Source organism: Nelumbo nucifera, chromosome 1 (assembly GCF_055504915.1).
Source record: "Nelumbo nucifera cultivar China Antique chromosome 1, China Antique-T2T, whole genome shotgun sequence".
NCBI classification, from domain to species: Eukaryota; Viridiplantae; Streptophyta; class Magnoliopsida; order Proteales; family Nelumbonaceae; genus Nelumbo; species Nelumbo nucifera.
The window spans coordinates 193,934,197-194,006,285 of record NC_142649.1 but is presented as its reverse complement, the minus strand read 5'-3'; the positions used below and the strand labels follow the sequence as shown (position 1 = coordinate 194,006,285).

General features: G+C 41.4%; 1 protein-coding gene and 1 pseudogene across 3 annotated transcripts; one reads left to right on the top strand and one right to left on the bottom strand.

Annotated features, from left to right (window-relative positions):
* Nucleotides 1–40,297: 40,297 nt before the first annotated feature.
* NUDX14 (nudix hydrolase homolog 14) lies at nucleotides 40,298–54,199 on the bottom strand. 2 transcript variants are annotated; one of them, XM_010249721.3, is made up of 7 exons: nucleotides 53,930–54,198; nucleotides 53,236–53,341; nucleotides 50,475–50,552; nucleotides 42,086–42,178; nucleotides 41,778–41,870; nucleotides 41,032–41,130; nucleotides 40,298–40,842 (listed from the first exon to the last, which is right to left on the bottom strand). In XM_010249721.3, exons 1-7 carry the CDS (start codon nucleotides 54,178–54,180, stop codon nucleotides 40,615–40,617), a joined length of 948 nt encoding a protein of 315 aa, XP_010248023.1. In that variant the 5' UTR covers nucleotides 54,181–54,198; the 3' UTR covers nucleotides 40,298–40,614. The 2 variants fall into 2 exon arrangements, with proteins under 2 accessions (XP_010248023.1, XP_088751861.1); XM_088895735.1 differs by lacking the exon at nucleotides 41,778–41,870 and having other exon boundaries at nucleotides 53,930–54,199.
* On the top strand, nucleotides 42,186–48,391 carry LOC148804306 (cold shock domain-containing protein 3-like; annotated as a pseudogene). The gene has a single exon (XR_016080857.1). The product of XR_016080857.1 is annotated as a cold shock domain-containing protein 3-like (transcript).
* Nucleotides 54,200–72,089: the final 17,890 nt, after the last annotated feature.

Genomic DNA, 72,089 nt, shown 5'->3' with positions numbered 1-72,089 from the left:
TCTCCAAGGTCCAGGGCAATACTGGAAATCTGGTCTGGTTCAAGGGTTCAAGTAATCCTACACTGCGTGTGCCTTGGGTCTCACCGTGTTAGTTGAGACAAGCCACCCCAACAGTTGGCAGCACACCAGTGTCAGCCTTGGCAGGATAAACCTCCCCAAACTTATCCAACGACTGTGAACATTTAAAACTAACACAAGTCTCATTAAGTGTCCAGTTTTAGGGTCTTACACAGAAGTATACCACACAACATGAATCAAACATGTACTTTATTCATTTACATTAAATATCAAAAGTACATCAAAACTGATTGAAGCTAAGGGCATACAAAACTATCTAACAATTTTGTAGTTAATTCGTCCAGGCCTTGTAACAGAGACTAGGCTGAACCCATGTGGCTTATGTGTAGATCAATGTTAGGGTCCCATGCCATACAAAGAGAGCCAAGCTAGCCAGCATTAAAAGGAAGTGAGCCTGAAAGCTTAATGGGCCTAAAAGCCCATTTTGAACTAGGATAATTGGATTAATTAAATAGGGGCAAATCTGGGTATGGATCAGTAGATAAGGTAAAGAAGTTAATGTTAGACAGTTTTGTATGCCCTTAGCTTCAATCAGAATGATGTACTTTATGAGTTTATTGTAAATGAATAAAGATACATATTTGATTCATGTCCCCTTGGTATGTTTCTACGTAATACCCTTGAACTGGACACTTAATGAGACTCGTGTTAGTTTAGAATGTTCACAGCCAGTGGGTCGGTCTGGGGAGACCTATCCTGACAAGGCTGACACTGTAGTGCCACCAAGTCGGTTGGGGTGGCCTGTCTCAGCTGCCAGGGTGAGACCCTAGGCACATACAGTGTAGGATTAATTGAATCTTTGAACTGGACCAGATTTCTAGTATTGCCCTAGACCTTGGAGATTGATGGGCAAAACTGGAAAGTTACACCCGACCCCTAGACTCGATTATGATACAGCACTAGGTGTTGGATTGGGCTATCTTTGATGTACCAATCAGTGAGATCCTTAGCGGGGGTCAAAACCTGGGTATGTTGGGACAGTCCGAGAATTCATCTGAGTGGGTGATCATAGTGACAGGATCGGCCCCTTTGTCGGACAAAGGTAATGATTGGGGATGCACTCTCACTGATGGAAACCAAGACTGCCGGCAGCCGATTTCAACTGTTGAGATTTGTTTTGCAAAATATATTTTATATAAGATATAAAAGTATATATATATGGTTTCTAAAATGTTTGCAAGAAGGTTTAAATTCTCGGGATCCATATGAGTGGAGAGTGCAACACTGTTCCTTGCAGCCGAGGGAGAGGTCCTCTCTTGTCGGGCAGTGTATGATCATTATGGGCTGAGAGGTTAAGTGTAAGACCATTGAGGATAATACCTGATGGGCTAATCTTGCATTTGCCCACAGTCCCTGGGTGTTACAAGGTGGCTTGGCCCAGGGACCTCTTAGGGTAAGTGTTGGGCCCGTAGAGCCCATTTGATGGGTTTCAGGGGGTGCACTGTCTTTAACAGTGTATTCGGCCAGGCCTTGTAACAAAGGCTGGGCCGAACCCATGTGGCTGATGTGTAGATCAATGCTTGGGTCCCACGCCATACAAGGAAGCCCAACTGGGCAGTAGTTAAGAGGGTTAAGTGAGCACATAAGCTTAATGGGCCTAAAGCCCATTTTGAACTAGGCTGTTTATTTAGTTAATAAAGGGGCGAAATCTGAAGTGGGTCAGCTAATAGGATTGGGCTTAGACCCTATCCACTTAGAGAGTTCAAGATCTAAATAAGATTTAGATCTGGAAACCTCTTAATCAGATTAGGAGATGGCTGATCTGATCTCCAGATAAGATAAGGATTATCCCTTATCACTTAAAGGGACTTCTAACCCAAATGTGATTTGGATTAGAAACTCCTAATCTGATTAGGAGCTGATCCCTTTAATATTATAAAAGAAGAAGGGGGCGGCAGCCTTTTGAGATACACTACACACAGATCATCAGGTTTTCTTTAGTGCTGAAATCAAGAAGAGAGAATTCTGCTCCATGCAAATACTCTCTTGCCGCCTCCCTGTTCTTGCCGCCCTGTTTGCCAGTTCGATCTCCACTTGTGGGAGAAGTCAAGATTGGATCTTGACATCAGTCTTTTAAGAAAGGATTGAAAGGAAGCTGTGCTCACGTACCATCTTGCTAATTCTTGCCAAGGACAGAGTTCTTGGAGAAGAACACTGCTGATTCTGCTCCACCTGCACTGCGCCATCTTTAGTGGGAGCAGTCTTTGGATCCTTCCTTAGGCGTGAACACCTTCGTTGGGAGATATTACTTCTCCGTATCAGGTATAATCCTTCCCACTCCTTTTTTGGTTCCGATCTGGTTCAGTTTATGGTTCAGAATTGATCCTTGAAAATATGATTTTCTAAATGGGGAATACGATTCCCAGTTGAAGGGAGAGAAAAATTTTTGAAATTCGCCCCTTATTCTGCAATCTTTTGGGCGTCCATAGGATGGATCTCTCATCCCTTCAGTTAACTCTTATCCACTTAAAGTGTCCAGATCCAAATATAGATTTGGATCAAGGAACTCCTAATTTGATTAGGAATGGTCGATCGTTATCTGCAGGTAAGATAAGGGATTATCTTTATCACTTAAAGAGTCCAGGGCAGACCTGAAAAAGACAACTCAGTTTGACTAATTATTGCTATAAATAGAGAACAGGGCAGACCTGAAAAAGACACACAGACATTACAGAAGACAACTCAATTTGACTAATTTTTGCCTTCAGTTTTTTTTTATCCCTGCTCTTGCCACCCAACCCTGTTCGATCTCCAATTCTTGGAACTGATCAAGATTTGATCTTTATATTGTTTCTTGTTAGAAGAAACAACTCTAAAGTTGTGCTCACTACCCCAATCGATTCTTGCTGAATAATCAAAAGGTTCTGGGGGAAGAACTACCTACTAATCCTGCCTCATCCTAAGTTGTGTCATCTTTAGTGGAGGGAGGATTTGGTACATTCTTTGGGCATGAACACCTGCGTTAGGAGGAGCATTTTGCGTAGATTCCGTATCAGGTATATCCCTCCCTAATCTTGGTTTGAGATTTGGTCCGGTTTAGTTACAAGAACGAACCATCAAAATGCAGTTTTCTAAATTGGGAATAGGATTCCCAGATGGGAGTAAAGAAATTATTGAAATTTCACCCAACCTTCCTATAGGGTTCAGCCATTCATTTGATGGATCTCCCAACGAAGGTGTTCACGCCCAAGGAAGGATCCAAAGACTGCTCACACTGAAGATGGCGCAGTGCAGGATGGAGCAGAATCAGTAGTATTCTTCTCCAAGAATTCTGTCCTTCGCAAGAAATAGCAGGATGGCACATGAGCACAGCTTCCTATCAAATCTTTCTCAAAGAACTGATATCAAGATCGAATCTTGACATCTCCCACAACTAGAGATCGAACTCGATGTCTGACGGTTGTAGGAAGGAGGCGGCAAAAAAGATCTTTGCAGGGATTGCAGAAATCTTTCTTCTGTAATTTCAACTCTGAAGAGGATCTGATTATGTGATTCTTCTAAAGGCTGCCACCCCCTCCTTCTTTTGTAAACCCAAAGGATCAGCTCCTAATCCAATTAGGAGTTGCTAACCCAAATCATATTTGGATCAGACATCCTCTTAGGTGATAAGGATAAACCCTTAACTTTTCTGCAGATTAGATTAGCCTTCTCCTAATCTCATTTGGAGGTTTCTAGATCTGAATCATATTCAGATCCGGACTCTCTGAGTGGATAGGGTTAAGACCCTATCCTATCTACTGATCCATCTCAGAATTTGCCCATATTTAACTTATTAAATAAGTCAAGTTCGAAATGGGCTTTAGGCTCATTAAGCTTATGTGCTCACTTTGCCTTCCTAACTGCTGCCCGGTTGGGCTACCTTGTATCGCGTGGGACCCAAGCATTGATCTACACATCACCCACATGGGTTCGGCCCAGCCTTTGTTACAAGACCTGGCCGAATACACTGTTATGGACAGTGCAACCCCTGAAACCCATCAAATGGGCACTATGGGCCAAACACTTACCCTAAGTGGTCCCTGGGCCAAGCCACCTTGTAACACCCAGGGACTGTGGGAAGATGCAAGATTGCCCGCTGCTATATCATTGCCTCTAGACAATCTAATTCAGAGGCAGTTCGATTAGATCGAACTTGCTAAGGACGTACTGGACAGTCTGAAGACAATGTACGAAGAGCAGAATCGTTCTACTCGGCAGAAGGTCTTGAAACAGTTCATAACCGCGCAGATGTCCAAGGGCCAACAAGTTCACGACCATTGTCTTCGGATGATGGGCTATATCAACGAACTGGAGGCTCTTGGACCCGGGCTGGATCTGGTAACACAGATCGATGCTATTCTCAACTCTCTACCTCCATCCTTTAATCCATTCATCATGAACTACAACAAGAACAAGCTGAACGTCAGCTTGCAGGAACTCAGCAATATGTTGCAGAGGTCTGAAGAATTGATTAAAAAGGATGAGCCCATTGCCATGCTCATTGAAACTGGCAAATCGGGCAAGAAAAGGAAGGCAAAGAGAAAGCCCCAGAAGAAGGTTGCCAAACCCAAGAAACAAAGGAAGGACAAGGCATCAGATGCATGTCATTTTTGCAAGAAGACTGACCACTGGAAAAGGAACTGTCCTTCCTACCTGGAATCTAAGAAAGGTAATTTTGAAACTTGAGTTATAGAAACCAATTTATTGGTAGCTTCTGCATCCTGGTGTATTGACTCCGGGGCTTCAACTCATGCGTGTAACTCACTGTAGGGGTTCAAGGTAAGCAGAAGGCTGAGTGAAGGAGAAGTCACACTCTACTTGGGGACTAATGCAACTGTTGCAGCCGCGGCCATAGGAACCGTGGAGTTATTTTTTAGAGAAGGAACGATTGTACTGAAAGATTCTCTTTATGTACAAAACTTAAGGAGAAATTTGATTTTCGTTTCAAAACTATGAGCAGATGGTTATTCTGTCTTCTTTAGTAATACGATTACTATTAAAAGAAACAACAGATTCATCGCATACGGGGAACTGGAGAACGATCTCTATGTTCTACATCCTTCTCTAGAAACTACCATAACCGAAACTACGTCGACGGAAATCCTCAAGAAGAGAGCCCATGATACAGTTAATCCCACGTGTCTGTGGCATTACCGACTTGGCCACATCGGTGTTGACCGAATCACAAGGTTGGTGAAGGATGGTCCTTTGGATTTTCTAACTGTAGAAGATCTTCCCACCTATGAGCCTTGCCTACAGGCACACTTGACCTAATACATACTGATGTATGTGGTCCCCTGAGTGTTAGGACACGGAATCAACACATATATTTCATCACCTTCACAGATGATTTTTCACGATATGGTTACGTGTACCAAATGATACACAAGTCAGAATCCTTTGAAAAGTTCAAAGAGTTCAGACAATAGGTCGAGAAAAAGTTAGGGAGAGAAATTAAAGCCATTCGATCAGATTGAGGTGGCGAGTATCTCTCTGACGAATTGAGGGACTACTTAAAGGACAATGGGATAGTATCACAGTTAGCTCCTCCAGATACACCACAACTTAACGGTGTTTCAGAGAGGAGGAATAGGACCTTATTGGATGTGGTTTGGTCGCTTCTCATACACTCAGAGTTACCCACATCCTTTTGGGGTTATGCATTAGTGACTGCGATTTACGTGCTGAATCGGGTTCCAACCAAATCGGTTCCGAATACTCCATATGAACTTTGGACCGGAAAGAAACCAAGTGTCAGACACTTGAAGATTTGGGGTTGTCCATCACACATTAAAAGAACGAGTGCAGACAAGTTGGAATCCAAGACCAGTCGTTGCCTATTTGTAGGCTACCCAAAAGGCTCTGTAGGTTATCTATTCTATGACCCAAGGGAGCAGAAAGTGTTCTGCAGTCAAAATGCACAATTCTTGGAAACTGATTACATCCTGGACACCCATCGTTAGGAAATTGTTCTTGATGAGGAGAGCTCAGGAGCAGTGGGAGATGTTCCACAAGTTCCAGGTAGTGACCAACCTAGAAGATCCACTCGGGTATCCAGGCCACCAGTCCGTCCTATGGATGCCCAAAGATTGCGGAATAAGGGGGCGAATTTCAAAAATTTTCCTCTCCCTTCAACTGGGAATCGCATTCCCCTTTTAGAAAATCATATTTTCAAGGATCATTCTTGAACCATAAACTGAATCAGATCTGAACCAAAAGGAGTATGAGAGAATTATACCTGATACGGAGAAGTAGTATCTCCCAACGGAAGTGTTCACGCCCAAGGAAGGATCCAAAACCTGCTCCCACTGAAGATGGCGCATTGCAGGATGGAACAGAATCCGTAGTGTTCTTCTCCAAAAACTCTGTCCTTCGCAAGAATCAGCAGGATGGTACGTGAGCACAGCTTCCTTTCAATCCTTTCTTAAAGAACTGATGTCAAGATCCAATCTTGACTTCTCCCACAACTGGAGATCGAACTGGCAAATAGGGCGGCAAGAACAGGGAGGCGGCAAGAGAGTATTCGCAGGGTGCAGAATTCTCTCTTCTTGATTTCAGCACTAAAGAAAATCTGATGATATGTCTAAAGGCTACTGCCCCCTTCTTTTGTTAACCTAGAAAGATCAGCTCCTAATCTCATTAGGAGCGGCTTATCCAAATCATATTTGGATCAGCCTTCTCTTCAGGTGATAAGGATAAACCCTTATCTTATCTGTAGATTAGATTAGCTTTCTCCTAATCTTATTAGGAGGTTTCTAAATCTGAATCACATTCAGATCTGGACTCTCTGAGTGGGCCTATCTACTAATCCATCTCAGAATTCGCCCCATTATTAACTAAATAAATAGCCTAGTTCGAAATGGGCTTTAGGCCCATTAAGCTTATGTGCTCACTTAACCTTCCTAACAGCTGCCCAGTTGGGCTTCCTTGTATGGTGTGGGATCCAAGCATTGATCTACACATCAGCCACATGGGTTCGGCCCAGCCTTTGTTACAAGGCCTGGTCGAATACACTGTTAAAGACAGTGCCATCCCTGAAAACCATTGAATGGACTCTATGGGCCCAACGCTTACCCTAAGTGGTCCCTGCACCAAGCCACCTTGTAACACCCAGGGACTATGGGCAGATGCAAGATTAGCCCATCAGGTATTATCCTCAATGGTCTTACACTTAACCTCTCAGCCCATAATGATCATACACTGCCCGACAAGAGAGGACCTCTCCCTCGGCTGCAAGGAACATTGTTGCACTCTCCACTTATATGGATCCCGGGAATTCAAACATTTTTCCAAAAATTTGAGAAACCATAATATATATATATATATATATACTATTATATCTCATATAAAATATACTTTGCAAAACAAATCTCAACGATTGAAATCGGCTGCCGGCAGTCTTGGTTTCCATCAGTGAGAGTGCATCCCCGATCATTACCTTTGTCCGACAAAGGGGCTGATCCTGTCACTATGATCACCCACTCAGATGAATTCTTGGACTGTCCCAACATACCCAGGTTTTCACCCCCGCTAAGGATCTCACTGATTGGTATATCAAAGACAACCCAATCCGACACCTAGTGTAGTATCATAATTGAGTCTAGGGGTCGGGTGTAACTTTCCAGTTTTGCCCATCAATCTCCAAGGTCCAGGGCAATACTAGAAATCTGGTCCAGTTCATAGATTCAAATAATCCTACACTGTGTGTGCTTAGGGTCTCACCCTGGCAGCTGAGACAGGCCACCCCAACCGACTTGGTAGCACCACAGTGTCAGCTTTCTCAGGATAGGTCTCCCTAAACCGACCCACAGGCTATGAACATTCTAAACTAACACGAGTCTCATTAAGTGTCCAGTTTAAGGGTATTACACAGAAACATACCAAGGGAACATGAATCAAATATGCACTTTTATTCATTTACAATAAACTCATAAAGTACATCATTCTGATTGAAGCTAAGGGCATACAAAACTGTTTAACAGCTCCCATTTGCACTTAGGTCCAATCAGGTACTAGCCGGAGTCCCATGCTTTCCACGTGTTTCTCAAACACTTTCTACGATAGTGGCTTTGTCAATGGGTCTGCTACATTTTCCGCTAACGCTACCTTCTAAATCAGGACGTCCCCTCCACCAACAATCTCCCGTAGTACGTGGTACTTCCTCTGGATGTGCTTCGACTTCGAGTGGGCTCATGGCTCCTTAGCCTGAGCAATGGCTCCATTGTTGTCACACAACAATGGGATGGGTGATGTGCTGGACGGAACTACTCCCAACTCGTGAACGAACTTCTTCATCCACACGACTTCTTTGGCAGCCTCACTTGCGGCAATGTACTCGGCCTCGATTGTGGAGTCTGTACTTGACCCCTGTTCGCTGCTTTTCCAGCAAACAGCACACGATTCAATCGTGAAAACATATCCAGATGTAGACTTTCTATCATCTGGGTCTGACTGGAAATCAGCATTTATATACCCTTGGATCTGTAGTGAGCTACCGCCGAATACTAGACAAAACTCTTTAGTCCTTCGAAGGTACTTAAGTATGTTTTTCACAGCAGTCCAATGCTCCCGCCCAGGGTTGGCCTGAAATCTGCTTACTACGCTCACTGCCTAAGCTATGTCAGGACGAGTGCACAGCATGGCATACATGATGCTTCCTACGGCTGAGGCATAAGGAACGTCTTTCATGCCATCAATCTCCTCAGAAGTCTTGGGAGACATCTTCTTGGAGGGAGTGACTCTGTGCCTAAAATGAACATTTCCTTTCTTGGAGTTTTCCATGCTGTATCTCTTCACTATTTTGTCAATGTAAGCAGATTGGGATAATCCTATTATCCGCTTTGATCTATCTCTATAGAGTCGAAGACTCAGTATATAGGAGGCTTCTCCAAGATCTTTCATGGAGAATTGCTGTGATAGCCATACTTTCACCATAGTTAACATTCCTACATCATTCCCAATGAGTCATCTACATACAGAACCAAGAAGGTAACCTTATCTCCACTGTACTTCCTGTAGACACAGGGTTCATCCGGATTCTGTTTGAAGTCAAACGATTTGACAGCAGAATTAGAACGGATGTTCCAACTTCTAGAAGCTTGCTTCAGTCCAAAAATGGGTTTGTTAAGTTTACATACCATGTTTTCCTATCCTGCAGCAATGAAGCCTTGCAGCTGCTGCATATAGATATCTTCAGTAAGATCTCCATTTAGGAATGCAGTTTTGACATCCATCTGCCAAATCCCATAATCATGGTATGTTGCTACAGCTAACAGGATCCTAATGGATTTAAGCATGGCCACAGGCAAAAAGGTTTTCTTCATAATCGATGCCCTCTTTCTGAGTGTACCCTTTCACCACCAGGCGAGCTTTGAAAGTCTCAACCTTACCATCGGGGCCCTTCTTCCACTTGTAAATCCATTTGCAACCGATTGCTTTTACCCCGGAGGGCGGATCTACTAGAGTCCAGACTCCATTGGTCTCCATTGAGTCCATCTCTGCTCTCATGGCCTCCACCCACTTCTGGGAGTCTATGTCTAACATAGCTTCCGCGTAAGTCATGGGGTCCTCCTCACTAGTCAAGGTTTCCACCAGGTAACTATCCTGGTCATAACCATAACGGACTGGTGGCCTGGATACCCGAGTGGATCTTCTAGGTTGGTCACTACCTAGAACTTGTGGGACATCTCCCACTGCTCCTGAGCTCTCCTCATCAAGAACAATTTCCTAACGATGGGGGTCCAGGATATAATTGGTTTCCAAGAACTGTGCATTTCGACTGCAAAACACTTTCTGCTCACTTGGGTCATAGAATAGATAACCTACAGAGCCTTTTGGGTAGCCTACAAATAGGCAACGGCTGGTCTTGGATTCCAACTTGTCTACACTCGTTCTTTTAACGTGTGCTGGACAACCCCAAATCTTCAAGTGTCTGACACTTGGTTTCTTTCCGATCCAAAGTTCATATGGAGTATTTGGAACCGATTTGGTTGGAACCCGATTGAGCACGTAAATCGCAGTCTCTAATGCGTTACCCCAAAAAGGATGTGGGTAACTCTGAGTGTATGAGAAGCGACCAGACCATATCCAATAAGGTCCTATTCCTCTTCTCTGAAACACCGTTAAATTGTGGTGTAGCAGGAGGAGCTAATTGTGATACTATCCCATTGTCCTTTAAGTGGTCCCTGAATTTGTCAGATAGATACTCGTCACCTCGATCTGATCGAAGGGCTTTAATTTCTCTCCCTAACAGTTTCTCGACCTCTTGTTTAAACTCTTTGAACTTTTCAAAAGATTCAGACTTGTGTCTCATTAGGTACACGTAACCATATCGTGAAAAATCATCTGTGAAGGTGATGAAATACACGTGTTGATTTCGTGTCCTAACACTCAGGGGACCACATACATCAGTATGTATTAGGTCAAGTGTGTCTGTACATCTTTCAGGCTTACCGTTAATTGGCCGTTTCGTCATCTTGCCTTGTAGGCAAGGCTCACAAGTGGGAAGATCTTCTACAGTTAGAAAATCCAAAGGACCATCCTTTACCAACCTTGTGATTCGATCAACACCGATGTGGCCAAGTCGGTAATGCCACAGACACGTGGGATTAACTATATCACGGGCTCTCTTCTTGGGGATTTCAGCCGAAGTATTTTCGGTTATGTTAGTTTCTAGAGAAGGATGTAGAACATAGTGACCGTTCTCCAATTCCCCATATGCGATGAATCTGTTGTTTCTTTTAATAGTAATCGTATTACTAAAGAAGATAGAATAACCATCTGCACATAGTTTTGACACAGAAATCAAATTTCCCCTTAAATTTTGTACATAAAGACAATCTTTTAGTACAATTATTCCTTCTCTAAAAAATAACTCCACGGTTCCTATGGCCGCGGCTGCAACAGTTGCAGTAGTCCCCAAGTAGAGTGTGACTTCTCCTTTACTCAGCCTTCTGCTTACCTTGAACCCCTGCAGTGAGTTACACGCAATAGTTGAAGCCCCGGAGTCAATACACCAGGACGCAGAAACTACCAACAAATTGGTTTCTATAACACAAGTTTCGAAGTTACCTTTCTTGGATTCCAGGTAGGCAGGACAATTCCTTTTCCAGTGGCCGGTCTTCTTGCAAAAGTGACAGGCATCCGATGCTTTGTCTTTCTTCTGCTTCTTGCTCTTAGTGGCTTTCTTCTAAGGCTTCTTTGTCTTCCTCTTTCTCTTGCCTATCTTGCCAGCTTCAACAAGCATGGCTACAGGCTCATCCTTTCTAATCAGTTCTTCAGCTCTTTGCAACATATTGCTGAGCTCTTGCAAGCTGACATTCAGCTTGTTCATGTTATAGTTCATGATGAACGAATTAAAGGAAGGAGGCAAAGAGTTAAGGATAGCATCTATCTGGGTTACAAGGTCCAGCCCGGATCCAAGAGCCTCCAGTTCGTTGATGTATCCCATCATCCGAAGACAATGGTCGTGAACTTGTTGACCCTTGGACATTTGTGCGGTCATGAACTGTTTTAAGACATTTTGTAGAGTAGAACCATTCTGCTCTTCAAACATCGTCCGGAGTGTTAGACAGTTTTGTATGCCCTTAGCTTCAATCAGAATGATGTACTTTATGAGTTTATTGTAAATGAATAAAAGTGCATATTTGATTCATGTTCCCTTGGTATGTTTCTGTGTAATACCCTTAAACTGGACACTTAATGAGACTCGTGTTAGTTTAGAATGTTCATAGCCTGTGGGTCGGTCTAGGGAGACCTATCCTGAGAAAGCTGACACTGTGGTGCTACCAAGTCGGTTGGGGTGGCCTGTCTCAGCTGCCAGGGTGAGACCCTAGGCACATACAGTGTAGGATTAATTGAATCTTTGAACTGGACCAGATTTCCAGTATTGCCCTGGACCTTGGAGATTGATGGGCAAAACTGGAAAGTTACACCCGACCCCTAGACTCGATTATGATACTGCACTAGGTGTCGGATTAGGCTGTCTTTGATGTACCAATCAGTGGGATCCTTAGCGGTGGTCAAAACCTGGGTATGTTGGGACAGTCCGAGAATTCATCTGAGTGGGTGATCATAGTGACAGGATCAGCCCCTTTGTCGGACAAAGGTAATGATCGGGGATGCACTCTCACTGATGGAAACCAAGACTACCGGCAGCCGATTTCAACCGTTGAGATTTGTTTTGCAAAATATATTTTATATAAGATCTAAAAGTATATATATATGGTTTCTAAATTGTTTGCAAGAAGGTTTTAATTCCCGGGATCCATATGAGTGGAGAGTGCAACACTGTTCCTTGCAGCCGAGGGAGAGGTCCTCTCTTGTCGGGCAGTGTATGATCATTATGGGCTGAGAGGTTAAGTGTAAGACCATTGAGGATAGTACCTGATGGGCTAATCTTGCATCTGCCCACTGTCCCTGGGTGTTACAAGGTGGCTTGGCCCAGGGACCACTTAGTGTAAGTGTTGGACCCATAGAGCTCATTTGATGGGTTTCAGGGGGTACACTGTCTTCAGCAGTGCATTTGGCCAGGCCTTGTAACAAAGGCTGGGCTGAACCCATGTGGCTGATGTGTAGATCAATGCTTGGGTCCCACGCCATGCAAGGAAGCCCAACTGGGCAGCAGTTTCGAAGGCTTTTTGAGTACATAACCTTAAATGGGCCTTAAGCCCATTTCGAACTGAGCTGATTTGATCAGTCATCTAAAGGGGGCGAATTCTGAAGTGGGTCAGCTAAAAGGATTGGGCTTAGACCCTTTCCACTCAGAGAGTCCAAGATCTAAATAAGATTTAGATCTGGAAACCTCCTAATTAGATTAGGAGACAGCTGATCTGATCTGTAGATAAGATAAGGATTATCCCTTATCACTAAGGGACTTCTAACCCAAATATGATTTGGATTAGCAACTCCTAATCTGATTTGGAGCTGATCCCTTTAAGATTATCAAAGGGGAAGGGGGCGGCAGCCTTGAACTACACAATAACATCAATAGCATTCTTCTCTTTAAGAAAGAGAGATTAAGAGGTTTCCTGCATACTGCGAATTCTCTTCTGCCGCCACCTTCCTGCCATTGCCATTCCTTCAGTTCGATCTCCAGTTTTTGGGAGCAATCAAGATTGGATCTTGATTTCAATCTTTTGGGAAAAGATTGATTGGAGCTGTACTCACAAGCCGTCCAGTTGATTCTTGCGAAGGGTCAAGTTCTTTTGAAGAACATTGCAGATTCTGCTCCATCCTTCACTGCGCCATCTTCAGTGGGAGCAGATTTTGGATCCTTCCTTGGGCGTGAACACCACCATTGGGAGATAGTATTTCTCCGTATCAGGTATAATCCTCTCCCACTCCTTTTGGTTCAGATCCGGTTCAGTTTATGGTTCAAGATTGATCCTTGAAAATATGATTTTCTAAATAGGGAATACGATTCCTAGTTGAAGGGAGAGATAAAATTTTTGAAATTCGCCCATTATTCTGCAATCTTTGGGCGTCCATAGGATGGATCTCTCATCCCTTCACGGAGACTGTCCAATATGTCCTTGGCAAGTTCGATTTGATCGAATTGCCTCTGTATCGGATGTCCAAGGAGGCAATGATGCAACACCGGGCAAGGGAGTTTTTCTCCTCCCATTCTTGATAGTCTCTCCTTCGGGCCTCAGAAGCTCTATCACCCGGATGCTCCGGGGCAGGATTCTTTGCCACTTTGTCCAGCTTTTCAGAAGCTAAGTCCAGCATAAGGTTCCTGTACCAATCAGCATAGTTTGGGCCCTTCAATTTGTTGTCATCAAGCAATTTTGCAAATGTTTTGTTTGTCATTTTCTGATAAAAGAGCAAACATCCGTCCACAACCTAATTTGATTCATGTTCATTTCATAGATATGGATTTTAATCTTCGATCCATTTCCATTTATTTTTCTCAGAAATTTCCCTCCTTTCTCAGTGACGGAGACTACGGCTTGTCTCTAGAATTGTGGGAAATCACATAGGGTGCATGGAGCCAACTGTTTCAGCTGCATAACCCCACAACCTTTCTTTGAAGGATCATATCCACTCATCATATGAGTTTTCCCTTTGGCCTCTGTCAGACAAGGTTCAAAGCCGTTTTCAGTTAAACCTCTCTGTCCAGTGAGTGCTTACCCATCATATTCGTGAACGCCAAGGTACCGTGAGAGAGTTCCCATTTTCTGGTGAAGCCTCTCCCACATCGGTCTATGATGCCCCTATCATCTTATGAAACACTCAGACAAGCCCAACAGCAAATGGATAGCCCATTTTCTGGTGCGTTTACTCATTACTGAAGGACCCATCCTCATGCTAATGATGGAAGGCCTTTAGAGAGTTCATCATATGAATCTCCCTATCACATGCACTCATATTTGCCGGAGGGAACAGTTAATTATGCCCTAGTTCTTATTTTAGGTCAAACCAAAGTGGCTCCCACTGACTTTCATAAAGCCAGATTTCGGTGGGCCTAAATCGGCTAGGGTTCCGCACGTAACCTCTTGATGAGGTGTGGGGCCCACCACTGAGGGAGGTCATCCAATGACCAAAAGGGACACCATGGCAATGATGTGCATTCAGCCATGGTGTGCGCAAGAGCCACTGTCGATTGAGCATGGGCCAAGTAGTTATGGCCCATGTACGTAGCACATCACATACATCACATGCAGGGATAAAAGGATCCAATCAATTAATCATCTGTAAGGCCCATTTGAAGCCCATTTTAAATCCATAAAATTAACCATTAATATTATCTAGGTATATGGGCCAAATGGTTCAGCCCATATAGATTTAAATGTTAAGTGGGCTTTTAGCAGTTTTAACCTTTTAAAACTGGGCCTTTACAGGTTGGGTTGAATTAACCATTTAATTAAACACCAATCCTTAGGCCCATTAGTGGGAAAATTAGGGCTGACTTTCAGCCTTAATTAAACCCTAGGTTCGGTTCAAACTATTTGAACCAATCTTGGTTCGAATGGGTCTAGGGTTTGATCTTTAATTAAATCTTTAATTCAAGAAAATAATCTGAAATTAAATACTGATAAAAGAAAAACAAGAATCAGACAATCAGGGCTGTTCGCACAATCCATCCTGCAAAACAGAGGTTAGATCACAGAATGCAGTTTCACAAACTGCAAATCGCAGATAGCAATTCTCCCACCTGCTAAATCTCCTTCTCTGCGAAACCTCTTATCTGCGCCGCCATCTTCAATTCAAAATAAAATAAATAGAAATCCTATTTCTATTAATGATTACATCAGATCGAATACCTATACATTGAGTCTAGAAAATAAAAAAAAAATATTTACAGACCAAAAATTAATTCAAGAACTGCAGAATCGCAGGTTCCCTGCGCCAACCAAGAATTCGATCTCCTTTTGTACGAACAGCCCATAAATCAAGAAAATCATAAAGAACATTTCTAAATAACAATCAGATTTATGTAAAATTAATTTCAGATTATTCGCCCATTAATTTTGGGAACAGATTTCCCAAAACCCATATCTGCGCAAATCGGGTAGAACACCTTTTGCCCATTTGCGCAGGTTCAGATCTGAAACAAACTGGTTCAAGATTTGAACAATGGCTCTAATACCACGGAAGGGATGAGAGATCCATCCTATGGATGCCCAAAGATTGCGGAATAAGGGGGCGAATTTCAAAAATTTTCCTCTCCCTTCAACTGGGAATCACATTCCCCTTTTACAAAATCATATTTTCAAGGATCATTCTTGAACCTTAAACTGAATGAGATCTGAACCAAAAGGAGTAGGAGAGAATTATACCTGATACGGAGAAGTAGTGTCTCCCAACGGAGGTGTTCACGCCCAAGGAAGGATCCAAAACCTGCTCCCACTGAAGATGGTGCAGTGCAGGATGGAGTAGAATCAGCAGTGTTCTTCTCCAAGAACTTTGTCCTTTGCAAGAATCAACAGGATGGCACATGAGCACAGCTTCCTTTCAATCCTTTCTTAAAGAACTGATGTCAAGATCCAATCCTGACTTCTCCCACAATTGGAGATCGAACTGGCAAACAGGGCGGCAAGAACAGGGAGGCAGCAAGAGAGTATTCGCAGGGTGCAGAATTCTCTCTTCCTGATTTCAGCACTAAAGAAAATCTGATGATATGTCTAAAGGCTGCCGCCCCCTTCTTTTGTTAACCTAAAAAGGTCAGCTCCTAATCTCATTAGGAGCTGCTTATCCAAATCATATTTGGATCAGCCTTCTCTTTGAGTGATAAGGATAAACCCTTCTCTTATCTGCAGATTAGATTAGCTTTCTCCTAATCTTATTAGGAGGTTTCTAAATCTGAATCACATTCAGATCTGGACTCTCTGAGTGGATAGGGTCAAGACCCTATCCTATCTACTAATCCATCTCAGAATTCGCCCCATTATTAACTAAATAAATAGCCCAGTTTGAAATGGACTTTAGGCCCATTAAGCTTATATGCTCACTTAACCTTCCTAACTGCTGCCCAGTTGGGCTTCCTTGTATGGCATGGGACCCAAGCATTGATCTACACATCAGCCACATGGATTCGGCCCAGCCTTTGTTACAAGGCCTGGTCGAATACACTGTTAAAAACAGTGCACCCCCTGAAACCCATCGAATGGGATCTATGGGCCCAACGCTTACCCTAAGTGGTCCCTGGGCTAAGCCACCTTGTAACACCCAGGGACTGTGGGCAGATGCAAGATTATCCCATCAAGTATTTGAAGGGATGAGAGATCCATCCTATGGACGCCCAAAAGATTGCGGAATAAGGGGCGAATTTCAAAAATTTTTCTCTCCCTTCAACTGGGAATCGTATTCCCCATTTAGAAAATCATATTTTCAAGGATCAATCTTGAACCATAAACTGAACTAGATCTGAACCAAAAGGAGTGGGAGAGGATTATACCTGATACGGAGAAATACTATCTCCCAATGGAGGTGTTCACGCCCAAGGAAGGATCCAAAATCTGCTCCCACTGAAGATGGCGCAGTGAAGGATGGAGCAGAATCAGCAATGTTCTTCAAAAGAACTTGACCCTTCGCAAGAATCAACTGGACGGCTTGTGAATACAGCTCCAATCAATCTTTTCCCAAAAGATTGAAATCAAGATCCAATCTTGATTGCTCCCAAGAAATGGAGATCGAACTGAAGGAATGGCAATGGCAGGAAGGTGGCGGCAGAAGAGAATTCGTTGTATGCAGGAAATCTCTTAATCTCTCTTTCTTAAAGAGAAGAATGCTTTTGATGTTGTTGTGTTTTTTTTTAGGCTGCAGCCCCTTTCCCCTTTTATAATCTTAAAGGGATCAGCTCCTAATCAGATTAGGAGTTGCTAATCCAAATCATATTTGGGTTAGAAGTCCCTTAGTGATAAGGGATAATCCTTATCTTATCTGCAGATCAGATCAGCTGTCTCCTAAGCTAATTAGGAGGTTTCCAGATCTAAATCTTATTTAGATCTTGGACTCTCTGAGTGGATAGGGTCTAAGCCCAACCCTTTTAGCTGACCAACTTCAGAATTTGCCCCCTTTAGATGACTGATCAAATCAGCCCAGTTCGAAATGGGCTTAAGGCCCATTTAAGGTTATGTACTCAAAAACCTTCCAAATTGCTGCCCAGTTGGGCTTCCTTGTATGGCGTGGGACCCAAGCATTGATCTACACATCAGCCACATGGTTTCAGCCCAGCCTTTGTTACAAGGCCTGGCCGAATGCACTGCTGAAGACAGTGTACCCCCTGAAACCCATCAAATGAGCTCTATGGACCCAACACTTACACTAAGTGGTCCCTGGGCCAAGCCACCTTGTAACACCTAGGGACTGTGGGCAGATGCAAGATTAGCCCATCAGGCATTATCCTCAATGGTCTTACACTTAACCTCTCAGCCCATAATGATCATACACTGCCCGACAAGAGAGGACCTCTCCCTCGGCTGCAAGGAACAGTGTTGCACTCTCCATTCACATGGATCCCGGGAATTAAAACCTTCTTGCAAACATTTTAGAAACCATATATATACTTTTATATCTTATATAAAATATATTTTGCAAAACAAATCTCAACGGTTGAAATCGGCTGCCGGTGGTCTTGGTTTCCATCAGAGAGAGTGCATCCCCGATCATTACCTTTGTCCGACAAAGGGGCTGATCCTGTCACTATGATCACCCACTCAGATGAATTCTCGGACTGTCCCAACATACCCAGGTTTTGACCCCCGCTAAGGATCTCATTGATTGGTACATCAAAGATAGCCCAATCCGACACCTAGTGCAGTATCATAATCGAGTATAGGGGTCGGGTGTAACTTTCCAGTTTTGCCCATCAATCTCCAAGGTCCAGGGCAATACTAGAAATCTGGTCCAGTTCAAAGATTCAATTAATCCTACACTGTATGTGCCTAGGGTCTCACCCTGGCAGCTGAGACAAGCCACCCCAACCGACTTGGTGGCACTACAGTGTCAGCCTTGTCAGGATAGGTCTCCCCAGACCGACCCACTGGCTGTGAACATTCTAAACTAACACGAGTCTCATTAAGTGTCCAGTTTAAGGGTATTACACAGAAACAAACCAAGGGAACATGAATCAAATATGTATCTTTATTCATTTACAATAAATTCATAAAGTACATCATTCTGATTGAAGCTAAGGGCATACAAAACTGTCAAACAGCTCCCACTTGCACTTAGGTCCAATCAGGTACTAGCCGGAGTCCCATGCTTTCCACGTGTTTCTCAAACACTTTCTGTGATAGTGGCTTAGTCAATGGGTCTACCACATTCTCCGCTGATGCTACATCTTTACACTATCCTCCTGTAGGTCCAGCGTTGTCATACAACAGTGGAATGGGTGATGTGCTGAATTCCAAATTCAGGAATGAACACCTTCATTCATATGGCAGCCTCACTTACGGCAATGCTTTCGGCTTGGGTTGTGGACTATTAATTTGCTACTTAGGACCCCTGTTTGCTGACATTCAGGAAACAACACACGATCCTATCGTGAAAACATATCCAGATGTAGACTTTCTATCATCTGGGTCTGACTGGAAATCGGCATCTGTAAACCCCTGGATCTGTAGTGAGCTACCGTCGAACACCAGACAAAACTCTTTTGTCCTTCGAAGGTACTTAAGTATGTTTTTCATAGCAGTCCAATGCTCCTGCCCTGGGTTGGCCTGAAATCTGCTTACTACACTCACTGCCTGAGCTATGTCAGGACGAGTGCACAGCATGGCATACATGATGCTCCCTACGGCTGAGGCATAAGGAACGTCTTTCATGCCATCAATCTCCTCAGAAGTCTTGGGAGACATCTTCTTGGAGAGACTGACTTCGTGCCTAAAAGGAACATTTCCTTTCTTGGAGTTTTCCATGCTGTATCTTTTGACTATTTTGTCAATGTAAGCAGATTGGGATAATCCTATTATCCGCTTCGATCTATCTCTATAGAGTCGAAGATGTTAGACAGTTTTGTATGCCCTTAGCTTCAATCATTTTGATGTACTTTTGTTATTTAGTGGAAATAAATAAAGTGCATGTTTGATTCATGTTGTTTGGTTTAATTCTGTGTAAAACCCTAAAACTGGACATTTGTAGAGACTCATGTTAGTTTTAAATGTTCACAGCCGCTGGATAAGTCTGGGGAGATTTATCCTGCCAAGGCTGATACTGGTGTGCCACCAAGTGTTGGGATGGCCTGTCTCAGCCATCAGGGTAAGACCCGAGGCACATACAGCATGGGATTACTTGAATCCTTGAACCGGACCAGATTTCCAGTCTTGCCCTGGACCTTGGAGATAGATGGGCAAAACTGGAAAGTTACACCTGACCCCTAGACTCGATTATGACACTTCACTAGGTGTTGGATCAGGCTGCCTTTGATATGCCAATCAGTGAGATCCTTAGTGGGGATCAAAACCTGGGTATGTTGGGGAAGTTTGAGAATTCATCTGAGTGGGTGGTCATAGTGACAGAATCAGCCACTTTGTCGGACAAAGGGTAATGATCGGGAATGCACTCTCTCTGATGGAAACCAAACTGCCGGCAGTTGATTTCAATCGTTGGAATTTTGTTTTTGCAAAATTAATATATTTACATATATATGTACGGTTTCAAAATGTTTGCAAATGGTTTTAATTCCCGGGATCCATGTGAGAGGAGAGTGCGGCACTGTTCCTTGCAGCCGAGGGAGAGGTTCTCTCTTGTCGGGCAGTGCTTGATCATGAAGGGCTGAGAGGTTAAGTGTAAGACCATTTAGGATAATACCTGATGGGCTAATCTTGCACCTGCCCACAGTCCCTGGGTTTTTATAAGATGGCTTGGCCCAGGGACCACTTAATGTAAGTGTTGGGCCCATAGGGTTCATACGATGGACTCAAGGGGTTCATTGAGATTTTCAGTGAATTTGGCTGGGCCTTGTATTAAAGGCTGGGCCGAACCCATGTGGCTGGTGTGTAGATCAATGCTTGGGTCCCACGCTTTATAAAGAAGCCCAACTGGGCAGCAGATTGGAAACTAATTAAACACTGAATACTTAATGGGCCAAAAGCCCATTTCGAAGTGGGCTGATATGATCACCCATCAATGGGGCGAATTTGAGATTGAAGTTAGCAAAAAGGATTGGGCTCTTAGCCTTATCCACTCTTAGAGACCAAATTCAAATCAGATTTGAATCTGGTAACCTCCTGATAAGATCAGGAGTAAGCTAACTCTATCTGGGAAAGGGATTAAGATTATCCCCTATCCAAATACTGATTTGGATTGGGATAACTCCTAATTAGGAGATTTCTTAATCAAGAAGAAAAGAGAGGAGATTTTCGAATGAACCAAGAGAGAGAAATAAGATTTCGATCCAAGAGGTTCTGGTAAGCAAGAAAGGTTCCTGCGAATTGAGATTAGATCTCATTCTCTCCAGAAAAGAAAACAGTTCAGCCTTTTCGTTTCTGGAAATCTCCTCCTGCCGCCGCCATCTGCATTGTTGCAAGATTTGATCTTTGCAGAAAAGAAAGTCAAGAAACCAGTTCTTGACATCAGTCTTGCAAGAAAGACTGAAAGAATTCAGTGTTTAGTACATCCAGGGGATTCTTGTGAAAGATCTAGTGTGTAGGACGCACCCTGCTGGTTCTGTTCCATCCACAGCTGTGTCATCTTCAGCAGGGACAGATCTTGGAGCATTCTTTGGGCGTGAACACCAACTTTGGGAGATACTGCTTCTCCGGATCAGGTATAATCCTCCCATTTATCTTTTGGTACAGATCTGGTTTGATTAGGGTTCAAGTAGATCCTTGAATATTGTATTCTAAATTCAGGGAATATGATTCCCAGTTGGGAGAAGGTAGGAAATTTTTGAAATTCGCCCCACCCATTCCGCAACCTTTATGGCGTCCATTAGATGGATCCTACCATTCTTTCAGAAGACCCAGTATATAGGAGGCTTCTCCAAGATCTTTCATGGAGAATTGTTGCGAAAGCCATACTTTCACCGTAGTTAACATTCCTACATCATTCCCAATATGTAGAATGTCATCTACATACAGGACCAAGAAGGTAACCTTATCCCCACTGTACTTCCTGTAGACACAGGGTTCATCCGAATTCTGCTCAAAGTCAAACGATTTGACGGCAGAGTTAAAACGGATGTTCCAACTTCTAGAAGCTTGCTTAAGCCCATAAATGGATCTGTTAAGTTTAAATACCATGTTTTCCTGACCTGCAGCAATGAAGCCTTGCGGCTACTACATATAGATATCTTCAGTAAGATCTCCATTCAGGAATGCAGTTTTGACATCCATCTGCCAAATCTCATAATCATGGTATGCTGCTACAGCTAGCAGGATCCTAATGGATTTAAACATGGCCACAGGCGAAAAGGTTTCCTCATAATCGATGCCCACTTTCTGAGTGTACCCTTTTGCCACCAGACGAGTCTTGAAGGTCTCAACTTTACCATCGGGGCCCTTCTTCCTCTTGTAAATCCATTTGCAACCGATTGCCTTTACCCCGGAGGGCGGATCTACTAGAGTCCAGACTCCATTGGTCTCCATTGAGTCCATCTCTACCCTCATGGCCTCCACCCACTTCTGGGAATCTATGTCAAACATAGCTTCCGCGTAAGTCACGGGATCCTCCTCACTAGTCAAGGTTTCCACCAGGTAACTATCCTGATCATAACCATAACGGACTGGTGGCCTGGATGCCCGAGTGGATCTTCTAAGTTGGTCACTACCTGGAACTTGTGGGACATCTCCCACTGCTCCTGAGCTCTCCTCATCAAGAACAACTTCCTGACGATGGGTGTCTAGGATATAGTCAGTTTCCAAGAATTGCGCATTTCGACTGCAGAACACTTTCTGCTCACATGGGTCATAGAAAAGGTAACCTACAGTGCCTTTTGGGTAGCCTACAAATAGGCAACGACTGGTCTTAGATTCCAAATAGGCAACGACTGGTCATAGAAAAGGTAACCATCTGCACTCGTTCTTTTAACGTGTGCTGGACAACCCCAAATCTTCAAGTGTCTAACACTTGGTTTCTTTCCGGTCCAAAGTTCATATGGAGTATTCGGAACCGATTTGGTTGGAACCCGATTCAGCACGTAAATCGCAGTCCTAATGCGTAACCCCAAAAGGATGTGGGTAACTCTGAGTGTATGAGAAGCGACCGGACCATATCTAATAAGGTCCTATTCCTCCTCTCTGAAACTCCGTTAAGTTGTGGTGTAGCAAGAGGAGCTAATTGTGATACTATCCCATTGTCCTTTAAGTAGTCCCTGAATTCGTCAGAGAGATATTCGCCACCTCGATCTGATCGAAGGGCTTTAATTTCTCTCCCTAACTGTTTCTCGACCTCTTGTCTAAACTCTTTGAACTTTTCAAAGGATTCAGACTTGTGTCTCATTAGGTACACGTAACCATATCGTGAAAAATCATCTGTGAAGGTGATGAAATACACGTGTTGATTTCGTGTCCTAACACTCAGGGGACCACATACATCAGTATGTATTAGGTCAAGTGTGCCTGTACATCTTTCAGGCTTACCGTCAAATGGCCGTTTCGTCATCTTGCCTTGTAGGCAAGGCTCACAGGTGGGAAGATCATGTACAGCTAGAAAATCCAAAGGACCATCCTTTACCAACCTTGTGATTCGGTCAACACCGATGTGGCCAAGTCGGTAATGCCCCAGACACGTGGGATTAACTGTATCACGGGCTCTCTTCTTGGGGATTTCAGCCGACGTAGTTTCGGTTATGTTAGTTTCAAGAGAAGGATGTAGAACATAGAGACCGTTCTCCAGTTCCCCGTATGCGATGAATCTGTTATTTCTTTTAATAGTAATTGTATTACTAAAGAAGACAGAATAACCATCTGCACACAGTTTTGAGACAGAAATCAAATTTCTTCTTAAATTTTGTACATAAAGACAATCTTTCAGTACAATTATTCCTTCTCTAAAATATAATTCCATGGTTCCTATGGCCACGGCTGCAACAGTTGCAGTAGTCCCCAAGTAGAGTGTAATTCTCCTTCACTCAGCCTTCTGCTTACCTTGAACCCCTGCAGTGAGTTACACGCATGAGTTGAAGCCCCGGAGTCAATACACCAGGACGCAGAAGCTACCAACAAATTGGTTTCTATAACACAAGTTTCGAAGTTACCTTTCTTGGATTCCAGGTAGGCAGGACAATTCCTTTTCCAGTGGCCGGTCTTCTTGCATAAATGACAGGCATCTGATGCCTTGTCCTTCCTCTGTTTCTTGGGTTTGGCAGCCTTTTTCTGGGGCTTTCTCTTCGCCTTCCTTTTCTTGCCCGATTTGCCAGTTTCGACAAGCATGGCAATGGGCTCATCCTTTTTAATCAATTCTTCGGCCCTCTGCAACATATTGCTGAGTTCCTGCAAGCTGACGTTCAGCTTGTTCATGTTGTAGTTCATGATGAATGGATTAAAGGATGGAGGCAGAGAGTTGAGAATAGCATCAATCTGAGTTACCAGATCCAGCCCGGATGCAAGAGCCTCTAGTTTGTTGATATAGCCCATCATCTGAAGACAATGGTCGTGAACTTGTTGGCCCTTGGACATCTGCGCGGTCTTGAACTGTTTCAAGACCTTCTGCCGAGTAGAACGATTCTGCTCTTCGTACATTGTCCTAAGACTATCCAATACGTCCTTAGCAAGTTCGATCTGATCGAACTGCCTCTGAATTGGATTGTCTAAGGAGGCAATGATATAGCAGCGGGCAAGGGAGTTTTCCTCCTCCCATTCTTGGTATTCTCTTCTTCAGGCCTCAGAAGCCCTATCTCCCGGACGAAACGGGGCAGGATTCTTTGCTACCTTGTCCAATTTCTCAGATGTTAAGACCAACATAAGGTTCCTATACCAGTCAGCATAGTTTGGGCCCTTCAACTTGTTGTCATCAAGTAGCTTTGCAAATGATCCGTTTGCCATTTTCTGATAAAAGAGCAAACATCAGTCCACGACCTAATTTGATTCATATTCATTTCATAGATATGGATTCTAATCTACGATCACTTTCCATTTATTCGTCTCTGAGATTTCCCTCCTTTCTCAGCAACGAAGACTACGGGTTGTCTCTGGAAATGTGGGAAATCACATAGGGTGCATGAGGCCAACTGTTTCAGCTGCATAACCCCACCACCTTTCTGTGAAGGATCATATCCACTCATCATATGAGTTTCCCTTTGGCCTCTGTCAGACAAGGTTCAAAGCCGTTTTCAGGTAAACCTTTCTGTCCAGTGAGTGCTTACCCATCATATTCGTGAACGCCAAGGTACCGTGAGAGAGTTCCGATTTTCTGGTGAAGCCCCTCCCACATCGGTCTATGACGCCCCTATCATCTTATGAAACACTTAGACAAGCCCAACAGCAAATGGATAGCCCATTTTCTGGTGTGTTTCCTCATTACTGAAGGACCCATCCTCGTGCTAATGATGGAAGGCCTTTAGAGAGTTCATCATATGAATCTCCCTATCACATGCACTCATATTGTCTGGAGGTAATAGATAATTACACCCTAGTTTTATCTTTAGGTCAAACCAAAGTGGCTCCCACTGACTTTCATAAAGCCAGATTTTGGTGGGCCTAAATCGGCAAGGGTTCCGCACGAGACCTCATGATGAGGTGTGGGGCCCACCACTGAGGGAGGTCATCCAATGACCAAAAGGGACACCATGGCAATGATGTGCATTCAGCCATGGTGTGCGAAAGAGCCACTGTCGATTGAGCATTGGCGAAGTACTTATGGTCCATGTACGTAGCACATCACACATCCATACATCACATGCAGGGATAAATTGATCCAATCAATTAATTATCTGTAAAGCCCATTTGAAGCCCATTTTAAATCCCTAATATTAACCATTAATATTATCTAGGTATATGGGCCGAATGGTTCAACCCATATAGCTTTAAGGGTTAAGTGGGCTTTTACAGGTTGGGCCGAATTAATCATTTAATTAAATATCATTCCTTAGGCCCATCAGTGGGAAATTAGGGCTGACTTTCAGCCTTGATTAAACCCTAGATTCGGTCCAAACAGTTTGAACCAATCTTGGTTCGAATGGGTCTAGGGTTTGATCTTTAATTAAATCTTTAATTCAAGAAAATAATCTGAAATTAATTACTGATAAAAAAAAAACACAATCAGTAAATCAGGGCTGTTCGCACAATCCATCCTGCAAAACAGAGGTTATATCACAGAATGCAGTTTCACAAACTGCAAATCGCAGATAGCGATTCTCCCATCTGCGAAATCTTCTTCTCTGCGAAATCTCCCTTTCTGCGCCGCCTTCTTCGATCCATAATTAAAATAAATAGAAATCCTATTTCTATTAATAATTACAACAGATCGAATAACTATACATTGAGTCTAGAAAATAAAAAAAAATTATTTACAGACCAAATGTAATAAATAAATCAAGAAACTGCAAATCTTGCAGGTTCCCTGCGCAAACCAAGATTTCGATCTCCTCTTGTACGAACAGCCCATAAATCAAGAAAATCATAAAGAACAATTCTAAATAATAATCAGATTTATAGAAAATTAATTTCAGATTATTCACCCATTAATTTTGGGAACAAAATTTCCAAAAACCCATATCTGCGCAAATTGGGTAGAACACCTTCTGCCCAATTGCGCAGGTTCAGATCTGAAACAAACTGGTTCAAGATTTCAACCGTGGCTCTGATACCACAGAAGGGATGAGAGATCCTTCCTATGGATGCCCAAAAGATTGCGGAATAAGGGGCGAATTTCAAAAATTTTTCTCTCCCTTCAACTGGGAATCGTATTCCCCATTTAGAAAATCATATTTTCAAGGATCAATCTTGAACCATAAACTGAACCAGATCTGAACCAAAAGGAGTGGGAGAGGATTATACCTGATACGGAGAAATACTATCTCCCAATGGAGGTGTTCACACCCAAGGAAGGATCCAAAATCTGCTCCCGCTGAAGATGGCGCAGTGAAGGATGGAGTAGAATCAGCAATGTTCTTCAAAAGAACTTGACCCTTCGCAAGAATCAACTAGACTGCTTGTGAGTACAGCTCCAATCCATCTTTTCCCAAAAGAGTGAAATCAAGATCCAATCTTGATTGCTCCCAAGAACTGGAGATCGAACTGAAGGAATGGCAATGGCAGGAAGGTAGCGGTAGAAGAGAATTCGCAGTATGCAGGAAATCTCTTAATCTCTCTTTCTTAAAGAGAAGAATGCTTTTGATGTTGTTGTGTTTTTTTTTAGGCTGCCGCCCCCTTCCCCTTTTATAATCTTAAAGGGATCAGCTCCTAATCAGATTAGGAGTTTCTAATCCAAATCATATTTGGGTTAGAAGTCCCTTAGTGATAAGGGATAATCCTTATCTTATCTGCAGATCAGATCAGCTGTCTCCTAATCTAATTAGAAGGTTTCCAGATCTAAATCTTATTTAGATCTTGGACTCTCTGAGTGGAAAGGGTCTAAGCCCCATCCATTTAGCAGACCCACTTTAGAATTCGCTCCCTTTAGATGACTGATCAAATCAGCCCAGTTCGAAATGGGCTTAAGGCCCATTTAAGGTTATGTACTCAAAAACCTTCCAAATTTATGCCCAGTTGGGCTTCCTTGTATGGCGTGGGACCCAAGCATTGATCTACACATCAGCCACATGGGCTCAGCCCAGCCTTTGTTACAAGGCCTGGCCGAATGCACTGCTGAAGACAGTGTACCCCCTAAAACCCATCAAATGAGCTCTATGGGCCCAACACTTACACTAAGTGGTCCCTGGGCCAAGCCACCTTGTAACACCCAGGGACTGTGGACAGATGCAAGATTAGCCCATCAGGCATTATCCTCAATGGTCTTACACTTAACCTCTCAACCCATAATGATCATACACTGCCCGACAAAAGAGGACCTCTCCCTCGGCTGCAAGGAACAGTGTTGCACTCTCCACTTATATGGATCCCAGGAATTAAAACCTTTTTGCAAACATTTGAGAAACCATAATATATATATGCTTTTATATCTCATATAAAATATACTTTGCAAAACAAATCTCAATGGTTGAAATCGGCTGCCGGCTGTCTTGGTTTCCATCAGTGAGAGTGCATCCCCGATCATTACCTTTGTCCGACAAAGGAACTGATCCTGTCACTATGATCACCCACTCAGATGAATTCTCGGACTGTCCCAACATACCCAGGTTTTGACCCCCGCTAAGGATCTCACTGATTGGTACATCAAAGATAGCCCAATCCGACACCTAGTGCAGTATCATAATCGAGTATAGGGGTCGGGTGTAACTTTCCAGTTTTGCCCATCAATCTCCAAGGTCCAGGGCAATACTGGAAATCTGGTCCAGTTCAAAGATTCAATTAATCCTACACTGTATGTGCCTAGGGTCTCACCCTGGCAGCTGAGACAAGCCACCCCAACCGACTTGGTGGCACTACAGTGTCAGCCTTGTCAGGATAGGTCTCCCCAGACCGACCCACTGGCTGTGAACATTCTAAACTAACACGATTCTCACTAAGTGTCTAGTTTAAGGGTATTACACAGAAACATACCAAGGGAACATGAATCAAATATTCACTTTTATTCATTTACAATAAACTCCTAAAGTACATCATTCTGATTTAAGCTAAGGGCATACAAAACGGACTGGTGGCCTGGACACCCGAGTGGATCTTCTAGATTGGTCACTACTTGGAACTTGTGGGACATCCCCCACTTCTCCTGAGCTCTCCTCATCAAGAATTATTTCCTGATGATGGGTGTCCAGGATATAATCGGTTTCCAAGAACTATGCATTTCGGCTGCAGAACACCTTCTGCTCACTTGGATCATAAAATAGGTAACCCACAGAGCTTTTTGGTAGCCTACAAATAGGCAACGGCTAGTCTTGGATTCCAACTTGTCTGCACTCGTTCTGTTAACGTGTGCTAGACAACCCCAAATCTTCAAATGTTTGACACTTGGTTTCTTTCCGGTCCAAAGTTCATATGGAGTGTTCGGAACCGATTTTGTTGGAACCTGATTCAGCACGTGAATCGCAATCTCTAATGCGTAACCCAAAAGGAGTGGGTAACTCTGCGTGTATGAGAAGCGACCGGACCATATCCAATAAGGTCCTATTCCTCTTCTTTGAAACATACCAAGGGAACATGAATCAAATATGTATCTTTATTCATTTACAATAAACTCATAAAGTACATCATTCTGATTGAAGCTAAGGCCATACAAAACTGTCTAACAGTATTATCCTCAATGGTCTTACACTTAACCTCTCAACCCATAATGATCATACACTGCCCGACAAAAGAGGACCTCTCCCTCGGCTGCAAGGAACAGTGTTGCACTCTCCACTTATATGGATCCCAGGAATTAAAACCTTTTTGCAAACATTTGAGAAACCATAATATATATATGCTTTTATATCTCATATAAAATATACTTTGCAAAACAAATCTCAATGGTTGAAATCGGCTGCCGGCTGTCTTGGTTTCCATCAGTGAGAGTGCATCCCCGATCATTACCTTTGTCCGACAAAGGAACTGATCCTGTCACTATGATCACCCACTCAGATAAATTCTCGGACTGTCCCAACATACCCAGGTTTTGACCCCCGCTAAGGATCTCACTGATTGGTATATCAAAGACAGCCCAATCCGACACCTAGTGTAGTATCATAATCGAGTCTAGAGGTCGGGTGTAACTTTCCAGTTATGCCCGTCAATCTCCAAGGTCTAGGGCAATACTGGAAATCTGGTCCAGTTCATAGATTCAATTAATCCTACTCTGTGTGTGCTTAGGGTCTCACCCTGGCAGCTAAGACAGGCCACCCCAACCGACTTGGTGGCACCACAAAGTCAGCCTTGTCAGGATAGGTCTTCCCAGACCGACCCACTGGCTGTGAACATTCTAAACTAACACGAGTCTCACTAAGTGTCTAGTTTAAGGGTATTACACAGAAACATACCAAGGGAACATGAATCAAATATTCACTTTTATTCATTTACAATAAACTCCTAAAGTACATCATTCTGATTTAAGCTAAGGGCATACAAAACGGACTGGTGGCCTGGACACCCGAGTGGATCTTCTAGATTGGTCACTACTTGGAACTTGTGGGACATCCCCCACTTCTCCTGAGCTCTCCTCATCAAGAATTATTTCCTGATGATGGGTGTCCAGGATATAATCGGTTTCCAAGAACTATGCATTTCGGCTGCAGAACACCTTCTACTCACTTGGATCATAAAATAGGTAACCCACAGAGCCTTTTGGGTAGCCTACAAATAGGCAACGGCTAGTCTTGGATTCCAACTTGTCTGCACTCGTTCTGTTAACGTGTGCTAGACAACCCCAAATCTTCAAGTGTTTGACACTTGGTTTCTTTCCGGTCCAAAGTTCATATGGAGTGTTCGGAACCGATTTTGTTGGAACCTGATTCAGCACGTGAATCGCAATCTCTAATGCGTAACCCAAAAGGAGTGGGTAACTCTGCGTGTATGAGAAGCGACCGGACCATATCCAATAAGGTCTTATTCCTCCTCTCTGAAACACCGTTAAGTTGTGGTGTAGCAGGAGGAGCTAACTGTGATACTATCCCATTGTCCTTTAAGTAGTCCCTGAATTCGTCAGAGAGATACTCGCCACCTCGACTTGGTCGAAAGGCTTTAATTTCTCTCCTTAACTATTTTTCGACCACTTGTCTGAACTCTTTGAACTTTTCAAAGGATTTAGACGTGTTTCATTAGGTACACGTAACCATATCGTGAAAAATCATCGGTGAAGGAGATGAAATACACGTGTTGATTCCGTGTCCTAACACTCAGGGGACCACATACATCAGTATGTATAAGGTCAAGTGTGCCTGTACATCTCTCAGGCTTACCGTTAAATGGCCGTTTCGTCATCTTGTCTTGCAGGCGAGGCTCACAAGTGGGAAGATCTTCTACAGTTAGAAAATCCAAAGGACCATTCTTTACCAATCTTGTGATTCGGTCAACACCGATGTGGCCAAGTCCGTAATGCCACAATTATGTGGGATTAACTGTATCACGGACTCTCTTCTTGGGTATTTTAGCCGACGTAGTTTCGGTTATGTTAGTTTCTAGAGAAGGATGTAGAACATAGAGACCATTCTCCAGTTCCCCATATGCGATGAATCTGTTATTTCTTTTACCAGTAATCCTATTACTAAAGAAGACAGAATAACCATCTGCACACAATTTTGAGACAAAAATCAAATTTCTCCTTATATTTTGTAAATAAAGACAATCTTTCAATACAATTGTTCCTTCTCTAAAAAGTAACTCCATGGTTCCTATGGTCACGGCTGCAACAGTTGCAGTAGTCCCCAAGTAGAGCGTGACTTCTCCTTCACTCAGCCTTCTGCTTACCATGAACCCCTGCAATGAGTTACACGCATGAGTTGTAGCCTCGGAGTCAATACACCAGGACGCAAAAGCTACCAATAGATTGGTTTCTATAACACAAGTTTCAAAATTACCTTTCTTGTATTCCAGGTAGGCAGGACAATTCCTTTTCCAGTGGCTAGTCTTCTTGCAAAAATGGCAGGCATCTAATGCCTTGTTCTTCCTCTGTTTCTTGGGTTTGGCAGCTTTCTTCTGGGGCTTTCTCTTTGCCTTCCTTTTCTTGCCCGATTTGCTAGTTTCAACAAGCATGGCAATAGTCTCATCCTTTTTATTCAATTCTTCGGCCCTCTGCAACATATTGCTGAGTTCCTGCAAGCTGACATTCAACTTGTTCATGTTGTAGTTCATGATGAATGGATTAAAGGATGGAGGCAGAGAGTTGAGAATAGCATCAATCTGTGTTACCAGATCTAGCCCGAATCCAAGAGCCTCAAGTTCGTTGATATAACCCATCATCCGGAGACAATGGTTGTGAACTTGTTGGCCCTTGGACATCTGCGCGGTCATGAACTGTTTCAAGACCTTATGTCGAGTAGAACGATTCTGCTCTTCATACATTGTCTTGAAACTGTCCAATACGTCCTTGGCAAATTCGATCTGATCGAACTGCCTCTGTATTGGGTTGTCCAAGGAGGCAATGATATAGCAGCAGGCAAGGGTGTTTTTCTCCTCCCATTCTTGGTATTGTCTTCTCCGGGCCTCAGAAGCCCTATCTCCCGGACGATCCGAGGTAGGATTCTTGGCTACCTTATCCAACTTTTCAGAGGTTAAGACCAACATAAGGTTCCTGTACCATTCAGCATAGTTGGGCCCTTCATCTTGTTGTCATCAAGCAGCTTTGCAAATTGTCCGTTTGCCATTTTCTGATAAAAGAGCAAACATCAGTCCACAACCTAATTTGATTCATGTTCATTACATAGATATGGATTTTAATCTACGTTCCATTTCCATTTATTCATCTCTGAGATTTCCCTCCTTTCTCAGTGACGGAGACCACGGGTTGTCTCTAGAAATGTGGGAAATCACATAGGGTGCATGGAGCCAACTGTTTCAGCTACAAAACCCCACCACCTTTCTGTGAAGGATCATATCCACTCATCATATGAGTTTTCCCTTTGGCCTCTGTCAGACAAGGTTCAGAGTCATTTTCAGGTAAACCTTTCTATCCAGTGAGTGCTTACCCATCATGTTCGTGAACGCCAAGGTACCGTGAGAGAGTTCCCATTTTCTGGTGAAGCCCCTCCCACATCGGTCTATGACGCCCCTATCATCTTATGAAACATTCAAACAAGCCCAACAGCAAATGGATAGCCCATTTTCTGGTGTGTTTCCTCATTACTGAAGGACCCATCCTCATGCTAATGATGGAAGGCCTTTAGAGAGTTCATCATATGAATCTCCCTATCACATGCACTCATATTAGCTGGAGGGAACAATCAATTATGCCCTAGTTCGATCTAGGTCAAACCCAAGTGGCTCCCATTGACTTTTATAAAGTCAGATTTTGGTGGGCCCAAATCGGCTAGGGTCCCGCACGTAACCTCTCCATGAGGTGTGGGGCCCACCACTGAGGGAGGTCATCCAATGACCAAAATGGACACCATGGCAATGATGTGCATTCAGCCATGGTGTGCGCAAGAGCCGCTGTCGATTGAGCATGGGCCAAGCACTTATGGCCCATGTACGTAGCACATCACACATCCATACATCCAATGCAAGGATAAATTGATCCAATCAATAAAATATCTGTAAAGCTCATTTGAAGCCCATTTTAAATCCATAATATTAACCATTAATATTATCTTGGTATATGGGCCGAATTAGAGTTAATGGGTTCGGCCCATATAGCTTTATCCGCAGAGTGGGCTTTTAGCAGTTTTAACCATTTAAAACTGGGCCTTTACAGGTTGGGCCGAATTAACCATTTAATTAAATATCAATCCTCAGGCCCATTAGTGGGAAAATTAGGGCTGACTTTCAGCCTAGATCGAACCCTAGATTTGGTCCAAACAATTTGGACCAATCATGGTTCGAATGGGTCTAGGGTTTGATCTTCAATTAAATCTTTAATTCAAGAAAATAATCTAAAATTAAATTCTGATAAAAGAAAAGTCAAGAATTAGTCTATCAGGGTTGTTCGCACAATCCTTCATGCAAAACAGAGGTTAGATCACAGGTTGCAGTTTCACAAACTGCAAATCGCAGATAGCGATTCTCCCATTTGCGAAATCTCCTCCTCTACGAGTTCTCCTTTTCTACGCCGCCATCTTCGATCCAATATAAAATAAATAGAAATCCTAATTTCTATTAATAATTACATCAGATCGAATACCTATACATTCAGTCCAAAAAATAAAAAAAAAATATTTTATAGACCAAATGTAATAAAGTAATCCATAAACTGCAAAATCGCACGTTCCCTGCGCAAATCAAGAATTCGATATCCTCTTGTACGAACAACCCATAAATCAAGAAAATTATAAAGAACAATTCTAAATAATAATCAGATTTATATAAAAATTAATTTCAGATTATTCGCCCATAATTTTGGGAACAAATTTCCCAAAACCCATATCTGCGCAAATTGGGTAGAACACCTTCTCCCCATTTGCGCAGGTTCAGATCTGAAACAAATTGGTTCAAGATTTGAACCTGGCTATGATACCACTGAAGGGATGAGAGATCCATCATATGGACACCCAAATCTTGCGGAATAAAGGGGCAAATTTCAAAAATTTTTCTCTCCCTTTCAACTGGGAATCGCATTCCCTATTTAGAAAATCATATTTTCAATGATCAATCTTGAACCATAAACTGAACCAGATCTGAACCAAGAGGAGTAGAAGAGGATTATACCTGATACGGAGAAAAAGTATCTCCCAACGAAGGTGTTCACACTCAAGGAAGGATCCAAAGGCTGCTCCCACTGAAGATGGCGCAGTGTAAGATGGAGCAGAATCAGCAGAATTCTTCTCCAAGAATTTTGTCCTTCGCAAGAAACAACAAGATGGCACGTGAGCACAGCTTGCTATCAATTCTTTTTCAAAGAACTGATGTCAAGATCGAATCTTGACTTCTCCCACAACTGGAGATCGAACTGGATGTCTGGCGGCTGCAGGAAGGAGGCGGCAAGAAAGATCTTTGCAGGGATTGCAGAAATCTTTCTTCTGTAATTTCAGCTCTAAAGAGGATCTGATTATGTGATTCTTCTAAAGGCTGCCGCCCCCTCCTTCTTTTGTAAACCCAAAGGATCAGCTCCTAATCCAATTAGGAGTTGCTAACCCAAAACATATTTGGATCAGACATCCCCTTAGGTGATAAGGATAAACCCTTATCTTTTCTGCAGATTAGATTAGCCTTCTCCTAATCTCATTTGGAGGTTTCTAGATCTGAATCAAATTCAGATCCGGACTCTCTGAGTGGATAGGGTTAAGACCCTATCCTATCTACTGATCCATCTCAGAATTCTCCCATATTAAATAAGTCCAGTTCGAAATGGGCTTTAGGCCCATTAAGCTAATGTGCTCACTTAGCCTTCCTAACTGCTGCCCAGTTGGGCTTCCTTGTATGGCGTGGGACCCAAGTATTGATCTACACATCAGCCACATGGGTTCGGCCCAGCCTTTGTTACAAGGCCTGGCCGAATACACTGTTAATGACAATGCACCCCCTGAAACCCATCAAATGGGCTCTATGGGCCCAACACTTACACTAAGTGGTCCCTGGGCCAAGCCACCTTGTAACACTTAGGGACTGTGGGCAGATGCAAGATTAGCCCATCAGGTATTATCCTCAATGGTCTTACACTTAACCTCTCAGCCCATAATGATCATACACTGCCCGACAAGAGAGGACCTCTCCCTCGGCTGCAAGGAACAGTGTTGCACTCTCCACTTATATGGATCCCGGGAATTAAAACCTTCTTGCAAACAATTTAGAAACCATACATATATACTTTTATATATTATATAAAATATATTTTGCAAAAAAAATCTCAACGGTTGAAATCGGCTGCCGGTAGTCTTGGTTTCCATCAGTGAGAGTGCATCCCCGATCATTACCTTTGTCCGACAAAGGGGCTGATCCTGTCACTATGATCACCCACTCAGATGAATTCTCGGACTGTCCCAACATACCCAGGTTTTGACCCCCGCTAAGGATCTCACTGATTGGTACATCAAAGACAGCCCAATCCGACACCTAGTGTAGTATCATAATCGAGTCTAGGGGTCGGGTGTAACTTTCCAGTTTTGCCCATCAATCTCCAAGGTGCAGGGCAATACTGGAAATCTGGTCCAGTTCAAAGATTCAATTAATCCTACACTGTATGTGCCTAGGGTCTCACCCTGGCAGCTGAGACAAGCCACCCCAACCGACTTGGTGGCACTACAGTGTCAGCCTTGTCAGGATAGGTCTCCCCAGACCGACCCACTGGCTGTGAACATTCTAAACTAACACGAGTCTCATTAAGTGTCCAGTTTAAGGGTATTACACAGAAACATACTAAGGGAGCATGAATCAAATATACACTTTTATTCATTTACAATAAACTCATAAAGTACATCATTCTGATTGAAGCTAAGGGCATATAAAACTGTCCAACACCTTAGCCTAACACAAATTAATGCCAAAAACTTAAAGTTGCCAACCAAAACCTAACTTCTAGCTAACTAAATATGGATCTTAGCCTAAACTCAAATTGATGCCAAAAACTAAAATTTGCCTACCAAAATATAACTTCTGCCCAAGCCTAAATATGGACCTTAGCCTAAACCCAAATTGACACCAAAAACCTGAATTTACCAACCAAAACCTAACTTCTATTATGCGCATGCATTGAATGGGTCCTCTTTGTTAGACAGTTTTGTATGCCCTTAGCTTCAATCAGAATGATGTACTTTATGAGTTTATTGTAAATGAATAAAGATACATATTTGATTCATGTTCCCTTGGTATGTTTTTGTGTAATACCCTTAAACTGGACACTTATTGAGACTCGTGTTAGTTTAGAATGTTCACAGCCAGTGGGTCGGTCTGGGGAGACCTATCCTGACAAGGCTGACACTGTGGTACCACCAAGTCGGTTGGGGTGGCCTGTCTCAGCTGCCAGGGTGAGACCCTAGGCACATACAGTGTAGGATTAATTGAATCTTTGAACTGGACTAGATTTCCAGTATTGCCCTGGACCTTGGAGATTGATGGGCAAAACTGGAAAGTTACACCCGACCCCTAGACTCGATTATGATACTGCACTAGGTGTCGGATTGGGCTATCTTTGATGTACCAATCAGTGATATCCTTAGCGGGGGTCAAAACCTGGGTGTTTTGGGACAGTCCGAGAATTCATCTGAATGGGTGATCATAGTGATAGGATCAGCCCCTTTGTCGGACAAAGGTAATGATCGGGGATGCACTCTCACTGATGGAAACCAAGACTGCTGGAAGCCGATTTCAACCGTTGAGATTTGTTTTGCAAAATATATTTTATATAAGATATAAAAGAATATATATGGTTTCTAAAATGTTTGCAAAAGGTTTTAATTCCCGGGATCCATATGAGTGGAGAGTGCAACACTGTTCCTTGTAGCCGAGGGAGAGGTCCTCTCTTGTCGGGCAGTATATGATCATTATGGGCTGAGAGGTTAAGTGTAAGACCATTGAGGATAATGCCTGATGGGCTAATCTTGCATCTGCCCACAGTCCCTAGGTGTTACAAGGTGGCTTGGCCCAGGGACCACTTAGTGTAAGTGTTGGGTCCATAGAGCTCATTTGATGGATTTCAGGGGGTACACTGTCTTCAGCAGTGCATTCGGCCAGGCCTTGTAACAAAGGCTGGGCTGAACCCATGTGGCTGATGTGTAGATCAATGCTTGGGTCCCACGCCATACAAGGAAGCCCAACTGGGCAGCAATTTGGAAAGGTTTTTTGAGTACATAACCTTAATGGGCCTTAAGCCCATTTCGAACTGGGCTGATTTGATCAGTTATCTAAAGGGGGCGAATTCTGAAGTGGGTCAGCTAAAAGGATTGGGCTTAGACCCTATCCACTGAGAGAGTCCAAGATCTAAATAAGATTTAGATATGGAAACCTCCTAATTAGATTAGGAGACAGCTGATCTGATCTGCAGATAAGATAAGGATTATCCCTTATCACTAAGGGACTTCTAACCCAAATATGATTTGGATTAGCAACTCCTAATCTGATTAGGAGCTGATCCCTTTAAGATTATAAAAGGGGAAGGGGGCGACAGCCTTGAAAAACACAATAACATCAATAGCATTCTTCTCTTTAAGAAAGAGAGATTAAGAGATTTCCTGCATACTGCGAATTCTCTTCTGCCGCCACCTTCCTACCATTGCCATTCCTTCAGTTCGATCTCCAGTTCTTGGGAGCAATCAAGATTGGATCTTGATTTCAATCTTTTGGGAAAAGATTGATTGGAGCTGTACTCACAAGCCGTCCAGTTGATTCTTGCAAAGGGTCAAGTTCTTTTGAAGAACATTGCTGATTCTGCTCCATCCTTCACTGTGCCATTTTCAGTGGGAGCAGATTTTGGATCCTTCCTTGGGCATGAAATGTGATTCTCATAATATATAAGCTATATAAAAGGAAAAGTTTGAAGCTCAATAAATAAAAAAGAAAAGAAAATTGATGCTTTTCACTATTCTACATATAAAAAACTAGAAATATGTAAAAAAACTTTGGTGAATCACAGTTACTTCATTTTTCTCCCTTAAAAAGTATATTATTAAACATCTCATGCATCGCACGGGTCACCACTAGTACATATAGAAAGAGGAAAGAGGGGAAGTGAGGGGTCCTCTCACCATAGAGCTCATGTGTGCCTCCTCCTCTCCTTTCTCACATCTGTGCATATTTATTTTTTAAATGAAATCATTCAAAACACAAGGCAAAATTAAAACCCTAATGGATCTTCATTATCTCTCATAAAATCTATATTTACTCTATAATATGACTATCATCCCCTCTCCATTAAATCCTTCTTTTCCTCTTAAATCCCTTTTAACCCATTTTGGCTTTCTCTAAGAAAGTAGAGGTGTAAATTAGATGGATTGGTTGAGTTAGGTTAGGATTAACCTAAATATGAACCCTAGCTTGGACCTAAACTAATGTCAAAACCCAAATTTGTCTACCAATAAATGGGATGAAGCAATTTTCTCCTTATATAAAAGTCTAAAGAAGCCATTGCTCCTTTCCATGGGTTATGTAGTAAGAATGCACTTAATGGTAGCCTTTGGCTCAATTTGGAAGGAGTACAAATACAAAAATTTAGAGTGCAAAACCTTATATTTTGTATGTATTTGCTTTGTACATATTTATATTTGTACTCTTTCCAAAGTGAGCCTTTGGTTACCTTTATGAGCTCAATTTTGTAATTGTTGTTTTCCAATTTGGTTATTGATCTCTTATTAAGCACATATTTTGGCTTTATAGGGCTACACAATTGGGGGGGCGGGGGGGTATAACCCATCCCTGAACCCTCTTAGTAGCAATGGGTTTTGATCCTAGGCCTCCACTACAACTAGACAGAGAACCCCATGGTTTTCAAAATCGGGCTGGACTGGAAAAACCAGGAACCGGTCAGGTGACCAGTTTTTGTTATTTCCAAAATTGGAATTTCTTCAAAAATCGTAGATTTTGGTCAGCAAACCGCTGACCCGAGCAATTAACCATTTGAATGGTTTTGATTGTTTTTTTTTTATTTTTTGTCAAAACAGGCCGACCGTTCAGTTCGAACGGTCGGACTATTCGACCCAGTAACCGGACCCCTGACTAGTTCAGTCTCCGAATCGGTTTTAAAAACCATGGAGAACCCATCAACTAAGCCATCATTAGTTGGTTCTCATGCTAGGCCATTGATTATGAACTCATAATATATAAACTATATAAAAAGGAATAAGTTTGAGGTTCGATAACTAAAAAGGGAAAAAATTATTTTTCTACTATTTTATTTGTAAAGAACTAGAAATATATAATCATTGTTACTTGATTTTTTTTCCTTAAAAAGTACATTTTAAAAAAGCATCCTGTGCACTGCACAGGTAACCGCTACTCCGCTAGTATATATAAAGTGGATGTCCATTGTCACCCTTTCTCCCTTCCCCCTTTCCTGTTTCATCTCTCTCGCACAGGTCATCATCTCTCTCTCTCTCTCTCTCTCATGTCACCCTACTCTGCTACAAACAAAACTACTCTCATTCCTTCTACAGCCAAGGGATGACTAAGAAGACTTACCTGTATCGTCTTTTTTCTCTCTCAGAAACTCGGGAATTTGAGACTAAGAGCGTTTCTGGAGACTTTGTTTTTCAAAGTGTGTCCTGCTCCAGGTAGACGGGTATACAAACATTTTATATTCTCAAACGAATGCGGGTAGAGATTAGGCCATCTTTGGTTGCAAAAGCAATCTGTTTAATAGAGTAGATTGATATCTTAATTTGCAAAGATATCAACCAATTGCGGATATTTGAAATTTTCAGATGAGGTAATGACAATGGTTTGGGGTAGTTGAAAATGCAGCAGATGTTGAGAAAAATGCTTTCATTTTAAAGTACACTGTACAATTTAGTAATTCCTTAAATATACAACAGGGTAAGTAATTATCCCTTGATAATAATGTACTCACCTAAACACGGGATCCCGAAGGGACAGATGAATGATGCCCCATGAGTGCGACGCCTCCATTCAAATTTCGAACAGGTTGGCTTTGGCATAACTCACAAACAACAAACCCATTAAGTGAGCTACTAAACTGTCTAAACATCTACTACAACTCAGTGGGTGGGACGAACTGCGTGCTGCTGCCAAATGTGCCACCCAACTCAACTGGGCTGATATCAGATACCGACGTCCGACGTTTGGGAGAATTCCACAAAGCAAAGCAATTGAGACAAGAATGTAGCCACCAGGGCTTGTCTGTCAGCAGAACCCCAATTAAAGAATAGGAGGCTATCATGCATTATTGTCAATCACACAGTGAAAAGTATAAAATATTTCATGGATGCAATTTTCAACCAATGGAATCCAAGGCAGCTCATCATGTTTAGTACGCCTGCTCAGAGCTCCCATCTTCTATTCGATCAAACATATCTTGATTCAATGCACGCTTTTTAATTCCAACTCTTCGAGTAACTTTCATGGTACGACGCATTGATTCGATGGTATGAAGCAAAAGACATCTATGATCTAACCTAATCCTGTCCCAACCAGTAATGAAAACCGAAGAGACTAGAGTGGAAGTAGATTAGTAATCGGTCTTCCGTTGGATTTTCATGTGAAGGAACAATAAGTTAAATAAGGAGTGCTGTCAAAGCAACGCCATCAACCTGGCTTTGTCTTCCGTTGACTTACGTTGGATTTTCATTTCTTTGAAATGAAACTAATTATTTAAAAGTAAATTACTGTAATACCATACGAAATAATTTCTAATTATTGAAGCTTTATTTGTAATACCATGCGCTACAATATTATGGGTCTGCTATGGGAAGTTTTCGGGATCACCGGATCAATGAATGAATGCATCAAAGGTTCTAAATGATCTTTATGAACAGGTGGCAGCATATCAGCAATTCACTAAGAACCATAGACTGATTCAGTGGCTAGTGAGGTCAGATGAGTTTCAAGGAGGAAGAAGCCCTTCTCTCCTCGCCATCTCATACAAAGCAATTGCTGTAAGAGCCTTTGCATCAGCTGTTGCACGCCACAGCTTATCATAGGGAACTACATGCACTTTTATCAGCTCCCCATGCTCACGAAGACCTGTTTCTTTTCCTTGAAGTTTTGATATAGTTTCAGAATCCACACGACTTCTATACAGGAAAAGGCTAATTTCCTCATCGCATCCACCCTAAACAGAGGAGAATTGAGATGGAATGATACTTAAATGATGAAGAAATATAACGAGACTAAAGGAAAAACAAATTTATAACTTGACTGAGAAAGTAGCATGGTGGACCTTACTACATTCTAATTCTTAATATGTAGGTATGCATAGAAAAAATGGGGATGGAAATATTTGATTAAGGAAGTAACATACCGGTGAGGGGAAAACTCTCCCTCCAGTTGAAGGGTCCAGGAGGGCTGTGAGGTTAACCATGTCATCCAGATTTAAATGCATACCAATCTCCTCTTCAACCTGTCAAAATTATCTGATTAGTATTAAATTGAAAATGACTATCACTCAGCTTAAACCTGGGGTTCTTCAAATATCAACATAAAGAGGCATGAAAGTTAAATATGTCAAACAAGTTGGAAATTTGTCCATTTTGAGAAGCATGCAACCAGTCACATACTCTGAGTCATCATCACTCATCAGTATGCCCAATCATCCATGCCAATCAAGAAATTTGTATTTAGAACAAATTAAGACTGGAAGTGTAAGAACCAGAACTAATATGGAAGCATACATAACACCTACAGACTGGAAGTCAAGGTTCTTGGTAAATAGTTAGAAAGGAAAGTGTTCAATAAGATCCTACTTGTTCCAACTTCCATCTAACACAGTTAATGTAATGTGCATGTTCCCTCATCAATACCAGAACTAATATGGAAGCATACATAACATCTACAGACCGAAGAAATAGTATAAAGTTAATATCTATGGTTCTCCAAATTAACATAATGTCCTGAGGGGGACACCAATGATGGGAAATGTAATACAATGCCAATAAAAGCACAAAATTAGAGACAGGAAAAAGGTAAAACAGTGGAAAGAGAGATGATTAGATGAGGAGTAATTATGTTTCTCAAGTGTCTGAAAAGTTCACAGAGACAGGAAGAGACCTCACGAACTGCGGTGCCAATAAAATCACCGTTGTCATCATCCAACATCCCAGCTGGCAATTCTAAAATAAACTTCCCAACAGGAACTCTTGCCTACAAATATGTGTGTTTATCAGAGGTATTGTGGAAATATATTTTTCAACTAAAATACAAGTAAAAAAATGCCCAAGTGTTCATGAAGCATAAATCTTAGTATATTTACAGCTCAATAGGAGTATAACCTGAATTCTAGTATTATATATGGTTTAATAAGAATCGAGAAATGTGTGTGAAAGCATCATGCAGTACCTAAAAGTACAAAATTATACCTGCTCTGTGAGAACAGCATAAGTCTCACCCTCCGACTCCAAAAGGATCAGGACAGCAACAGCAGGTCCTCGTGAGAATACAATGCCTGGAATCTAAACATATGTCAGTTTATGTAAGCAAAGATTGGTAAAAGGTGCATGCTTGAAGATATTACCAAAAAAAGAAGTAATATATCTCCATTGGTGAAGGAAGAAAATCAAGAAGAAAAACAAGTAAATACAGTTTCATTTTGTCAAGAATTGATAGTTTTGGACATATGCGGGAGAGAAATTTTACTTGTCTTGCAAGGCAAGGAGAATAGGAGATTCTGGGCAATGTGGAGAGGGCACCACTTGAATATGGATTTCATTTTTCAAGTAAACCAAACCGAAATGGTTGGACCAACTGATCATGGTGGAGAATTTTCCATTTGTATTTTTCCTATTGCAAATAATTGCAGATAGAATAAAAAGTGGGTAAAAACTAAGGCAACATTTCACTCGACATTCTTTTGGTAAAATTTTCCAGTTAACCGAACTGAACAGTTCAGTATTTTGGAAAACCGAAGGTACCAGTTTGGTTTCGGTTAACCAATAGAAAAAACTGTCGGTTAACTGAACCAACCTGAATACATATATTTATATATTATATATTTATGTATATTATATATATTTTTCATATATTTTATATTATCTATATATTATAAATGAATATATGAGTATTATATATTATAAATATATATATATATATATTTATAATATATAATATATTATTTATTATTTATGATATAACATTTTATATTCGTTATATATTATTTATTATATATAATATTATGAAAACCAAAAAACTGCCAAACCGATGGTTAACTGAATGATTGACCGGTTAACCGATCAGCTTCAGTTCGGTTTCAGTTACCGGTTTTCCAAAAACTGGTACCACTGGTTCGGTTTATAAAAAGGCCCACAGTTCGGTTAACCGAATCATGAGCACCCCTAATTAGGTGGGAATTGGGTGATATAATTCATTATCCGGTAATGCATCTTTAGCCAAAGTAAACTGAAAACCAAACAACAAATATATATTTATTGAGGCTCTATCGCAAATCTTAGGAAAACGATATATTTTGTTTAAAGACCAAGGTTTTAAAAACCGACCTGGAAATGGAACCGTTCAGCGGTTCAACCATCCGGGTCGAACGGTTTGAACGGTTTGCATATTAGAGCAAATGTTTATATGAGATTTGCCCTAATATGCAAACCTCGTATAAGAAAGAAGAGATGTCGGCTGAGAAAGCCAGAAAGCAGAAGGAGAAAGGAGAACTGTTGTCGGCTAAGAAAGAAAAAAAAGAAAGAAGGAGAGAAGGAGGGAAGAAGAAGGAAGAGGAAGATGATTGGATGCTCATCGGCAACGATAGCGGCGACGGTGATGGCGAGGCAGCGGCAAAAGATGCAGATCTGAGATCTGATTTCTTGGATCTCAGATCTGAGATCTGAGTTCTCGGATCTCAGATCTGAGATCGATTTCTCTAAAACACCTGTAGAAGAAAGTCTTCTTCTTCTTCTTCTTCTTCTTCTTCTTCTTCTTCTTCTTCTTCTTCTTCTTCTTCTTCTTCTTCTCCTCTTTGTGCTAGATAACAGATCTGAGTTCGTGTCTGACTGGATCTCAGATCTGAGTTCTCCTCTCTGCAACTTTATATTGCAAACCGCTGGCCAGGTCAAACGAGTCGACGGTTCGACCTCCCAGGTCAGCGGTTTTTTGACGAAGTCAACGGGTTTTGACCCAATAACGGGTTAGGGGTGAAACGGAACCAGTTGTCCAGACGGTTTCCAGGCCAAATGGTCCGACCATCCGGGTCAATGACAGTTCAAAAACATTGTTAAAGACAGTATACAACAGGTAGTCGATGAAGTGATTTCTCCTTCCTGAGGACTCCTTGTCAGAACCAGTCAATCAAATGGATCTTGGATGACATTGAGATAGCATGCCTGTATTATTTGAAGAGGTTAGCTAGAAATTGCGTAGTTTGCAAGTTGAACATCTACAAATCTTAGAAGAAAACCAGTTGAGCCTTATTAGGTTACAAGGCAGAGATAGGGCCAATGACCTGGTAGTTGAGATTGTCAATTGGCATCAGCCCTTGAGCAGAGATGTGGGAACAACCTGTGGAACTGCAGGCTCTCCTTAATATGGCCAGAGTGCCTCACGTGAATCCTCCTCTGTTCCCACTCCACACCCCATGTCCCCATTAACCCAACTATTCAAATACCAATAAAAAGTGAATTAAGGTATGAAGCAAGGGAATAAATTATCTCTTTTTCTTTTTAACAATTGTTAGTGAGTTCAACCATGGTTTATCTTCCACCAAAAACAATTTATTTCCATCATTAATGGTATGTTTGGTTGTTGCGACCGGGATGAGAAAATAGGAATATTCACATAAGATTCCTATTTTTTCTCTTTTGTTTTGGTCGAAACAATATGGGATGAGAGCTTACATCCCAAAAGTAGAGACGCGGGGTCTCACCAGATAGGTGCGACCCTGGTGAGAAACGAAAACAATGAGAAGTCGGTGAGAAAAAAATGTCGAAGGCGACATCTCCATTCACCTCCAACCACTGTCGAAGGCAACATCTCCATTCACATGTCCCTACGATCAAATCTCCAACCACTGTTTTCTTCACCTCTAATGAATCTAAGACCTCCATTCACCATCTCCATCTCCGTTTCATATTTTTTGGCCATTTTGTATTTTTTTTCTCTGAAAACTCATTATCGGTTATCTTCCAAGTCGAGGTTCAGACCCTATCGATAGGGTGTTTAATCTCTGGTGACAACATGGAATCTCCTCCGTTTTCTTTCATTAAACCTTTTCTTTTAGTATTTTTTTTCCTCAAAAACCTCATTGTTTTTCTTCCTAGCTAAGCTTCAGAACCCCAAGCGCCAAAGAGTCCAATCACTGTTCTTCATCTCCAACGAAGGTAAGACCTATCCATGCTCCGTTCTCTCTGGTAAACTATTTTTTGTATTTTTTTCTCTAAAACGTCGTTGCTTTTCTTCCCATTCATGATTTCTTAACCTTTCGACAACCAAATATTGGTAGATCTGCTTAAAACTCTGTTCTCATCGTTGCAGATCTAACAAGTTTGTAATTTTTTTCATGATATATTGGTTAGATTTCTTAGGCATCCCTGATTTCTTGGCCATCACCATCGTTGCAGATATGCTAAAACCTCTATTGCAGATTTGTTATCATTGAACCTCTGCTATTAAGTAGAACGATTTATTATTGCAGATCTAAACCTTGCTAAACTTTCTGTCATCATCATCGATCATGGATGAAGGGGAATATAGGAGACAACCATGGGTGTTCACGTTCTACTGTTGTTAATGGTTGAAGAGGAATGAAATCAAGCATCTTGCAAAAATTTCTCAACAATCAAACACCGGAAAACAAATTTTGTAGAATAATTGGTCTCAGCAACCAAACATAGGATGCCAAAATGAGAAAATAAAATTTCCTTTCTCATCCCATCCCTTCTCATCCCACTATTTCTCGGCAGCCAAACGGACCATAAGTTTCCATTTACATGGAACTCAAAGCTAGACTTGCTAGAAATAAGCATTATATGATTTCAATCAAAGTTCAATAAATTCTAGCCAAAATTTGGTAAGTTTCAATTGTTTCGTTGAACTGCCACATCCACAACATGAAAGAAAAGAATTGCAGAACTTTGGTCAAGGCACAGAAGAAAAACACCAGAAAACAAATTTTGTAGAATAATTGGTCTCAGCAACCAAACATAGGATGGGATGCCAAAATGAGAAAATAAAATTTCCTTTCTCATCCCATCCCTTCTCATCCCACTATTTCTCGGCAGCCAAACGGACCATAAGTTTCCATTTACATGGAACTCAAAGCTAGACTTGCTAGAAATAAGCATTATATGATTTCAATCAAAGTTCAATAAATTCTAGCCAAAATTTGGTAAGTTTCAATTGTTTCGTTGAACTACCACATCCACAACATGAAAGAAAAGAATTGCATAACTTTGGTCAAGGCACAGAAGAATTTTGACAGAATTTCTAAAATAAATTAAATATAAAAGGGTTCTTCCAATAGAAAAGTAGAAACTATCTTAAAAACCTAAGGGGGAAAAAGATATTTGCATACCCAAAATATTACAAAGTACAACAATAAATCGATGTTTTAAAACACGGAGGCGTGACGCGAGGCATTCCACTACCTAGAGGTGTGAGGCGTAGTTCAGAACGCAAGAGGCATAAGCCTCCCAAACACAAGGAGGCGTAAGCCTCCTTAAGAGGAGGGGGTTAGGAGGAGGATGAAGAAGAAGGGGGGATCTCATTTTTTCCTTACTTTTAATAAAAATCTTTTATATTAAGAAGAACAAAGATGCATAACATTAGTTGAAAGGGGGGGGCTGTCTTGTAGAAGTGGAGGCGAGCGAGCGAGCGAAGCAAGCTCACTGGAAAAGAGCAAGACCACCCCTAATTCAAAAAAACAAATTGGGCTGCATCAAAAAGGGGGTGGAAGGGTCTGGGGGGCGAAGCCCCCTAGCCGAAGGGGCAGTGGACAAACCACTTTCTTTCCCCTTATCTTTTCTTCCCTTCCCTTTTCTCTTTTTTTCTTCTCTTTCTTTTTCTTTCCCTTCCCTTTCTTTTCCTTTCCTTTCCTTTCCTTATTTTTCTTTTTTCTTTTTTTTTTCTGTCATTTAATATAAGATGTGCATGAGGCATACGCCTCTAGCACGCCTCATGAAAAAAGCGTAAGAGGCGTACACCTCTTGCACCTGAGACGTACGCCTCAGAGGTGTCAGCGCCTTTGGCATACACCTCAGGGCGTTTTGGGAGCGCCTCGCCTGGAGGCCCGCCTCCCACGCCTTTTAAAACATTGCAATAAATCATGTAGAAATACAATAGATTTATGTAACAATGTCTAGCCATTTCACACCCTAATCTACAGGTGACATGTTCTAACCATTTCACCACTACTTGGTTTTATAAATAAAATCTCAGGTTGTCAAGCGTGAGAATGCAAGTTCGAGTCATGAGAGCAGCCACTTTGTGTAAAAGAAATACCAAAGGTTAGCACCATATCCAGTACACCCATCCCAAGATCCTAGATAGCTGGGACCAACATTGGGTAATAGTCTTTTTTTTTTATCTAGAGGTTACATGTAAACATAAACTCATAAAGTATATGTTCTTTCAATAAAGAGCGAAAGTGGAGGAATGGGGAGGGAGAGGAGTGACTAAGTGGGGAAGTTTCACTCTCTGGTCTCTACCCGGTTCTTGCTTGCTTTCGTTAGTGTTCTTGGGGTTAGGGTTTCGCATCTAGTTTGTTTCTACTTTCTAGAGTATTAGGGTTTTGGGTTTTTGTTGAAGTATTCACCCATACGTCAATAGATTGATCGATCCATGGCTCAGGGAGTGTGAGAATGACTGGAGTTGTGAAATGGTTCAGCGGGACCAAGGGCTTTAGATTCATTACCCTGGACGATGGTGGCAAAGATCTCTTCGTCCACCAGTCATCTATTAAGTCTAAGGGTTTTAGGAGCCTTACTGAGGGAGAAAAGGTTGAATTTGTGATTGATACCACCAAAGATGGGAGGACAAAAGCTGTGGATGTGACCGGCCCCGATGGGTCTTACGTTCAAGGAAGCAGGAGAGATGGTTGCGGTGGTTGTGGTGATGGTTGTAGGGGTGGTTATGGTGGTGGAGGGTATGCTTTTAATGGGGGTGGTGGCAGAGGCAAAAGAGGTGGTAGTGGAAGGATTACAACTGTGGTGAAACTGGGCACTTTTCGAGGGAGTGTTATCAGGCAAGTGGAGGCAGCAATGGTAGAAGAAGGTATGGTGGAGGTGGATTTGGTAGTGGGAACTACTACAATTGTGGGGAAGAAGGCCATTTCGCCAGAGAATGCCCTAGTGGTTCGACAAACTGACTGAATGTAGTGAATATGTTCTGCCTTTTTTGTGGTTTTTCGTTCCTTCTCTTCTACATATTGGTGGTGTTTTTTTTTTAGTTTTTTTGGGGGTCTTTCAAAGGGTAGGTTTCGTCTAAAATGATGATACTACAGTAATTGGATGGGGTTTCCTGGTATCTTTTCATTCTTTTGTTTCGCGTACTTGAAACCTTTTGATGAGAGCTGAAGAATAACGTTGCTATTGTTGGGCTCTCTCCATCCATTGGTGGCATATATATCATGTAGTGTTTGTTTGGATCATAGTTTTCAAGGCGCCAAGGCGAGGCTAGGCGGCAGGGGGGCACCTTGCCGCCTAGGCGATGGATTTTTTTAAGTAAAAATATGTATCCTATAGTAGTTCCCTAGGTTCCATAATCATATTTCCTTAATAAATATCCATAATTTTCATAAGAGAAGTATAAACTTCATGTTAAAGTATAGAAAATCAACATATTCCAACATATTCATGAGAAGAAAAAGAAGAAAGAAAAGAAAATTTTAAAAATATAGGGGTTGAACCCCTATTTCTGTTATAGGAAAAGAAGAAAAGAAAAGGTGGAAGAAGAAGAAGAAATTAGTATATAAACACACAAAATTAGTAAAGAAAAATAAGAAAATGTGTTGATTGGACAACATTTTATGTTCTTCCTTGCTTATTGGTTCAGGTTTTGAAGTCTTTGAGGGTTCAATACAGCATTTAGCAATGTTTGTGTTAATTAAACCCTAACATATAAGAAAATAATAAAAAGAAATTAGTATATAAACACACAAAATGAATATTTTAGTTTAAAAATGTCTATTTTATAATTATAACTCCAAAAATTAAGAATATAAAAGTTTTTTATAACACGCTATAGAAAACTACTTGGCGATTAGGCGAGGTGAACCTCCAAGGGTGCCTTATCGCCTAGGCGCCCACCTAGGCATTGCCTTGACAACTATGGTTTGGATTAATGGAATAGGCTTATTTTCTTGTTATTAAAAAAAATAATAAACAAAAAAAAAAGTAAATTTGTTGTGTTTCTAATTTATCAAAAACATTTGCTGCATTTCTAGAGAATAGAGAGTACTTTATAATCATGGCCATGGACTATTTAATTATTCATAGCTTGGATCTTCAAAGTGTCAGAAATTCAGAAATATTTAACAATGTAGTTGATAGATATAGTTGGTATTTAAGATGGTTGTTTTGATTGTGTAAAGAGCCTACATGTATTTATGATTATTCTATAATTTTGTGAACTTTTGTTCTGAATGTCCCCATAGCTTCAGTAACTTTACAATATTTCGAAGAGTTTCCAACTTCTATGAATTAATTACACATCACAGAACATTGATGATTCTCTAAAGAGTCAGGTGGCCCCTGGAAGTAAAATGGAAAAATTGATGAAGAGTATTGCTATATATTCTAGAACATTGTCAAAATATGAGTCTAAAGAACTTCTAGAATATTTCATAACAGAGATCATTTATAACAAGTCATCGACTCAACCACTCCTTGACTGGTTCATTGAGTGAAGAACATGAATATCTTCAAATGACTTGTGATGGATTTAATTATCTGCAATTGGTTACCCATGTAGAAAACCAACCTCCAGAAGGACACATCAATTACATGATCTCCTCCTTAGGCACCACTTAGCTAAACTTTAACAGTTTCTCATTAGGGAATGCCAGTCATTTAGGTTATGGTAGAGCTTCAAGGGAGGGGATTGGTGAGATTGCCCCTGACTTATTGCCCAAATTGAATGGTAAGGTGAGGCAATTGAGGGGGATTTTTCTAGAGCTGAGATTTTAGCAAGATCAGAGTTCATTGGAAAAATGAAGGTCCTAAATAAATAGGAAGCTTGTATGGTTGAGACTTGACTTTATAATAAGAATGGGATGGCTCTTGGATTTTTGCCCAGTGTTCATTTTTGTGTATTCCATCTTTATGCTTGATACAAGAAGCAATGATCTGATGGAGTGGGGGTCAATGAAGCACACTAACATTTTTGATAACACAAAAGGCAAGAATTTTCAGATTCCAAGAGAACACTAGATAAATTGTTTGTATATTTGTATTTATTACTTGGTCTATGAAAGGTATTGATGCCTTAGTTGTTTAAATGATTAAATCTGAAACACTCAAGCATCTAATTAAAAAAGCTTGGTTCTTCAACAATCATTTTGTACAGCTCATTCAGGTAGAGTAAAAGATAAGAACGTTCTCTTGAAAATGGTAAGTTAACATGAAACATATGTTGGTCAGTGATCTTCATCATCCAGTTCCCCTAGCTAATCACCTAATTTTAGGGGATATACTCTCCTACCATTTCATTTAAATGATTTCTCTTTGATCTGTTGCTGATAAAAATAACCAAAAAATTAAAAAAAAAAAAAAAACCTTAAACACTAGCACATATTACAGAGATTGTAAGCAATACCTTTTTACCAGTTTCTTTGTCAAGAATATCTGCCTTGAACTTCAGAAAACCAACACGTTTTCCAAACATATCTACACCCTATTGACAAATAAAAGCTAGAATATAAGGAATTTAAAAAAAATAAATAAATAAAGAGTTCCAAATAGAAAATATTGTCAGCTGGGTTTCCCTTCTAGGAAGTGATTACACCATCCATCATATCTACATGTACATCTATGCTAACTAACAGTTGTGTCAATCAGATGGTGATAATCAAATAAGACTAGAAAGGAAAACCAAATTTTCATTGATATAAACTTGTAGGAAAAAGAACACAGGAATGCCCCAAAAAAATGTGCATGCTCCTTAGTTTATATGAAAAATCTAGATATCTAAGCAGCAATAACTGAATTAAATTATCAGCCATGCAGATGAAGTGAGTAAATTTACAAGGAATTAGAATCCTAACCCCTCAATCTTTATCCAATGAGAGGAGGCTCAACAAAATTTATCTTTTTTTATCAGTAATAAGAGCAAGAAAAGTTTATTAAGATGAATGTGAAATGAGAATTATCAAAAAAGAAAAAAAGATGAATGTGAAATGAGAGAACTAAATTTGTAAGAAAGTACAGAGCAAGGAACATTTCAGTGAATAAAGAGGCTAAATAAATTTAAAATAACAACTAGTAGAACTAAAGAAAAAGCATGAAATTACAACTTAATCCACAATGATGAGGGGGAAAATCAGCTTTCAGCATTAACTCATGACCCCAGAAGGAACTTGAGACCACATGATCTAGTACTATTCAATCAAAGGGAAAATCTTAGTTTGGCAACAGGTGGTTCAACAATACTTTTCTAATGGATTTAGTGGAAATGTGGATGAGATCAAAACGACTATGAAAGTTCAACTGTGATCATTGTCGATTTATCAATTGCAGCTCAGAAGTGGGCTGCACCATTAATTTGTCATTGATGTTTGGTTTTCAAGCCTGAAAGTCTTTCCAGTTCAGGTCTCAAATTTGTAGATGAAGAAGACAAGTTCATTCCAAATCTGAATACCAAAAGTTCTTTTCAGTCATGTGTGGTTAATACTTGAAGATTCAAGGCAAAGATTCTGCCTTGGATGCAATGGGTGTGGCAAATAAGCACCACAGATAAAAATATGTAATTTCTTTTGGAAGGTGAAAAGGCGATTCAAGTGGATACAAGTTCTCAGCACTGTGGCATCCATTTGGCTCCTGACATTGGTTTTGTGTTGAACATTGGGAAAGGTGAACTGTAGGCCACCTTCTCAGCAGTACAGTGACATCGCATGTTTGAAATATCTTGATGAACTTTTCTAATGTAAATTATCATTCTACTGACCTTCTTTGCTACATGTTTTGCAGTGGTTTAACAGGGTAGTGAAAGAAACCAATTCAACTCCTAACAGGTTTATTTCTTTTTTGTTTTTTTTTTTGTTTTTATTTTGATTGGAAATAGTAACTTTCAATTAATGATTACGAAAAAGTATGCTGATAAAAAATGATTACAAAAAAGTAGGATTATTTCTATATTCTAGATCTAGATTCGACTGTTTTGCAAATTCTGGAATGAGAGGAGCATTAAAACAAGAAGATGCATTGCACAATATATGCTTGGGGTATCAAATGTGCTGAATTGAGCTAAGGAGATTGCAGAATTAATATATTCAAGTGATAGCCACCTTTCCTCAAAGATGTCCTTATGAATGTCATGAGAATCCAGATAAACCTTCCTAGGATGTATAAATTCTCTCAATTGTAGGCTCAAACCACAAGAAAGCTGTTACAAACTCAATCTGTATATGGTTGCACAAGGCATCCCAGCGAGAGTGGAGGAAAGGGAATTTTCTAGAGATGCTATGGTAAGGTTTTTGTCTGGGTTATTATCCATGAACATGGCCAACCAAATTGACCAGGTTTACTGAATCCAGTGTGGTCTTTGATGGGAAGAAATGTTAATAAGTTCATGGTATTAATGGCTACTCAAAGGTCAGCAGTGATTCCCAGATGGTAGCATTGCAAACGCAATATAATGGAAACTGGAGACCAATTTTCATATTTATTATACTGGTGAAGGGAAATTAAAATTATAATTTGAAGATTGCACTTCAAGATAGGTCATGTTTCATAAAATGCAATAAGGTGGTGGATGGACTTGCAAGAAATGAAGCTGGCTCAGTGGAAAACAGGGTGTACCGTATATACTAATGAGAGGGAACACCCCGGAGATTAAATCCATCTCCAGGATAGATAAAGTTGAGAACTTGAGATACGGACTTTGGAGTCTTAGATTAACTTAATAAGATGTAAACTTGTGATTGGTCTAAGATAAGGTTTGTGCCTCTCATTTTCTATTTTTCTTTTGTTATGTAGTCTGATCTTGATGAGAATTTTGGTGTATCTTATTGCAAGGTTTCGTTCCCTCCTCTTAGGCTTACTAATAAAAATCTAAGCTGGCCACCTTCCACCTGGAGTGAAATTTAAAGTTAAAAAACAAGGGACTATATAAAACAAACAAACAAAAATTGACAAACCATAATTATAAAACTACACTACATCATTTTATATTGCAATTTGCAAATGCATCAAAGCACAAAAAGAGAACATTTTCCCCAGCCCACTGATAGGATAATAGCAAGTCAAGGGATGAGGGACAATATAAGGATCAAAGTGCCAAAAATAACAACATAACTGAGGAAATGCCCTTTGACCTATCTCAGTGAATTGTACAAATAATGCATTAAAACAAAAGTTACCTGGATCAGTACTTGTTTCAAAGACATGTCTCCAGGAGTTAAAATCCCCTTTACACCCTGCATGTTTTTCAACCATTGCTTGAATAAAGACGAACCAATAGCAGTCCTGCCAGACAGAACTCAATTCAGCAACTCAAGTTGTTTATTTATTTATTTATTTTGTGGAGGGGTTTGATTCTTGAAGCCGAGATAATGATAGAGGTTTTCTTTCCTGTCACCATGCCTAGCCCATCATTTATTGATTAAGTGCAAAAGCAAAAAAAGAGTACAATGATTACTTGGGATCTCATTTTCCTCTGGGAAACAAAATATGGATTCAGGAAGATCGAAATAGGAACCTCCGCTCAAATTGGAATTGAAGTAGTCCTACCCTATGACCTCCAGTATTCTTGGGTTTTCGGTTTGTCAATTTGATTGAATGTTTATACATGGAAAGCAGTTTATCCTGATTTTCTTCTACTTCTTTAGCGAGCATACACTCGACATCAGCAACGCTAAGACCTTAATTTAAACAGTAAAGGTAAAAGAGAGTAAAAGAACACTCAAACCGAACAAATACACCATCAACATAGTGAAATAATAAAGAGGGATTGCTGGATTAAAAATCACAAAACCACAAACCCAAGTGAATTGCAATGAAACTAACAAACAAGAAACCTCTATTCATAAGTCATAGAAAAAGAAATGGGAAAACCTAAACTCAGAATCGGACATCCCCGGTACCGCTATAACCTGAAATCCTCCTTGTCCAGGCAAACTAATAGTGTGAATGAGAGGTGAACCTTCCTGTGCCGACATCTTCGTACAGAATCTTCTTCTCGTTCTTGTAGGCAACAGAAAGGGAGACGGGAAGCGAAGTTTGTTAGAGACCGCAAGGAGGGAATGGTACCGAGAGGAAAGGAACCGAGTGGTGGTGTAACCGGAAAAAAGCGCCGACGATGTCATATTCTGTTTCACTGTTTATATTACCTCTAACCGAAGACTTAAGGCGTAAAGGCTGCACACGTGTATCTTTGAGGGTTTCCTGGGATGGCAATTTTTCCCCATCCCGACGGGTACCCGACCTCTCCGACCCATCGGGTCGGGTCTCTGTCGGGGTCGGACAATGAGATCCCCGCCCGCCCCATTACGAATAGATGTAATTAGCTTATGGAATTTTTATTAGACCAAAATATCCATTTTTATCATTTGAATCAAAGAGTGAATAATGGTAAATATGTAATTTTGTTTTTCATTTAATATTTATTACTAAAAGACACAAAATACCATTCTTTTTGTTCATGATTGTAAAACAATTCAATAGCAAAATTGTTATTTAACATTCCCATTTAATGCTTGTTAAGGAAAATACACAAAATCCCTCCTTTTGTTCAATAATTGGAAAACAAACTATGATAATTGTTGAAACCTTGCTTGAACTTTCTAACTATTGCCCAATCCTCTTCTAAACTTCTTGACACAGTTGCAAATAGATCCTCTTTGTAAAATCCTCTATGCATGAAAACGTCCAAAATGCCCATATATTTATTATTGAGGCTGGTTTATACATAAAAAACAATATAAATTAAAGTTACAATTTTACATTTGAGCAAATGATATGAAGGGCAAATTTGGAAAATACAACAATTCTAAAAAAGAGATTAGAAGGGATTGGGGCAGTGATTGCTATGAAGAAAAAATTTGGAAAATAAACATTTTGGTCAAAAGTAACTACGTAGGTATTTTTGACATTTTTGTGTTGTTTATTAATGTTAGACAGCGTATGCCCTTATCTCCAATCAGAATGATGTACATTATGACATTTAATGTAAATGAATAAAGTACATATTTGATTCGTGTTATTATGGTGTGTTTCTGTATAATACCCTTAAACTGGACACATATGAGACTCGTGTTAGTTTAGAATCCTCACAGTCGTTGGATAGATCTGTGGAGATTTATCTTGCCAAGATTAACACTGATGTGCCACCAAGTTGGTTGGGGTAGCTTATCTCAGCTGCCAGGGTGAGACTGGAGGTACATGTAGTGTGGGTTTTCTTGAAACCCTGAACCGGACCAGAATTCCAGTATTGCCCTGGACCTTGGAGATTGATGGGCAAAACTGGAATGTTACACCTGACCCCTAGACTCGATTATGATACTGCACTAGGTGTTGGATTGGGCTGTCTTTGATATGCCAATCAGTGAGATCCTTAGAGCGGGTCAAAACCTGGGTATGTTGGGACAGTTCGCAAATTCATCTGAGTGGGTGATCATAGTGACAGGATCAGCCCCTTTGTCGGATAAAGTGAATGATCAGGGATGCACTCTCTCAGATGAAAACCAAAGCTGTCGGCAACCGATTTCAATCGTTGAAATTTGTTTTGCAAAATATATTTATACCGACATATACATATATATATTATGGTTTCAAAAATGTTTGCAAAAAGTTTTAATTCCCAAGATCCATGTGAGTAGAGAGTGCAGCATTGTTCCTTGCAGCCGAGGGAGAGGTCATCTCTTGTCGGGCAGTGTTTGATCATTATGGGTTGAGAGACTAAGTATAAGACCATTAAGGGTAATACTTGATGGGCTAATCTTGCATCTGCCCACAGTTCTTGGGTTTTTATTGAAGGAATGAGAGATCCATCATATGGATGGCCGAACCCTACAGGTAGGTTGGGCGAAATTTCAAAAATTTCCTCTCCCCTCATCTAGGAATCACATTCCCTGTTTTAGAAAATCTGCATTTTCAAGGATCAATCTTGAACCATAAACTGAACCAGATCTGAAACCAGAAGCAGGAGAGGGATATAACTGATACGGAGAAACAATATCTCCCAATGGAGGTGTTCATGTCTAAGGAAAGAACCAAAGACTGCTCCCACTCAAAATGGCACAGTGTAGGATGGAGTAGAATCGGCAGTGTTCTTCTAAAGAACCAGATCCTTCGCAAGAATCAGCTGGACGGCACGTGAGCACGACTTCCAATCAGCCATTTCACAAATGAATGATATCAAGAACCGTTCTTGATCACTCCTACTGTCGTGGAGATGCACTGGCAATGGCGGTGGTGACAGGAAGGAGGCGGCAGGGAGAAATCAGCGTAGTCTTACTGCGAGCTGTTTTCTCTCTTCTGTGATCTTTTCTCTATAGGTGAGAATGTCTGTGTTAGAGGCTGCCGCCCCCTCCTCCTTTTATAACCTTAAAGGGATCAACTCCTAATCCTATTAGGAGTTGCTGATCCAAATCTTATTTGGATGTAAATCCCCTTTAAGTGATAAGGATGAGTCATTATCTTATCTACAGATTAGATCAGCCCTTCCTGATCTTATTAGGAGGTTTCCAAATTCAAATCTTTATTTGGATATGGGCTCTCTGAGTGGAGAGGGATAAGACCCTATCCTATCTGTCAATCTAATCTCAGATCCGCCCCCATCTTTAACTGATCAAATCAGCCCAGTTCGAAATGGGTTTTAGGCCCAATAAGTATATGTGCTCACTTAGCCTTCCAAACTGCTACCCAGTTGGGCTTCCTTGTATGGCATGGGACTCAAGCATTTATCTACACATCAGGCACAAGGGTTCGGCCCAGCCTTTGTTACAAGGCCTAGCTGAATTCACTAGAAAGCCTAGTGAACCCCTTGAGCCCATCACATGGACTCTATGGGCCCAACACTTACACTAAGTGGTCCCTTGGCCAAACCACCTTATAACACCTAGGGACTGTGGGCAGATGCAAGATTAGCCCATCAGGTATAATCCTCAATGGCCTTACACTTAACCTCTCAACCCATAATGATCAAACACTGCCCGACAAAAGAGGACCTCTCCCTCGGCTGGAAGGAACAGTGCTGCACTCTCTACTCACATGGATCCCGTGAATTAAAACCTCTTGCAAACATTTTGAAACCATAATATATATATATATATATATATATATATATATTTATATCCGTATATAAAATATATTTTGCAAAACAAATTTCAACGATTGAAATCGGCTACCGGCAGTCTTGGTTTCCATCAGAGAGAGTGCATCCCTGATCATTACCTTTGTCCGACAAAGGGGCTGATCTTGTCACTATGATCACCCACTCAGATGAATTCTCAGACTGTCCCAACATACCCAGGTTTTGACCCCCTCTAAGGATCTCACTGATTGGCATATCAAAGACAACCCAATCCAACACCACGTGCAGTATCATAATTGAGTCTAGGGGTCAGGTGTAACTTTCCAGTTCTGCCCACTAATCACCAAGGTCTAGGGCAAAACTGGAAGTCTAGTCCGGTTCAGGGTTTCAAGTAAACCTACACTGCATGTACCTCGGGTCTCACCCTGGCAGCTGATACAAACCACCCCAACACTTGGTGGCACACCAGTGTCTGCCTTAGTAGGATAAATCTCCCCAGACTTATCCAACGGCTGTGAACATTCTAATCTAACATGAGTCTCATATGTGTTTAGTTTAAGGGTATTACATAGAAACACACCACAAGAACATGAATCAAATATGTACTTTATTCATTTACAATAAATGTTATAATATACATCATTCTGAGTGGAGCTAAGGGCATACAACTGTCTAACAGCTCCCACTTGCACTTAGGTCTAATCTGGTATAAGCCGGAGTCCCATACTTTTCACGTGTTTCTCAAACACTTTCTGTGTTAGTGGCTTAGTCAATGGGTCTGCTACATTCTTCGTTGATGCTACCCTATGAATCAAGATGTCCCCTCTACCAACAATCTCCCGCAGTACGTGGTACTTCCTCTCGATGTGCTTCGACTTCGAGTGGGCTCGTGGCTCCTTAGCCTGAGCAATCGCCCCAGGGTGATGTGCTGAACGGAACTACTCCCAATTCGTGAACAAAATTTTTCATCCGCACAGCTTCCTTGGCAGCTTCACTTGCGGCAATGTATTCAGCTTCAGTTGTGGAGTCTGTCGTGGACCCCTGTTTGCTGCTTTTCCAGCAAACAACACACGATCCTATCATGAAAACATATCCAGATGTAGACTTTCTATCATCTGGATCCGAATGGAAATCGACATCAGTATACCCCTGGATCTGTAGTAAGCTACCATCGAATACTAGAAAAAACTCTTTTGCCCTTCGAAGGTACTTAAGTATATTTTCACAGTAGACTAGTGCTCCTGCCCTGGGTTGGCCTGAAATCTGCTTACCATACTCACTGCCTGAGCAATGTTAGGACGAGTGCACAGCATGACATACATGATGCTCCTTACGGCTGAGGCATATGGAACGTCCTTCATGCCCTCAATCTCCTCAGAAGTCTTGGAAGACATTTTCTTGGAGAGAGTGACTCCATGCCTGAAAGGAACATTTCCTTTCTTGGAGTTCTCCATGCTGTATCTCTTGACAATTTTGTCAATGTAAGCAGATTGGTATAATCCTATTATCCGCTTTAATGGAGAATTGCTGTGAAAGCCATACTTTCACCGTAGTCAACATTCCTACGTCATTCCCAATGAGTAGAATGTCGTCTACATATAGAATTAGGAATGTAACATTATCCCCACTAGACTTCCTGTAAACACAGGGCTCATCCGTATTCTGCTCAAAGTCAAACTTTTTGACAGTAGAGTCAAACCGGATGTTCCAACTCCTAGAAGCTTGCTTAAGTCCATATATAGATCTATTTAATTTACAAATCATGTGTTCCTGACCCGCAACTATGAAACCTTGCGGTTGCTGCATATAGATATATCTTTAGTAAGATCTCCATTCAGGAATGCAGTTTTGACATCCATTTGCCAAATCTCGTAGTCATGGTATACTACTACCGCTGGCAGGAACCTAATGAATTTAAGCATGGCCACGGCCAAAAAGGTTTCCTCATAATCGATGCCCTCTTTCTAAGTATACCGTTTCGCCACAAGACGAGCTTTGTAGGTCTCAACCTTACCATCAGGGCCCTTCTTCCTCTTATAGATCCATTTGCAACCAATTGCTTTTACCCCGGGGAGCGGATCTATTAGAGTCCAGACTCCTTTGGTCTCCATTGAGTCCATCTCAGCCTTCATGGCATCTACCCACTTCAGGGAATCTATGTCCAACATAGCTTCCGCATAAGTCATGGGATCCTTCTCACTAGTCAAGGCTTCCACTAGGTAACTATCCTGATCATAGCCAAAATGGACTGGTAGGCTGGATACCCGGGTAGATCTTATAGGTTGGTTAATAACTGGAACTTGTGGGACCCCTCCCACTAGTCCTGAGCTTTCATCATCAAGAACTATTTCCTGACGATGGGTGTCCAGGATATAATCATTTTCCAAGAACTGTGCATTTCGATTGCAGAATGATGCGAATAAAATTTATCATATTCTTATCTATGAAAATTCAGTCTTTCTACACTTAATTTACATTTAAATGGACTCATTACTCTTGTATTTCGGTTCAGGGCATGAAAGAAGGCATCAGGAGAAAAGCAAGGCAAATCGAATGATTTTTCATAGTTCGGCACCGATCAGTAATCTAGGCCTAACTCTCGTATCCGATATCCGATTGGGCTGATTCAAGACTCACTAGAAATATAAAAGATAAAACTACAACTTTCATGTTTTGGGCTTTCACAGATTTGGCATGCATTGAAGTCAAATCCGGGCCCGAAGTCGGGGCAAGTTCATAGAAAGGCCCAATTCGTAGCTGAAGCCCAACTGGCAAAAAAAATTTGCAACAGCCCAATTCGTAGAGGAAGTCTAATACGAATACAAGAACAAGAAACTGAGAAGAGTCCTACCAGATTTAAATTTGTGATGTAATTATAGAAAGTTAAAGATTGATATCATTAGATAAGAGATAAGATAAGATAGGATAGGATGAGGTGGCGGCAAGAAGATCATTAAGAAACTTCAAGAAGGAGATCAGCAAATCAAGAAAGCTTCAAGAAGGAGGTGGCGGCAAGAAGAAGAGGAGATCGCAGCACCATGGGCGAATTCATAAGTTCTTTCTTTCCTCTTGTTTGCTTTATTTCCTTTATCATGAACTGATTTGTTTTTAGCTAGGGCTGTGAAAAGCCTAACCATGATAATGAATATATTTTTATCATTATGATTTATCCAAGATCGTGATTTCCATATAGTCTATGAATTATTTGCTTAATGCGATTAGGAATGGCCATCTCTTAATTGATTCAGTTTATATGAATGAATCGGGAGAGGAATTTATATATTCGACCACATAATTCATGGTGTGAATTGAATGGTATATAGAGATATATAAACATGATTCATCTGAATATATGAGTTTTTCTTGCACTTAATGCATTCCTATCATTGAGAACTCTAGTCGAGGGATCGAGGGGTTACTTGATAGAAATAGGTTTAATATATCTTGGGAAAGAATATTAAATAAAATTGGGAAAAACTTCAGCTTATGGGAATGACAAATGATCTTGGTTAATCGCATCCATTAATATTCATTAGAATGGTTAGGTGGACCAATGGTCCTAGCGATTTCACTCATTGCATATTCGGTTATTGATTGCCTTTGTTTTTATTTTCTTTTTCTATTTTTATTTTCAGTAGTTCTTACTCTTAAATCTGAATTTTGATTGTACAAATAATTAGGGAAGACTGTAGTTCTAATACTTATTTTGTTAAATCCCCGTGGGAATGCTATTTTTATACTACTTGATAACTAGTGCACTTGCTAGGGTTATAATCATAGCTATCAAGTTTTTGGCGCCGTTGTCGGGGATTTAATCCTAAAATAATATTAGAACTTGTTAACCTTGGTTAATTTGGATTTTGCTCTTTATTTAAAGAAATGCTTGGGAAGTATCCTCACCATGGAATACCAGTTTGGCATCAAATTTAAACTTTTTATAATGGTATTAGTCCATCCTATCGCTCCATTATTGATGCAGCTGTAGGTGGCACAATCATGAGAAAAACACCAGAGGAAGCTTATGATCTAGTGGAAGAGATGATGTCAAACAACTACCAGTGGAGTAATAACCGAACTGATCGAAGGGGAGTACACCACGTCGATTCCCTTGCAGCCATATCTGCTCAACTTGCTAGTCTGAATAAAAAATTTGATACTTTTAATATTGTAGCAATGAATACATCATCTAGCATCCCATGTGATTTCTGTGGTCAAATTGTTAGACAGTTTTGTATGCCCTTAGCTTCAATCAGAATGATATACTTTATGAGTTTATTGTAAATGAATAAAGATACATATTTGATTCATGTTCCCTTGGTATGTTTCTGTGTAATACCCTTAAACTGGACACTTAATGAGACTCGTGTTAGTTTAGAATGTTCACAGCCAGTGGGTCGGTCTGGGGAGACCTATCCTGACAAGGCTGACACTGTGGTGCCACCAAGTCGGTTGGGGTGGCCTGTCTCAGCTACCAGGGTGAGACCCTAGGCACATACAGTGTAGGATTAATTGAATCTTTGAACTGGACCAGATTTCCAGTATTGCCCTGGACCTTGGAGATTGATGGGCAAAACTGGAAAGTTACACCCGACCCCTAGACTCGATTATGATACTGCACTAGGTGTCGGATTGGGCTATCTTTGATGTACCAATCAGTGAGATCCTTAGCGGGGGTCAAAACCTGGGTATGTTGGGACAGTCCGAGAATTCATCTGAGTGGGTGATCATAGTGACAGGATCAGCCCCTTTGTCGGACAAAGGTAATGATCGGGGATGCACTCTCTCTGATGGAAACCAAGACTGCCGGCAGCCGATTTCAGCCGTTGAGATTTGTTTTGCAAAATATATTTTATATAAGATATAAAAGTATATATATGGTTTCTAAAATGTTTGCAAGAAGGTTTTAATTCCCGGGATCCATATGAGTGGAGAGTGCAACACTGTTCCTTGCAGCCGAGGGAGAGGTCCTCTCTTGTCGGGCAGTGTATGATCATTATGGGCTGAGAGGTTAAGTGTAAGACCATTGAGGTTAATACCTGATGGGCTAATCTTGCATCTGCCCACAGTCCCTGGGTGTTACAAGGTGGCTTGGCCCAGGGACCTCTTAGGGTAAGTGTTGGGCCCGTAGAGCCCATTTGATGGGTTTCAGGGGGTGCATTGTCTTTAACAATGTATTCGGCCAGGCCTTGTAACAAAGGCTGGGCCGAACCCATGTGGCTGATGTGTAGATCAATGCTTGGGTCCCACGCCATACAAGGAAGCCCAACTGGGCAGCAGTTAAGAGGGTTAAGTGAGCACATAAGCTTAATGGGCCTAAAGCCCATTTCGAACTGGGCTGCTTATTTAGTTAATAAAGGGGCGAAATCTGAAGTGGATCAGCTAATAGGATTGGGCTTAGACCCTATCCACTTAGAGAGTCCAAGATCTAAATAAGATTTAGATCTGGAAACCTCCTAATCAGATTAGGAAATGGCTGATCTGATCTCCAGATAAGATAAGGATTATCCCTTATCACTTAAAGGGACTTCTAAACCAAATATGATTTGGATTAGCAACTCCTAATCTGATTAGGAGCTGATCCCTTTGAGACTATAAAAGAAGAAGGGGGCGGCAGCCTTTAGAGACACAATACACACAGATCATCAGGTTTCTTTGGTGCTGAAATCTAGAAGAGAGAATTCTGCTCCCTGCAAAATACTCTCTTGCCGCCTCCCTGTTCTTGCCGCCCTGCTTTCCAGTTCGATCTCCACTTGTGGGAGAAGTCAAGATTGGATCTTGACATCAGTCCTTTGAGAAAGGATTGAAAGGAAGCTGTGCTCACGTGCCATCTTGCTGATTCTTGCGAAGGACAGAGTTCTTGGAGAAGAACACTGCTGATTCTGCTCCACCTGCACTGCGCCATCTTCAGTGGGAGCAGTCTTTGGATCCTTCCTTGGGCGTGAACACCTTCGTTGGGAGATATTACTTCTCCGTATCAGGTATAATCCTTCCCACTTCTTTTTGGTTCAGATCTGGTTCAGTTTATGGTTCAGAATTGATCCTTGAAAATATGATTTTCTAAATGGGAAATACGATTCCTAGTTGAAGGAAGAGAAAAATTTTTGAAATTCGCCCCTTATTCCGCAATCTTTTGGGCGTCCATAGGATGGATCTCTCATCCCTTCACAAATAGGACATACTAATTCTGACTGTCCATTAGGTAATCCTTTTGCTTCACATGAGCATGCTAATTTTATCTCTCATACTGATAGGCCGAATTTCAACCCCTAATCAAACACATACAACCCAGGGTGGAGGAATCATCCAAATTTTTCATGGAACAACAACCAGCAAAAAGCACCCATGGGATTCCAACAACAGCCGCCCCCACAAGAAAAGAAGAATAATTTGGAAGAAATGATTTCTAAGTTCATCAATGCTATTAAAGCAAAACTCCAAGAACATGAAAAGAGATTCTTAAATCAAGAAGCAGCTATTAAGAACTTAGAAGTTCAAGTGGGGCAGATTGTGAGCATGCTGTCAGAAAGAAGAGAGGGACGATTGTCTAGCAATATAGAGAAGAACCCAAGGGAGCAAGTGAATGCCATTAGCTTAAGAAGTGGAAAGACTATTGGCGAGATCAAGGATGACGATCAAAAAGTTGAGGTAGCTGATTCTCAAATGGAGATCGAAGGGAGTATACCTAAACTGAATTTAGATGCTATTAAACTTCCTCTCCCCTACCCTAAAAGAGTTTTGAAAGCTATCTTGGATGAGGAAGTTAAGGAGGTTTTGAACTGTTTGGAGGCCGGTCGAGAAAGATTCAAGCCAAGACAAGGTAATGCTCATTATATTATGTTGTCGATTTCTAATAAGAAACCGTTACCCTCTGTTTTGCAGGCCCCTATTCCAGATTTGAACCCGCCCATGATGGATGGAAGGGGAGCACACCGAAAGCTGAAACCACGAGAGTTAGAGGATCCGATTCATGATTATTACAAATAGGGAAGTTTGTTTTTCCTTTTTCTTTTTGTTTTTACATTTCTAGTTTAGTTTTTCTGCCCTTTCTTTGCATTTAACCTCACATTGGGGACAATGTAAGTTTTAAGTGTGGGGGAGGGGATTTAGGATTTAGGATTTAGGTTGTGTTTTAAAATTTGATTTAGGTCGTGTTTTTCTGCATATAAATAAAAAAAAAACTCAACTCTTTTGAAATCAATTGAAAAAATATTCTGGGAAAATTCTTGTGGACCTAGTAATAAGGTACAATTAAGAAGTACACGACCTATCTGAAGCCATTTCCAATTAAGCTAGTCCTAAATTCAGGTTTAAGTAAATAGGGTGAATATTTTTGGTAGGATGGAGCATAAAATGCACCTACTGACCAAGTAATCCTAAAAGTGAGATGGAGCATAAAATGCACTCACTTCCACCAAAGAAAAAAAAAGAAAAAAAAGAGAGAGGAGATAAAAATGTTTTCCCTAGTTTACTACCTGATTTGTAGTAGCAAGAATTGGATTGACTGATGAATGAGTGGTGTATGACTTGGTTGTGTTGATTTAATAGTTTGCAATAGTTAACCTAGAATATTTGTGGAGAAGGATGAAGGAGAGTTGAGTTTAAAAATCAGTAGATAGTTAATTTGTTCTTGTTTTATTTTTGCTTGAGTTTTGTCTTGCCCGAGGATGAGCAAAGTTTAAGTGTGGGGGGATTTGATGCGAATAAAATTTATCATATTCTTATCTATGAAAATTCAGTTTTTCTACACTTAATTTACATTTAAATGGACTCATTACTCTTGTATTTCGGTTCAGGGCATGAAAGAAGGCATCAGGAGAAAAGCAAGGCAAATCGGATGATTTTTCACAGTTTCGGCATTAATCAATAATCTGAGCCTAACTCTTGTATCCGAGATCCGATTAGGCTGATTCAAGACTTACTGGAAAGATAAGAGAGAAAGCTACAACTTTCATGTTTTGAGCTTTCGCAGATTCAGCCTGCATCGAAGTCAAATCCGGGCCCGAAGTCAGGGAAAATTCGTAGGAAGGCCCAATTCGCAGCTGAAGCCCAACTGGCAGAAAAGACTTGCAGCAGCCCAACTCGTAGAGGAAGCCTAATACGATGCTCTCAGGAAGCTTCCATCTAACAAGACCGTATTCGTCAGACTGTGCCACGTCTCTTGACTGACGGCGCAGTCCCTGCCCGATTGACAGTCTGCCCCACGTCTCTCGACAGATGGTGGTGTGCCTGTCCCTTCGAAGACGTGTCACTCAGCCAAGCAGGCAGTACGTTGTAACGATCACCTGCGCAACCCTGGCAGGTAACGGCTGCGACAGGAGCCCAGTGGCGGTTAAGCTTGATTTGAAAAGAACGCCCCTATAAAAGACCTTAAAGCGGAGAGACAGTCTCTCTCTCTCGGAATTAGATCTGAACTTGCACTCTTACTTGCTCACGAGCTAATCTCGAGACATAGTGATCTAGCGCGATCTACACTCTTAGCCTTCTGTATTTTCTTTTCCTCCTCCCCAGCGTTCTAACTTAAGCTTTAGAGTATTTCCACCAGATAAATCCCCGGGAATCCTTCTTCTTCATCTTCTCAGGAGCCGTTCGTTGCCAACAAGGAACGAGTTAGTAGCTAGCAAGGAGTGCCCGGATCGTGCCGCATCAGGTCCTAAGTAGTAAGAATAATAGTCCACAACCCAATCCGAACACATTGCACAAATGAGGCTGCCTAATGAATGAAGTGTTAGACAATTTTGTATGCCCTTAGCTTCAATCCAATTTGATGTACTTTTGTTATTTAGTGTAAATAAATAAAGTGCATGTTTGATTCATGTTGTTTGGTATGATTCTGTGTAAGACCCTAAAACTAGACACTTATAGAGACTTGTGTTAGTTTTAAATGTTCACAGCCATTGGATAAGTCTGGGGAGATTTATCCTGCCAAGGCTGATATTGGTGTGCCACCAAGTGTTGGGATGGCCTGTCTCGGCCACCAGGGTAAGACCCAAGGCACATGCAGTATGAGATTACTCGAATCCTTGAACCGGACCAGATTTCTAGTTTTGCCCTGGACCTTGGAGATAGGTGGGCAAAACTGGAAAGTTATGCCTGACCCCTAGACTCGATTATGACACTTCACTAGGTGTTGGATCGGGCTGTCTTTGATATGCCAATCAGTGAGATCCTTAGATGGGGATCAAAACCTGGGTATGTTGGGACAGTCTGAGAACTCATCTGAGTGGGTGATCATAGTGACAGGATCAGCCCCTTTGTCAGACAAAGGGTAATGATCAGGAATGCACTCTCTCTGATGGAAACCAAGCTGCCGGTAGTTGATTTCAATCGTTGGAATTTTGTTTTGCAAAATTAATATATATATATATATATATTTAATTCCCGGGATCCATGTGAGTGGAGAGTGCGACACTGTTCCTTGCAGCCGAGGGAGAGGTCCTCTCTTGTCGGGCAGTGCTTGATCATTAAGGGCTGAGAGGTTAAGTGTAAGACCATTTAGGATAGTACCTGATGGGCTAATCTTGCACCTACCCACAGTCCCAGGGTTTTTATAAGATGGCTTGGCCCGGAGACCACTTAATGTAAGTGTTGGGCCCATAGGGTCCATGTGATGGGCTTAGGGGTTTATTGAGATTTTCAATGAATTCGACAGGGCCTTGTAATAAAGGCTGGGCCGAACCCATGTGGCTGGTGTGTAGATCAATGCTTGGGTCCCACGCCATACAAAGAAGCCCAACTGGGCAGCAGATTGGAAACAAATTAAGCACTGAACACTTAATGGGCCAAAAGCCCATTTCGAGCTGGGCTGATGTGATCACCCATCTATGTGTTAGACAGTTTTGTATGCCCTTAGCTTCAATCAGAATGATGTACTTTATGAGTTTATTGTAAATGAATAAAGATACATATTTGATTCATGTTCCCTTGGTATGTTTCTGTGTAATACCCTTAAACTGGATACTTAATGAGACTCGTGTTAGTTTAGAATGTTCACAGCCAGTGGGTCGGTCTGGGGAGACCTATCCTGACAAGGCTGACACTGTAGTGCCACCAAGTCGGTTGGGGTGGCTTGTCTCAGCTGCCAGGGTGAGACCCTAGGCACATACAGTGTAGGATTAATTGAATCTTTGAACTGGACCAGATTTCCAGTATTGCCCTGGACCTTGGAGATTGATGGGCAAAACTGGAAAGTTACACCCGACCCCTAGACTCGATTATGATACTACACTAGGTGTCGGATTGGGCTGTCTTTGATGTACCAATCAGTGAGATCCTTAGAGGGGGTCAAAACCTGGGTATGTTGGGACAGTCCGAGAATTCATCTGAGTGGGTGATCATAGTGACAGGATCAGCCCCTTTGTCGGACAAAGGTAATGATCGGGGATGCACTCTCACTGATGGAAACCAAGACTGCCGGCAGCCGATTTCAACCGTTGAGATTTGTTTTGCAAAATATATTTTATATAAGATATAAAAGTATATATGTATGGTTTCTAAATTGTTTGCAAGAAGGTTTTAATTCCCGGGATCCATATAAGTGGAGAGTGCAACACTGTTCCTTGCAGCCGAGGGAGAGGTCCTCTCTTGTCGGGCAGTGTATGATCATTATGGGCTGAGAGGTTAAGTGTAAGACCATTGAGGATAATACCTGATGGGCTAATCTTGCATCTGCCCACAGTCCCTAGGTGTTACAAGGTGGCTTGGCTCAGGGACCACTTAGTGTAAGTGTTGGGCCCATAGAGCCCATTTGACGGGTTTCAGGGGGTGCACTGTCATTAACAGTGTATTCGGCCCGGCCTTGTAACAAAGGATGGGCCGAACCCATGTGGCTGATGTGTAGATCAATGCTTGGGTCCCACGCCATACAAGGAAGCCCAACTGGGCAGCAATTTGGAAGCCTTTTGAGTACATAACCTTAAATGGGCCTTAAGCCCATTTCGAACTGGGCTGATTTGATCAGTCATTTAAAGGGGGCGAATTCTAAAGAGGGTCAGCTGAAAGGATTGGGCTTAGACCCTATCCACTCAGAGAGTCCAAGATCTAAATGGGATTTAGATCTGGAAACCTCCTAATTAGATTAGGAGACAGCTGATCTTATCTGCAGATAAGATAAGGGTTATCCCTTATCACTAAGGGACTTCTAACCCAAATATGATTTGGATTAGCAGCTCCTAATCTGATTAGGAGCTGATCCCTTTTGAGATTATAAAAGGGGAAGGGGGCGGCAGCCTACTACACAACAACATCCATAGCATTCTTCTCTTTCAAGAAAGAGAGATTGAGAGATTTCCTGCATACTGCGAATTCTCTCCTGCCGCCACCTTCCTGCTTTTGCCATTCCTTCAGTTCGATCTCCAGTTTTGGGAGCAATCAAGATTGGATCTTGATTTCAATCTTTTGTGAAAAGATTGGTTGGAGGTGTACTCAAGTCGTCCAGTTGATCCTAACGAAGGATCAAGTTCTTTTGAAGAACGTTGCTGATTCTGCTCCACCCTGCACTGTGCCATCTTCAGTGGGAGCAGATTTTGGATCCTTCCTTGGGCGTGAACACCTCCATTGGGAGAAAGTATTTCTCCATATCAGGTATAATCCTCTCCCACTCCTTTTGGTTCAGATCTGGTTCAGTTTATGGTTCAAGATTGATCCTTGAAAATATGATTTTCTAAATAGGGAATACGATTCCCAGTTGAAGGGAGAGATAAAATTTTTGAAATTCGCCCCTTATTCCGCAATCTTTTGGGCGTCCATGGGATGGATCTCTCATCCCTTCACTATGGGGTGGATCTGAGATTATGTTAGCAAAAGGATAGGGCCTTTTAACCTTATCCACTATGGGAGACCAAATTCAAATCAGATTTGAATCTGGTAACCTCCTGATAAGAACAGGAGTAAGCTAACTTAATCTGTATATAGGATTAAGATAATCCCCTATCCAAATACTGATTTGGATTGGGATAACTCCTAATTAGGCGGTTTCTTAATCAAGAAGAAAAGAGGAGAAACCCAAGAAAAACATATCAGATTTCGAACCAAGTTTTTTAGGGAAAGAAAAAAAGCTTCTTGCGAATAGAGATTAGATCTCATTCATACTCCAGAGAGAAGAGAAGCAATTCAGCTATCTTCGTCCTTAGAGTTCTCCTCTAGCCGCCGCCGCCATTGCTTCTCACAAGATTCAATCTTTGTAGAGGAAAGTAGTCAAGAAACCAGTTCTTGACATCAGTCTTGCAGAAAAGACTGAAGAAGATTCGGTGTTCAGAGTTTCCAGAGGATTCTTGCGAAGGATCCAGTGTGTAGGATGCACTCTGCTAGTTCCGTTCCACCCACTGCTGTGTCATCTTCAGCAGGAGCGGATCTTGGTTTCTTCTTTGGGCATGAACACCAATTTTGGGAGATATTGTTCTCCGGATCAGGTATATTCCTCTCTTTTGCTTTTGGTTCAGATCTGGTTCGATTATGGTTCACGTAAGATCCTTGAATATTGAATTCTAAATTTAGGGAATATGATTCCCAGTTGGAAGAAGGTAGGAAAATATTTGAAATTCGCCCACCCATTCCGCAACCTTCTTAGCGTCCATTAGATGGATCCTACCATTCTTTCATGAAGGTGTTCATTTTGAAATTTGGAATTCAACATATCACCCATTTCACTGTTGTGTGACAACACTAGATCTACGGGAGATTGATGTTAAAAGGTAGCATCAACGGAGAATGTGGCAGACCCATTGACTATGCCACTGACATAGAAAGTGTTTAAGAAACATGTGGAAAGTCTGGGACTCCGGCTTGTACTCGATTGGACCTAAGTGCAAGTGGGAGCTATTAGACAGTGTATGCCCTTAGCTCCAATCAGAATGATGTACATTATGACATTTAATGTAAATGAATAAAGTACATATTTGATTCGTGTTATTATGGTGTGTTTCTGTGTAATACCCTTAAACTAGACACATATGAGACTCGTGTTAGTTTAAAATCTTCACAGTCATTGGATAGATCTGGGGAGATTTATCTTGCCAAGGCTAACATTGATGTGCCGCCAAGTTAGTTGGGGTAGCTTGTCTCAGCTGCTAGGGTGAGACCTGAGGTACATGTAGTGTGGGTTTTCTTGAAACCCTGAATCGGACCAGAATTCCAGTATTGCCCCGGACCTTGGAGATTGATGGGCAAAACTGGAATGTTACACCTGACCTCTAGACTCGATCATGATACTGCACTAGGTGTTGGATTGGGCTGTCTTTGATATGCTAATCAGTGAGATCCTTAGAGGGGGTCAAAACCTGGGTATGTTGGGACAATCCAAGAATTCATCTGAGTGGGAGATCATAGTGACAGGATCAACCCTTTTGTCGGACAAAGTGAATGATTAGGGATGCACTCTCTTTGATGGAAACAAAAGCAGCCGCCAACAGATTTCAATCGTTGAAATTTGTTTTGCAAAATATATTTATATAGAGATATACATATTTATATTATGGTTTCAAAAATGTTTGCAAAAGATTTTAATTCCTGGGATCCATGTGAGTAGAGAGTGCAACACTGCTCCTTGCAGCTGAGGGAAAGGTCCTGTCTTGTCGGGCAGTGTTTGATCATTATGGGCTGAGAGGTAATACCTGATGGGCTAATCTTGCATCTGCCCACAGTCCTTGGGTTTTTATAAGGTGGCTTGACCCTATGACCATTAAGTGTAAATGTTGGGCCCATTAAGAGCCCATGGTGATGGACTCAGAGGTTCATTGTCTCCTACAGTGAATTCGGCCAGGCCTTGTAACAGAGGTTGGGCTGAACCCTTGTGGCTGATGTGTAGATCAATGTTTGGGTCCCACACCATACAAGGTTACCCAACTGGGCAGCAGTTTGGAGGATAAGTGAGCACATGGACTAAATGGACCTAAAGCCCAATTCAAACTGGTTTAATATGATTAATTAAAGAAGGGCGGTTTTGGGATTTAGATCAGTAGATAGGATAAGGGATTGTCCCTATCCACTCAGAGAGTCCAAATCCAAATAGAGATTTGGATAAGGAAACTCCTAATTAGATTAGAAGGGCTGATCTTTATCTGTAGATAAGATAAGGGATTATCTTTATCTCTTAAAGAGAGTATAGATCCAAATACATGATTTGATTAGGGAACTCCTAATGGGATTAGGGGAACCTTTCTTTAAGGCTATAAATAGAGGAGAAGGGCGAACCGTAGATCATCCTTCAAGATTACTGATTCAAGAGAGAAGACAACAACCGTTGGACTGACGCCATCTTCTGCTCTTGCCTTCTCCTGTTGTTGCCGCCATTGCCAGTTCGTTCTCCACCTGTAGGAGCGATCAACAAAGTTTCTTGATATCAGTTTTTGGGAGAAAAACTGATCTAAAGTCGTGCTCACTCACCCTCCATCAGATTCTTGGTGAAAAATCAGGTTTTTGCTGAAAAACCACCCTGCTGATTCTGCTCCACCCTACGCTATGTCATCTTCCATGGAAGCAGTCTTTGGTGATCTCCTTGGGTGTGAACACCTTCATTGGGAGTTACTACTACTCTGTATCAGGTATATCCCTCTCCTACCTTTTGGTTTCAGATCTGGTCTGATTTAGGGTTCAAGATTGATCCTTCAAAATGTAGTTTTCTAAAATAGGAAATGTGATTCCCACATGGAAGAGAGAAATTTTTGAAATTTTGCCCAACCAAGTGTGAGACACTTGAAGATTTGGAGATGTTCGGCACATGTTAAAAGAATGAGTGCGGATAAATTGGAATCCAAGACCAGCCATTGCCTATTCGTAGGCTACCCCAAAGGCTCTATGGGTTACCTATTCTATGACCCTAGAGAACAGAAGGTGTTTTGTAGTCGAAATGCCAATTTCTTGGAATATGATTACATCCTAAACAATCATCGTCAGGAAATTGTTCTTGATGAGGAGAGCTCAGGGGTAGTGGGAGGTGTCCCACAAGCTCCAGGTAATGACCAACCT

Coding starts and splice junctions, on each gene's coding strand:
- NUDX14 (XM_010249721.3), bottom strand. CDS start 54,180: ATGACATCGTCGGCGCTTTTTTCCGGTTACACCACCACTCGGTTCCTT. Junction 50,553..53,235: donor TGAAACAAGTACTGATCCAG/GTAACTTTTGTT, acceptor ATTTGTCAATAG/GGTGTAGATATGTTTGGAAA. Junction 41,131..41,777: donor TTGGCACCGCAGTTCGTGAG/GTCTCTTCCTGT, acceptor TAATTTTGACAG/GTTGAAGAGGAGATTGGTAT.